General features: G+C 41.5%; 5 protein-coding genes across 9 annotated transcripts; 3 read left to right on the plus strand and 2 right to left on the minus strand.

The window, feature by feature from the left end:
* Positions 1–12,157: 12,157 nt before the first annotated feature.
* On the plus strand, positions 12,158–13,550 carry LOC112263553 (pleckstrin homology domain-containing family F member 2-like). The gene has a single exon (XM_024439959.2). The coding sequence runs from the start codon at positions 12,461–12,463 to the stop codon at positions 13,340–13,342; it is 882 nt and encodes a 293-aa protein (XP_024295727.1). The 5' UTR covers positions 12,158–12,460; the 3' UTR covers positions 13,343–13,550.
* Positions 13,551–14,848: 1,298 nt separating this feature from the next.
* On the minus strand, positions 14,849–18,953 carry LOC112263556 (protein C19orf12 homolog). Of its 4 annotated transcripts, none has more exons than XM_024439963.2 (3): positions 18,853–18,953; positions 17,996–18,169; positions 14,849–16,224 (listed from the first exon to the last, which is right to left on the minus strand). In XM_024439963.2, exons 2-3 carry the CDS (start codon positions 18,153–18,155, stop codon positions 15,959–15,961), a joined length of 426 nt encoding a protein of 141 aa, XP_024295731.1. In that variant the 5' UTR covers positions 18,156–18,169; positions 18,853–18,953; the 3' UTR covers positions 14,849–15,958. The 4 variants fall into 4 exon arrangements, with proteins under 4 accessions (XP_024295731.1, XP_024295732.1, XP_024295734.1 ...); XM_024439964.2 differs by having other exon boundaries at positions 17,996–18,160; positions 18,853–18,952; XM_024439966.2 differs by having other exon boundaries at positions 17,976–18,169; positions 18,754–18,902.
* A 523-nt stretch (positions 18,954–19,476) lies between these two features.
* On the plus strand, positions 19,477–22,414 carry LOC112263557 (tumor protein p53-inducible nuclear protein 2-like). The gene is made up of 4 exons (XM_042330843.1): positions 19,477–19,630; positions 20,902–21,068; positions 21,275–21,395; positions 21,505–22,414. The coding sequence occupies exons 2-4, from the start codon at positions 20,942–20,944 to the stop codon at positions 21,731–21,733; spliced, it is 477 nt and encodes a 158-aa protein (XP_042186777.1). The 5' UTR covers positions 19,477–19,630; positions 20,902–20,941; the 3' UTR covers positions 21,734–22,414.
* A 112-nt stretch (positions 22,415–22,526) lies between these two features.
* Positions 22,527–25,698, minus strand: zgc:162297 (uncharacterized protein F13E9.13, mitochondrial). 2 transcript variants are annotated; one of them, XM_024439961.2, is made up of 6 exons: positions 25,548–25,698; positions 24,804–24,886; positions 24,495–24,675; positions 24,183–24,333; positions 23,843–23,970; positions 22,527–22,717 (listed from the first exon to the last, which is right to left on the minus strand). In XM_024439961.2, the coding sequence occupies exons 2-6, from the start codon at positions 24,867–24,869 to the stop codon at positions 22,527–22,529; spliced, it is 717 nt and encodes a 238-aa protein (XP_024295729.1). In that variant the 5' UTR covers positions 24,870–24,886; positions 25,548–25,698. The 2 variants fall into 2 exon arrangements, with proteins under 2 accessions (XP_024295729.1, XP_024295728.1); XM_024439960.2 differs by lacking the exon at positions 25,548–25,698 and adding an exon at positions 24,960–25,126.
* Positions 25,699–25,945: 247 nt separating this feature from the next.
* On the plus strand, positions 25,946–30,717 carry ccne1 (cyclin E1). Its single transcript, XM_024439967.2, has 12 exons — positions 25,946–26,149; positions 26,663–26,710; positions 26,892–26,979; positions 27,083–27,142; positions 27,367–27,536; positions 27,935–28,070; positions 28,529–28,675; positions 28,780–28,875; positions 29,138–29,272; positions 29,496–29,607; positions 29,769–29,926; positions 30,032–30,717. Exons 2-12 carry the CDS (start codon positions 26,697–26,699, stop codon positions 30,146–30,148), a joined length of 1,233 nt encoding a protein of 410 aa, XP_024295735.1. The 5' UTR covers positions 25,946–26,149; positions 26,663–26,696; the 3' UTR covers positions 30,149–30,717.
* The last annotated feature ends 39,825 nt before the right edge of the window (positions 30,718–70,542 follow it).

Raw genomic sequence — 70,542 nt, forward strand, 5'->3', positions numbered from 1 at the left:
AGTCTTGGAGTGTGGAGTCAGCTTGGTCGGACCAGCGTTGGACAGACCTCAGCGTGGGAGCTTCTTGTTTTAGTTTCTGTCTGTAGGCAGGGATCAACAAAATGGAGTCGTGGTCAGCTTTTCCGAAAGGGGGCGGGGCAGGGCCTTATATGCGTCGCGGAAGTTAGAGTAACAATGATCCAGGGTCTTTCCACCCCTGGTTGCGCAATCGATATGCTGATAAAATTTAGGGAGTCTTGTTTTCAGATTAGCCTTGTTAAAATCCCCAGCTACAATGAATGCAGCCTCCGGATAAATCGTTTCCAGTTTGCAGAGAGTTAAATAAAGTTCGTTCAGAGCCATCGATGTGTGATTATAATCGAAGAGAATTCTCTTGGTAGATAATGCGGTCTACATTTGATTGTGAGGAATTCTAAATCAGGTGAACAGAAGGATTTGAGTTCCTATATGTTTCTTTCATCACACCATGTCACGTTGGCCATAAGGCATACGCCCCCGCCCGTATTCTTACCAGAAAGATGTTTGTTTCTGTCGGCGCGATGCGTGGAGAAACCCGCTGGCTGCACCGCTTCGGATTGCGTCTCTCCAGTTAGCCATGTTTCCGTGAAGCAGAGAACGTTACAGTCTCTGATGTCCCTCTGGAATGCTACCCTTGCTCGGATTTCATCAACCTTGTTGTCAAGAGACTGGACATTGGCAAGAAGAATGCTAGGGAGTGGTGCACGATGTGCCCGTCTCCGGAGTCTGACCAGAAGACCGCTTCGTTTCCCTCTTTTTCTGAGTCGTTTTTTTTTTGGTCGCTGCATGTGATCCACTCGGTTACACTGGTTGTAAGGCAGAACACAGGATCCGCATCGCGAAAAACATATTCTTGGTCGTACTGATGGTGAGTTGACGCTGATCTTATATTCAGTAGTTCTTCTCGGCTGTATGTAATGAAACCTAAGATGACCTGGGGTACTAGTGTAAGAAATAACACGTAAAAAAACAAAAAACTGCATAGTTTCCTAGGAACGCGAAGCGAGGCGGCCATCTCTGTCGGCGCCGGAAGTATATAGAAGTACATATCTCTGGGTGAAGTGGACATCCCCATGCATGCATCTTATCAAAATATGACTAATTCAGTAGTACACCATCCCATTCTCTGGGCTCTGGCTGCAATCATAACCAGTAGTATATACGAGGAATAATTAATCATAACCAGTAGTATCTACCAGGAATAATGAATCATAACCAGTAGTATCTACCAGGAATAATGAATCATAACCAGTAGTATCTACCAGGAATAATGAATCATAACCAGTAGTATCTATCTGAGGGGCCCTGTGTTGAGGATTGTAATATTTGTGTTGTGGAGAAATGACCAGGTAGAAGACGGGAGTACAGTTAGTTTTTGTTTTAGTCAAAACCCCTTGTACTCTACAGTTTGCGGCTCCCCAGTGTGCATGTGCATTTCCTATTAGGTGTAGTAACGTAACACTGCCGTAATACATTACTGCTTAGTAACAGCCTAGTAACTAACATAAACAGATGTAGATCCCAGATACTACAAGGATCAACGTGGCAGATGTGTTGTTACCGACCCTTACCACCTGGGGGTGGCCCATCAGGAAGTCCATGATCCAGTTGCAGAGGGAGGTGTATAGTCCCAGGGTCCTTAGCTTATTGATGAGCTTTGAGGGTAATATGGTGTTGAACGCTGAGCTGTAGTCAATGAATAGCATTCTCACATAGGTGTTCCTTTTGTCCAGGTGGGAAAGGGCAGTGTGGAGTGCAATAGAGATTGCACCATCTGTGGATCTGTTAGGGTGGTAGAAGGCCAACATCCCGGAGTCGACTCTTCACTGTTGACGTTGAGACTGGTGTTTTGCAGGTACTATTTAATGAAGCTACCAGTTAAGTACTTGAGAGGTGTCTGTTTCTCAAACTAGACACTCTAGTGTACTTTTCCTCTTGCTCAGTTGTGCACTGGGGTCTCCCACACCTCTTTCTATTCTGGTTAGAGACAGTTTGTGCTGTTCTGTGAGGGAGTAGTACACAATGTTTTACGAGATCTTCAGTTTCTTGCCAATTTCTCGCATAGAATGGGCTTCATTTCTCAGAACAAGAATAGACTGATGAGTTTTGAGCCTGTTATCAAAACTACAAATGCTGATGCTCCAGATACTCAACTAGTCTAAAGAAGGTCAGTTGTATTGCTTCTTTAATCAGCACAACAGTTTTCAGCTGTGCTAACATAATTGCAAAAGTGTTTTCTAATGATCAATTAGCCTTTTAAAATGCTAAACTTGGATTAGCGAACACAACACAATCCCCATTCACGCTAATCTATTTTCCTACAAACAGCAGTGCAACAACACTAAATCAATGATGAAATCATTTTTGCTTGTCTTTTTTGTGCATTTGTGAACATCTGCATTCAAAAGACCGGCGCATACATAAACACATACCTCTCCTCATCACGCTTTGAGCAAACTGAGGAGTAGAAGCATGGCTCCCGTTGATGACATCACAACATTAACACAATTTAGAAAATAAATACACTAAAATAGTGAACTCTTGAAAGTAGTGTAATACATCTCAAAATAACCTTAAAATAATACATAAAAATAAACATGAGGGCTTTTCGCTGAAATACATAAAGTATATTTTACACCTGTTACATATATATTTTTTAAATTCTGATTTTTCAGTCACCGATCCCGTAAAATGCCCCCATACAGAAGACGCCTTCCTCCAATGACTCTTATATGTAATGTAATAAATAGTCATGATGAAGAGCTAGGTTTAGGGTAGGGATGTCTCAAGGATTCCAGATAGCACGAACCATAGCCTCAGTGTGTCAGTGTTGCAGCCCTTAGCCATGGTATACTGATCATATACCACACCCCCTTGGGCCTTATTGATTAACTTCTCTGGGATATGTGGGACGGTAGCGTCCCACCTCGCCAACAGCCAGTGAAATTGCAGGGCGCCAAATTCAAAACAACAGAAATCTCATCATTAAAATTCCTCTAACATACAAGTATTATAAACCATTTTAAAGATAACTTCTTGTTAATCCAGCCACAGTGTCTGATTTCAAAAAGGCTTTACGGCGAAAGCACACCTTTTGATTATGTTAGGTCAGCGCCTAGCCACAGAAAACCATAGAAACATTTTCCAAAGAAGGAGAGGTGTCACAAAAGACAGAAATAGCGTTAAAATGTATCACTAACCTTTGATGATCTTCACCAGATGGCACTCCCAGGACTCCATTTTAGACAATAAATGTGTGTTTTGTTCGATAATGTTCCTCTTTATGTCCAAAAACCTCATTTGAAATTGGTGCGTTATGTTCAGAAATGCATTGTCTCAAACAAACATCCGGTGAAAGTGCAGAGAGCCACATCAAATTACTGAAATACTCATCATAAACATTGATGAAAGATACAAGTGTTAAACACACAATTAACAATAAACTTCTCCTTAACTTCTTAAGGTATAGGGGGCAGCATTTTCACTTTTGGATAAATAGCATGCCCAATTTCAACTTCCTGCTACTCATGCCAAGAATATAAGATATGCATATTATTAGTAGATAGAAAACTCTCTGAAGTTTCTTAACCTTTTATAACTAGGGGGCGCTATTTTAATTTTTGGATGAAAAACGTTCCCGTTTTAAACAAGATATTTTGTCATGAAAAGATGCTCGACTATGCATATAATTAACAGCTTTGGAAAGAAAACACTGACGTTTCCAAAACTGCAAAGATATTGTCTGTGAGTGCCACAGAACTGATGTTACAGAAAAAACCCAGATAAAAATCCAATCAGGAAGTGCCGCATTTTTTAAAACCGCCTCATGGCAATGACTCCTTATATGGCTGTGGAGGAGCTAGGAGTCAGCTTACGTTTTCCACGTTTTCCCCAAGGTGTCTGCAGCATTGTGACGTATTTGTAGGCATATCATTGGAAGATTGACCATAAGAGACTACATCTACCAGGTGGTCGCTTGGTGTCCTCCGTCGCAATTATTGCGTAATCTCCAGCTGCAGTATTTTTCCGTTTGCCTCTGATGAGAAACCGACTGCCACGAATGATTTTTCATTGAATAGAATTGTGAAAAACACCTTGAGGATTGATTCTAAACAACGTTTGCCATGTTTCTGTCGATATTATGGAGCTAATTTGGAAAAAGGTTTGGCATTGTGTTGACTGTATTTTCGTTTTTTTTTTCTTAGCCAAACGTGATGAACAAAACGGAGCTATTTCTCTTACACAAATAATCTTTTTGGAAAAAATTAACATTTGCTATCTAACTGAGAGTCTCGTCATTGAAAACATCCGAAGTTCTTCAAAGGTAAATGATTTTATTTGAATGCTTTTCTTGTTTTTGTGAAAATGTTGTCTGCTGAATGCTAGGCTTAATGCTATGCTAGGCTATCAATACTCTTACACAAATGCTTGTGTAGCTTTGGTTGAAAAGCATATTTTGAAAATCTGAGATGACAGTGTTAAAAGGCTAAGCTTGTGTTTCAATATATTTATTTCATTTAATTTGCGATTTTCATGAATAGGAAACGTTGCGTTATGGTAATGAGCTTGAGGCTATGATTACGCTCCCGGATACGGGTTTGGAGTCGCAAGAAGTTAAACTGTTTGAATCATGTCTGTGAGTATAACAGAACTTATGTAGCAGGCAAAACCCTGAGGACTAACTATTACATTTTTTAGGTCTCTGTCTGTTCAGTGAGATCTCGTTGGTAAACGATATTTCTTAGGAACTTGTTTCCAGTTCCTAACGCTTCCACTGCATGTCACCAGTCTTTGGAATTTGGTTGAGGTTATTCATTTGTGCAATGAAGAAGTAGGCCATCTAGGAACCGCGTAACACTGTTGAGAGTTGCGCAAGATGTGAAAAGTAGCTTGGTTTGTTGTGTTCCTGTATTGAACACAGATAGACCCGTCTTCAATTTGATCGATTATTAACGTTTAAAAATACCTAAAGTTGTATTACAAAAGTAGTTTGAAATATTTTGGCAAAGTTTATAGGCAACTTTTGAAATATTTTGTAGTGACGTTGCGCATTTTGGAAGCTGTTTTTTTCTGGATCAAACGTGCCAAATTAAATTGACATTTTGGATATACAGTGGGGCAAAAAAGTATTTAGTCAGCCACCAATTGTGCAAGTTCTCCCACTTAAAAAGATGAGAGAGGCCTGTAATTTTCATCATAGGTACACTTCAACTATGACAGACAAAATAAGGAAAGAAAGTCGAAAATCACATTTTAGGAATTTGAATGAATTTATTTGCAAATTGTGGTGGAAAATAAGTATTTGGTCACCTACAAACAAGCAAGATTTCGGGCTCTCACAGACCTGTAACTTCGTCTTTAAGAGGCTCCTCTGTCCTCCACTTGTTACCTGTATTAATGGCACCCGTTTGAACTTGTTATCAGTATAAAAGACACCTGTCCACAACCTCAAACAGTCACACTCCAAACTCCACAATGGCCAAGACCAAAGAGCTGTCAAAGGACACCAGAAACAAAATTGTAGACCTGCACCAGGCTGGGAAGACTGAATCTGCAATAGGTAAGCAGCTTGGTTTGAAGAAATCAACTGTGGGAGCAATTATTAGGAAATGGAAGACATACAAGACCACTGATAATCTCCCTCGATCTGGGGCTCCACGCAAGATCTCACCCCGTGGGGTCAAAATGATCACAAGAACGGTGAGCAAAAATCCCAGAACCACATCTGTGACAGTTTGGGTCTAGAGTGTCGCCCCCTTTGAAGAGGGGGATGACCGTGGCAGATTTCCAATCTTTAGGGATCTCGGACGACACGACAGAGAGGTTGAACAGACTGGTAATAGGGGTTGCAACAAAGGCGGCAGATAATTTTAGAAAGAGAGGGTCCAGATTGTCTAGCCCAGCTGATTTGTACGGGTCCAGGTTTTGCAGCTCTTTCAGAACATCTGCTATCTGGATTTGGGTGAACGAGAAGCTGGGGAGGCTTGGGTAAATTGCTGCAGGGGGGTGCGTAGCCAGGAGGAAAGCATGGTCAGCCGTAGAAAAATGCTTATTGAAGGTGACAGTGTTACCTAGCCTCAGTGCAGTTGGCAGCTGGGAGGAGGTGCTCTTATTCTCCATGGACTTTACAGTGTCCCAAAACATTTTGGAGTTCGAGCTACAGGATGCAAATTTCTGTTTAATAAAGCTAGCCTTTGCTTTCCTGACTGACTGCGTGTATTGGTTCCTGACTTCCCTGAAAAGTTGCATATCGTGGGGACTATTTGGTGCTAGTGCAGTCCGCCACAGGATGTTTTTGTGCTGGTCGATGGCAGTCAGGTCTGGACTGAACCAAGGGCTATATCTGTTCTTAGTTCTACATTTTTTGAAAGGGGCGTGCTTATTTAAGATGGTGAGGAAATTACTTTTAAGGAACGACCAGGCATCCTCGACTGACGGGATGAGGTCAATATCCTTCCAATACCCGGGCCAAGTCGATTAGAAAGGCCTGCTCACAGAAGTGTTTTAGGGAGTGTTTGACACTGATGAGGGGTGGTCATTTGACCACAGACCCATAGCGGATGCAGGCAATGAGGCAGTGATCGCTGAGATCCTGATTGAAAACAGCAGTGGTGTATTTGGATGGCAAGTTGGTCAGGATAATATCTATGAGGGTGCCCATGTTTACGGATTTAGGGTTGTACCTAGTGGGTGAGAGCTTGTTTATTTGGTCAAAACACTTTTCCTGTTAATGTCACTAATCAATGCCAATCTTCAGGACCTTAATTAGCACATCTATGGCACAATATACATAATCCTGTTGATGTAATCATCACTAATGTTTTTGCGTGTGTGAAACAGTGGCCAGGTCAAAAAGCCCCTTGTATGTAGGCATCACAGGAATCCTAGTGCAGGAGATGAAATGTCTTCAAAATCATCACAAAGGAGGACAAACTGAAATGTTTGCACACCACATTTCAGTAACTTTGTTTAGGTACCCGTTCAGTCTGCTGTTATTGAACTGTTTTTCAACTGCCAAACTGACATTCAATTTACTGCCTTATCTCTCCTTCTTCTGCAGTCATACCAAGCGAAACAGCGTGTTTGCCGTGAAGATTGATGTCTTTGTCTCCCATATCTACGGCAGCAAGTTTAAACTCAGCTCAAGCAGCAAAGGATTTTAAAGTCAAAGGAATCATAGACCTGTGATGGTGTTGATGGAGTACAGTATCGCCTGTGCAAATGACAATGATGAGTGACGACCTGACCTGCAACTGCAGAAATACGACTGAGCTCAGACACTCAAAGTACAGAGAAGTAAACAGCTCCTGTCAGGATCTATAATAAGGACTCTCACCATCTTCAATTCTTATTTTCAAGTCATACGGGAACCTCAGCATCTATTTTAGATGCAAGCCCTGTTCTATAGCATTTCATACTGTGGCAAAGACAGGAGACCTGACAGACTCAAAGCAATCAAAACATAGTTGTGATTAGAGAGCATTTGTGTTGGTATTTTCCTTTTTTGTAAACGTATCCATTGATGGGTCAATGATTTTACATAATTGTAAATACATTATGATCGGTTTTCAGTTTTGAGCAACACTACCTATATCCACAAGGTGGCACTAAATCATTTTTCTTCCTCAATGTATGTACAATAAACATATCTAGCTCCTTGCATTTTTGTCAAATTACAGGTTACATTTACTTGATTACATAGTTTGAAGTAACACAATGAGTTACAATATAATGATACTACTATGTGGAATCTGAAGATGCTTAATTTCCCAGTCATTTGGGAATTTCCTAGTTGGCCAACATTTTCTGAGGTACCTGTTGTATATTGTTGGTTTGTCAATTGAAGTGACATAGGTACTAGTAACATTGCTGATCTGAATTGTTCAATTGGTAGTTGGGTTGCACTGACAAGTAGGTTCTCTTTTATTGTTGGAGTTTGGATAGCTCATATTCATTTGTTTTATTAACCATGAGTGATTTTATGAATAAGAACTTTTTATGCTATAACAATAATGAAAACTGAGTGATTGGATTTAAAAAACAATCTATTTAAAATACAGCATTTGCTGTCTGTTTTGTAAAATATTGTCACATTTTATTTCCCTATACATTTTCCCAGTAAAAAGCCTATCCCTGTTCGAAGTAGTGTGTGGATGCATGAGATTTCATTGATTGTGCATGGGGAGAGAGGGGGGAGGGGGGTGTGTATGAGACAGACTGGAAGCGAAAAACTAAACGTCATCACTTCTTCACTGGGACTTCAAATATGCTTTCTGTTCTTTCTTTTAAGGTGTAAGGTCTTGGTCAAAAGGACTGGTGTATCAGTCCATACAATGCAACATGTACGTCTATGACCATGTTTGATGCTGCAAAAGGCATACATCTAATTAAACCCCAGTATATCTAATATTCAAGTCCAATGTCTCTTGCATTCAAAAGTGCTGTCGATTTGTACTACCCTGGTGACTTGGCATTCTATGCTAAAGAATACCCATACTGCGACATTGTTTCCCTCATAAAAACCACAGGATGCACAGTAACCAGATTTCACAATAAAAAAAAATCCACATCTGTATTCTTCTAAAGCGCAATGCTTGTTGGAAATCTGTCGTCTTTGTCATGGTATAATGGTCAGTAATAGTATTCCTTGAAACAAACTGCACAATCATCTAGTGTTTTTTTCTACTGAAAAAAGCCAACCTTATCAGCTGTAATAACTCTTAGCACCTAGTTCAATGATACACATCATGTTTGAGCTAACACAACACAATTACATTGTTTACGCATTCTTTTGGTGAGATGGAGATGGTTGTGTTTTAAATGGCAAATTTGTGTGTTGGCTTTTTTAATCTGCTTGTTCCATCATAATGTGGCCTGAGAAGACACCCCTACTGAAGGAAATCCCTTATGATTTTTAAAATTGTGATGACATTAAATTTTTCAGGCATTATTGCTTCCGCATCAGAAGTTGGTCTTCGTGTAGGCCAATATTTAAGTGTAATGCCCGAGAAGCGTTTTTTATGTATTGGCACGTGCGGTTAGGCCTGAACAAAGTCGAGGCAAGCCTTGCCAACATATCCTCCAAAGACACCGGCTTCGACGGCTTTGTTACCTTCATACAACAGGTTACCAACATATTCAAATAATGATTTACATATTTTCATTAAAAACATTTTTATGAATTTATTAATAGTATTTATTTCTTCCACAATAAATAGTCCCAACACAAATCTAGGGTTGCTACCCAAGCTGGCTGGTCATTTGTTCTATCGGTTCGGTTGCCAGAGAAGCGACACAGTCGTTCAGTCTTTTTGTTCTGTATCTATGGACGCGACCCAGTCCTTCGTTATAAATGTTCCTTTGCCATACTGGCTGGCAATGTTCTTATCCCTTGCTTGCTAGCTAGCCAACTACGGCTAACTTACAGTCACATCACACATTGCAGACAGAATAACAGCAAAGTAGCTGCATCTGTTTTGTTAAAGCTGTTTTCTAGTGACATTTATTTGGATACATCCATAACAATGAGCTACAGAGGCGCAATTTCGCCTGGCATAGAACATGTGCTCACTCGTCAGGATACTGTTGTTCACAGGAACTAGCCAACAACACAGCTACAGTACAGTAACACAATCACTTCAAACAGAAGCTGGAAAGACTGCAAACTTGCTGCACTTCATTTCGTTTGACCATTTTTCAATTGACATTGTTTTGTATATATCCATAAAAATGATGCCAGGTGATTCATGATTTCGACTGACTGAGTAACGCTGCCTGCTTGTCTGTCTCATCCCGGCTCCCGACATGTTCCTTACTATGGGACAGCAGGATATCGAATTTGAATATTGAAACAATATTGTGAATGTCGGAGAGACAGACAGCAAGGTTTATACAAAAAAACAACTAAATGTTACTCTAAAACAAATGTGAGATAATGTCTAGATGCTTTTTAGAGTGGAGATCAAGTTTATAAATTGACTGGCTGGGCGGATGAGACAGTGGATTGTGCAGTCAGATGGAACAGAGTAATAAACAGGCATAGATTTAGCGGTGGTAAATTGTGAAATAGGCACCGGCTGGAATGTGGTTTTAACCAATCATCATTCAGGATTAGACCCACCCATTGTATAACCTAGTTTAAACAACATTCCATAAGAGTGATCAATCAAGAGAACACTTTCTCATACTACCCGAAACCTGATAACCACAAATATTAGAGAGTTTCCCTGGAGCGAAAATCTGATCAACATTCCAGCAACCATGATTTCTGTTTTTCCATTCAATGCTTCTTGTCAATTATAGCAAGTACATTTTTTCATTTTTCAGTTGCAACCATTATCTAGTATCACTAACCATCACAATTATATTCCTCTAATTTATAGCCATGTGGTTTATTTCCTATCGTTACATTGTTATTAATATTTCTGCCTAAAGCTGGAATCCTAAACTGCTACATAAATGTTTGGACCTATAAATTAATGATATACTTTGAACGGGGTATGGTAGTAGGCAGTGGTGTAAAGTATTTAAGTAAAACTACTTTAAAGTACTCTTTAAATAGTTTTTTGGCATATCTGTACTGTACTATTTATATTTTTGCCAACTTTTACACTTACTTCACTACATTTCTAAAGAAAATAATATACTTTTACTCCATACATTTTCCCTAACACCCAAAAGTGCTCGTTACATTTTGACAGGAAAATGGTCCAATTCACACACTTATCTAGAAAACATCACTGGTCATCCCTATGGCTTCTGATCTGTTAGACTCATTATACACAAATGCTTGTTTGTAAATTATGTCTGAGTGTTAGTGTGCTCCTGGCTATCCGTCAATAAAAATGTAAATACAATTTTGCCATCTGGTTTGTTTAATATAAGGAATTTAAAATGATTTATACTTGTACTTTTGATACCTAAGTACATTTTTAGCAATTCCATTTACTTTTGATACATAAGTATATTTAAAAACAAAAACTTTTAGACTTTTCCTCAAGTAGAATTTTACAGGGTGACTTTTACTTGAGTAATTTTCTATTAAGTTATCTTTACTTTTACTCAAGTATGACAATTGAGTACTTTTTACACCACTGGTAGTAGGTGCCAGGTGCACCGGTTTAAGTGTGTCAAGAACTGCAATGCTGCTGGGTTTTTCACTCAATAGTTTCTATATTAAAAAAATGGTCCATTAAAAGGGGGTGCAACTCAATTTCGGATGGTGTTCTTAATGTTTTCTATACTCGGCCTCAATTCGTCAGGGCATGGATTCGACAAGGTGTCAAGCGTTCCACAAGGTGCTGGCCCATGTTGACTCCAATAGTTCCCACAGTTGTGTAACGTTGGCTGGATGTCCTTTGGGTGGTGGAACATGCTTGATAGACACAGAAAACTGTTGAGTCTGAAAAACCCAGCAGCGTTCAAAGGCACTTCAATCTTTTGTCTTTCCCATTCACCCTCTGAATGGCACACATACACAACCCATGTCTCAAGGCTTAAAACCCTTTCTTTAACCTGTCTCCTCCCCTTCATCAACACGGATTGAAGTGGATTTAACAAGTGAGATCAATAAAGGATCATAGCGTTCACCTGGATTTACCTGGTCAGTCTATGTCATGGAAAGAGCAGGTGTTAATGTTTTGTATAATATAACTTAGAAATTCCACATGAGCTTAGTTCAACTGTTTTGTTTTCCAATGTTTGTAAACAATGTAAATGTAAACAAACACTGTGTAGCCTCAAAACATGGTTAAAACTATCATTTTGATAGCATGGATGGTCAGTCCTTGCATCCATAACTATGTCTATGAATTTGAGTGTTTACATTTCTCCAAGGCCCGTCCCTCAGCTTTTTACCAAAACACAGGCGAGATGACAGCTTTGTTATTGTTTCAATTAAGGAAGCTAGCTTTAATGCTGTCCAAAAGTTTTTTTTCTGTGATGTATTAATAGTCATAGAATTAGTAATACTGTTGTTCACTGTAATTTAATAGGATCTCTCCGAGTCACATCCCATCATCTTTGGGAAACTGGTATGGCCTGTTTTCCCTCTTTCTAGTTGCTTTCTCTCTCTCTCTTTCCCCATCAAGTTGTTTTGGAACTCCCCATGCAATGCGGCTCAACAGGAAATGTGATTTGCACATATAAAAGGGACCTCTCGTGGCAACTCACTCTTCAATACAGAAATGACTATTTGACACTGACAAAACATACTGTATGGTGGTCAGACGGGAACTAAGCGACTTACCTCCGAGACACAGACTGTTACAGCGTAAACAAGATAGAAATCACAAAACAGAGTAAAAGGACAAATGAACTATTTTTCACTAGCCATTTATTTGATCATTAGTGACATAGGCCTACCATTTCGTCTCATTTGTAAATAGATTTTTTAAATTTTTAAATTTTGTTAATTTCCCGTAGTGCTGTAATCTTGCTCATCATGTTGGACCAGCTGGCTTTCACGCAAGAGAACAGAGAGCGGATACAGGCAGTGGAGAACTCCTTCGGCCCCTCTGGGATGTCCCTGATCAGACCTGACCGGGTCTTGATAGGCGAGGGGTGGCTGATGAAGCTGTGTCGACGCCGCCCCCAGCCTAAAGTATTTTTCTTGTTTAATGACATTTTGGTCTACGGTAGCATCATCCTTCATGGACGCTGGCACAGGAACCAGCATGTTATCTCCCTGGAGGATATCCAGCTAGAGGACCTGGAGGACGGGGTCATCATGGAGAACCAGTGGCTGATCCGCACACCACAGAAGTCCTTCTATGTGGCAGCTGCCTCTGCTGAGGAGAAGCGTGCCTGGATGGAGCACATTGAGGACTGCAGGTGTAAGCAGCTGCAGCATGCCGGCTGCCAGCCCGGGTGCACCTTCGCCACCACCTGGATCCCTGACCGGGCGTCCGCCATCTGCATGCGCTGCTCTAAAACATTTCGGGTCAACAAACGTCGCCACCACTGTCGTCGCTGCGGCTTTGTCGTCTGCAACGCCTGTTCCAAGAACCGGGCCGTGATCTGCCACATCTCTACTAAGCCCGTGAGGGTGTGTCGACTGTGTCACCTCAGTCTCCAGGACCATGGGGAGCTGACTCAGGATGAGGTGCATCTACGGGGGGACAGTGATGGGAGGAAGTGCTCTGATGAATCTGACCTGGTCATGCCTGAGTACGAGGCGACTAGCGACGATGAGGCGAATGAGCGGGTAGAACACCACGCACCAAGCAATTGGGTTGAGTGTCACAACTCTTGGACCCCATTTAACTATTTAAAACCGGACCATCAAAGTCTCAATCTCACTGGATTGTCAAGTCACTTGACTTGACTTGGTTGACAATTGGACAATGTGAGAGGACCCTGAAAAGTATTTACTGAATGAGTAGGTGGAGAAAAGTGCCAAATCAAGACGATACATGATCACATGTAATCATAAATATTGCACAAATATGAACACTAATCCTACCCATATAATGTATGCATTACATCAATTTTTTCCTGTTAATAATTATAATAATAATATTCCTTTGAGTGTTTTGAGGGGCTTATTTTTGTTATCCTTTTGATAAAAGGTTAACCTGTAGTATTCATGGTTGACTGGCCATTATGCACACACGGAGCATCTTATTTAACATGAAACACATTTCTCACTGAACACTTTTATACTTGTCCTGTACTTATCGTGTTAAAAAAAAAGGCACATTGACTACGATAACGTGCCTATATTAAGTGTACCTGTAATTATAACTCTAAATGGCAGCAATAACTATACCTCTTTATTTATCACATTCACATCAACCATGTATCTTGAAATGAAATATTTTGATAGCAACCGTTGGTCATCCTTGTCCTGAACACCTGATAAGACTGCTTATTGACCCCCCAAAACAGCTGTAATCAAACTATTTTGTGCTTAGGTGTTACAAGCCTCCTGCAGACACATGAACCAGTCCTGAGGCAACAGGTGCAGTAGATAAGCCTTTCGAGAAAGTTCTTGCGTCATTTCATTTTCCCAACTCTAGTGTTGTCAATGGCAATACTCAGGCCAACTTCCAAATGCAACATGTCAATCATTAACATTTTATAGGCATTTCAAACCAGAAACCAGTTTAAATCGTGCTCTCTGGTTTCTGAAAAGAACTGTCTAAAAAAGGTTTTTTTATGAAGATATAAGACTGCTCTCACATCCCCAGACTACCAATAAAGTGGTGATGGAATATGATATCTTGTGACTTCAATCCATTTAAATTTGGAAAAAGCTGCTAAGACACTGTTTCTTAGTAAGCCATAGGTACAAGACTGACAACCATCTCTCAGAAACGAATGACATAACTTCTAATGAAATTTCCCCTCAAGATTAATGACCAATCTTTCGCTGTATGATGTTATGAGAACCGGCAGGTCCAAGCTTGCTTGCAAAGAATGAACAAGGAAACGTCTAGAACAGCGAATGTGGGGAAAAAAATAATAATAATCGCAGTGGTGTCATAACAAACAACCTTTGCACATACTTCAAAAAGTGCTTTGATATCTTAATAAGATTCTAGTATTATTCAAAAGTCTACATTTGAAACATTGACAAAGAGGAACTATATTACATTGCGTATAATCTCGGAAACCCAGAAGAAAAAAATCTTGCGAAATTGCGACAGATGAGATACCATTCTATGTTACATGCACGCATCTGTCCAGGACTGATTACATTGCGTAGCATTGTCTTCCTTCTCTTACAAAGAATGTGTTAAGGGGTTGAATTTCCCTCACGAAACTGTCAAGTTGATTCACTGAAACAACATGTTTTCTGGCTTAATGATGTCATACTAAAAGCTCGTGGTGATCATACACGTCCCCGTTGTCCTTTATTTCATTTATCATGATTTTCATACAAACAACTTTAGTACAAGAGCACTACAAGATTTTCCCAATTAGTTCATTCTAGGACTAGGTGGCACTTATCACCATTTTATGCGCCAGAAGTATCAAGGCCGGTTTCTCCGAAGTACTCATCTCTTACAATATTCACATTGCATGAATCACTTGAGATCCCAGGCACACTTACAAGAGGAGTGATCAGGGTCCTTTTTTTCATTGTCTTGCATTTGTTGCAAATCATGTCAATTATACATGACCAACAATATTAAATGTGTACATTGCAGTGCAAAATATCGACAACCAATTATGCACTACAATATAAATAAAGTACACCTTTCTGGTTAATTGCTGGACTGTTCGTATAAGATACGTTTCAATCATACCGCGACATTCAGAGATAACAATTTCTCAACTAAAACAAAACAAACGTGTACATTATAGTGCAATTCCGCCACTCTTCCACTTCATATTCATTATCTCCTTAACCATAACAGTGTCTACACACAGTATGTGAAAACAGCGAGTTTCTATGATCTGTGGTTAAAAAGATAAGGTGCAAAAAAAAATGCTTCTCTGTAACATCACATGGTAGCATTAAAAGTAACAAAACAGTGATTTTCAAAACAGTGGTTTTCAACAAGTTTCTAGCCAGAGGGAGGGTGTTTTCTTGCTCCTCACATCACTGGGAATCTCCTAGTGCCTGAAAAGCACTGTTTTTAAATGTTTTACTTTTGATGGTGTCATTGGGTAGAACTTTTAACTTTATATTTGTTTTGTAGAAATGTGCCGTTTTCACATATGCAGACACTGGTATTGGGCTGGGGATAATGAAAATGACGTAATGAAAGTGGCGTAAATGTCATTTAAGCGCTTCATCAAAGGATATTAAATGGACATGATCAGATATTAGGTAACATGTCAGGTCTGACATGAGTCTCAATGTAACTCTCATAAGGCCTCTTTCAGTGAACCTACAGTATAAAAGGTTCTTTCAGTCTCCGGGAATAAGCTTGAGTTGAATCTGAGTACAAATGTTCTAAGGAGTTTCCTCCAGATATTCAGTCTGTGTAGATCAGTCCCCATATCTCACCTCTGCTCTCAGTTCCTTTGTGATATAACGGAGTAGGGCAGCAGTGACCTGCTGCTGGAGAGTAGCATTCCCCATGACCAGGGCGGTCAGCTGGGCCAGGTCTGTCCAGTCCAGTGAGCCCAAAACGGCCATGATATCAGCATAGAGTCTCTGCTGCTGGTGGGGAGGCAGCTCCATGATGATCTGAGGGAGAGGTCTGAACTGTCCACTGGTCATCCACCATCCCAACAGGCCACCTAATGCACCACCTAAAGAGCAGCACAAACAAGATCTGTGTCAGAAGATCAAGAGGGGAGAAGAGCTCACAGATTTAAAACACTCGTGGTTATAAGATCTACAGATCTTATAACCAAAGTGGAGGCGTGGCTGTTTATATTCAGAACCACATTCCTGTAAAGCTGTTGAAGTAATATGGCTACAGGTTCATCTGCTTCACCTGAAGCCCATTCTGGTGGGAAGCTGCTATAGACCACCAAGTGCTAACAGTCAGTATCTGGATAACATGTGTGAAATGCTTGATACTGTATGTGATATAAATAGAGAGGTATACTTTCTGGGTGATTTAAATATTGACTGGCTTTCATCAAGCTGCCCACTCAAGAGAAAGCTCAAAAACTGTAACCAGTGCCTGCAACCTGGTTCAGGTTATCAATCAACCTACCAGGGAGTTACAAACAGTACAGGAATGAAATCATCAACGTGTATTGATCATTTCTTTACTAATGCTGCAGAAATTTTCCTCAAAGCAGTATCCAAATACATTGGATGTAGTGATCACAATATAGTAGCCATATCTAGGAAAACCAAAGTTCCTAATGCTGGGCATAATATTGTGTATAAGAGGTCATACAATAAGTTTTGTAGTGATTCCTATGTTCTTGATGTGAAGAATATTTGTTGGTACGCGGTGTGTAATGACGAGCAACCAGACTCTGCACTTGACACATTTATGAAATTGCTTATCTCAGTTACTAATAAGTGTGGATTGATGAGGAATTGAAAAATTGCATGGTTGAGAGGGAAGAGGCAAAAGAGATGGTAAATAGGTCTGGCTGTATAACCGACTGTCAAATGTACTGCAAATTGAGAGATGGTCACTAAACTGAATAAAACAAAGACGAAACTACACTATATTAAAAAGCTTTGGAGCACCTTAAATGAAATTTTGGGCAAAAAGGCAAACTCTGCTCCATCATTCATTGAATCAGATTCATCACAAAACCAACTGATATTGCCATCTACTTTAATATTTTTTTCATTGGCAATATTAGCAAATGTAGGCATGCCATACCAGCAAAAAACACTGACACTACACATCCAAGTATATCTGACCAAATTATGAAAAACAAACATTGTAATTCTGAATTCCGTAAAGTGAGTGTGGAAGAGTTGAATAAATGATTGTCATCTATCAACAATGACAAGCCACTGGGGTCTGACAACTTGGATGGAAAATTACTGAGGATAATAACTCTATTCCACATTAAGTAACTCATGCCAGCAGTAAAGTTAGATAAAAAAAAACAGATAAAAATACACTTTATGGAACCGCGGGACTGTGAAGCAACACAAACATAGACACATGCATACAAACACGGATAACATACGCACTATACAGATGTACCCATGGATTTTGTGTTGTAGATATGTGGTAGTAGAGTAGAGGCCCGAGGGCAGACACTTAATCTGTTGTGAAGTCTGTTATGAATGTATTGTAATGTTTTTAAAATGTATAATAAAATGTATGCCTTAGCAGCAGCTAATGGGGATCCATAATAAATACAAATAGAAATAAACACCCGTATTTATCAAAATCGACCTCCCCACTCATAAGACAACATTGGCTGAGAATTATTCTACCCTAATGCCATACTTTATAGGCCTACCACATATACACTGAAAACCTCATAGCTGCAATCAATACAATAGGTTTGAGAAAGGATATGGCTCCACCTTGTGGTTGAAGTAGGGAAAAGCAGATGATCATAATTTCACTTACTAAATTGAAAGGATCCTTACCAACAGCAATCCCTGGGGGACCACCTAGAAGACCTCCTAAAAATGCAGTCCCTCCTGCCACTGCTGATCCTTTCCCAGAATTCTTCACTGCTGCTTTTATCTGCTGATTTGCAGACAGGTGACAGCATAGTTGCATGACATCATCCATACGTGGAGCCATGGTAGCTGCTCTCCCTGGTGTGATGATAAGAGACACACCGAAGATCAGTTTGCAACCAACCCAACTCATCGGATCTCTAGTATAAATTGCAAGTACAAATAGCCACTACCAATTTAATACTAGAAGAGATGTATGACTTGTATCTGTCAGATATCCTGAAGACTAGGAGTAAGCCATCTTCTGGTAATGAACTGCATTACACTGCTGAGAGTAGCCTCTACCAAAAGTTAAATAAACGATTGTTCAAATAATGTTATAGGTCTTTTTTACTCCAAATGTTGACAAAACCAGGAAACTATATTATTGTAATCAATTCAGTTATCATATTTAGCAGACAGAGACTGGTTAAATAACTGATGACTTAATGCAGACCATTGTCATTAGTCAAAAACTTCTCACACAAGAGATTCGAAATGCTTCCCTCGGATTGATTTTATGACCACAATAATAACGACCGCAGTTAGTAATAATTATACTTCCCTTATGATATATAGGCATTTTTTAATGGCGTAAAACGACATCTAAAAATAGGAGATAGTGTTAGTGTGTCATCATGTGGCCATCAGCATTTTCTCTCCATTTAAAGTGTGGCAATCACCTTTACATAACGACATAGTTGTCACCATCACACAGGACGGACTCTCACGTTGGCCTACATGAAAATAGTATAAAGTACACATTGGTGGCGAATCCCTACCGTCAGATCTCGCACTTCGATGATGTGTTAATGTTTATGTATCATGAGTGTTGGTAAAAACTATGACCGCGGTGAATGACGGGACATTTGTTTTAGGATAAGCCCACATCCTGTTAAAACGATTCGCGGTTGTTTTTAGATGCACAATAAAACAAACATAGCCTAATACATAGATCTCAGTGGGGCAACCTGGCATAATTGTCATTTACTCCGCAAATATTTGCAACAATGTTTCAAGAAAAGCCATTGATACAATTCCCTCCTTTTCATAAAATTGGTGGGATTCGTTTTGCAGGGCCCGGTGCCCGGGGTGAGTGGAGATTTCTCTTATGAATCAATAGAATTATCTAATAATAACAAACTCCTGCTCACACGGGCCACCGGGCCATGCAAAACGAAGTCGACCACTGTTGTGAAATGCAAACCGTTGTACATTGAAAATATATATATGTATCTTCCACTCTAATGTATTTTGTCTTGTTGTTATAGACTACACGCCTAGACTATTAGAAAGATTGGACGTCGGTTGAAACCAGGTATTTAGGTATGTTTCAAGTAAGGACACATTTATTCACTTGACAGCTAGTTATGAGGACAAAGGTTAGTTGTGCGCAACCTTCTGAAGCCACGCCTTCGAGTTGGGATTTTCGCTTACGTTCACCACCCACCAAAGCAAAAGAGTTGGTGTTCAAAAACAAGTCTGTATCAAAACAATTGCAGACCGGTTATAGTTTCAAGCTAACCGTCGGCCACCACTTGTTAAATATACATTTGTGAGGTAAGGAAAAAATACATTGTAGCCTTCAGCATTGTGCAACATGTTGTATCCTAAGTCTTAGTTCGTGTGTAGCATAGACACTTTTCTTTAGCCTACTAACATATCTATCCATTGCATGTTTTTATTGATTTCTACATCCCAAAAGTGTCCTATTAGGACAACTTTTTAGTTGTGTAGACTACCATGTAATTGTAACCATATCATGTGTCATTTTGTATGTAGGTTGGGTTATTTGTTTGATTGTCAGTGAATTACATAAGTGCCGTGCTTAATTATTAACTTATTTATGGAAGAAGTTTAAACCCAATTAATGCCATATCAAGTTCACCCAAACGACCCTCCTATGTTTTCTAATGATTTGATTGTTTCTATCACACATTTATTATATATTAAATAAGGCTAATGTAAGGATTGTCTGACATGTCTTTAAACTTCTAACTTATGGACCTTTTGATGGCATACCAGAAAAGATATGCAAGTGTATATGTAATCTATACATTTTGCACCTTATGAGCTAATTCTGTCTGGGCACTATTGGATCTTCCCTTGCTGGCAGGCCGGGGTGTAGCTGTATATTGACAGTATAGGTTTACAAGTACACCAAGGCATTCAAAGACCGTGGCTGTCTGGACAGCCCCCAGTCTAAAAGTGGATGTTGTGGTATTCTGTCTAATCTATGACACTTTAAGCCTGAAAGATATACCAATACCGTTTATACCTGATTCTATTTTTAATAGGCCTATTTGACCAGAAATGTCAAAATACAATTATATACACTAAAATGTATACATATATATATATTTTTTTACAAACCCTTTGTTTTCACCATAGTTTGGCCGATTGGCTTCATATTCACCATATTAGTTTATTCATAACATGTCTTAAGATTCAGATACAGGCTTGAAATGAGTTGCCGGTCAGAAAGGATGCCATGACCTTCCGTCTGCAAATAGCTTCCAAGGGGCATGCTGTTCCTGATTCTGCTGTGCTGGCAGGGTCATTAAGCCAGGACACAATGTTAAAAACTAAAGGTCATAATGTAAGGTGTTGTTCAGATTCTGCTTTCTTGAAATCATTTCAGATCTATCTTCTGTCAATGTGGATATTAAACTACACATACCTTTTCAGGTTGTGCTGTTTTCTTGTATTTGATGCAATGTTTTACCATGATCAGTTTTACCAGTTTAGCAGTAATTGTATCCGGTCTGCAATTTTTTTTTCCTTATGGGGGCAACATACTATAACACTATGTTAACTCATTTTCTTTGCAGACTGCAATAAGAGGGCCAAGGGAGGCAAAACATATACACAATGATTGGAAAGATACTTGCCCATTTCCTTGGTAGCACAGATGACGATTTTCCCACAGATGACAATGAAACCTATGAGGAGCTCATTGAGTTTGAGGCGGGAGGATGGGTGGTTATCAACATTCAAGGTAAGCCGATAATTTTGTTCACCGAAAGTTGAAATCACAAGTTAGTTGTTAAACTGGTATGGGGATTGTTGTCTGCAGTTACTTGTTCTGTAAATGGTAGTATTGTAGTTATTTGGATAGTAGATCTAATGGACACTATTAGAGGTCTCACTGGTGTTTTTCCTCTTTGGTCTCGGTTAAGTAAATTTGTGATCTGATGTTTCCAGAGAACAACTCCCTGACCCCTCCTGAGGAAGACCCTTTGGAGAACCTGCTGATTGAGCATCCCAGTATGTCTGTAGACCAGATCAGACACCAGCTCAGCGATGAAGAGGATACTTCTCCCAGGTCAGTTTTCATCCAGGGGATCCATCTACTTTAGTCAGTGTGATAACACAACCATTATCCTAGAGAAAGGAGTGTCACATTACAGTTATTCTGTCCTCCCCCCCTGCAGGCCTGTGCCAGTCAAACAGCATGTGTCCTGGAGGCTAGCTGCCTGGGGCAGCCCGCTTCCATGCAATATCCAACTGCTTGCCATACAGCGAGCCAGGACACACTTGGAGTGCAAGAAGCTGACCAGGAGTGCTCTCCAGAGACAGAGCCGTGCCAAGGTGCGCTTCTCCCCCTCTGACAGACGCTTTGGTCACTTCAAACAACCCTGCCAGCGTCTGTACAACTACTGAGTAGCCACGCCACTGTCTGAACCCACTTAACACACAGACCTTAGACCTATGACCTATCTTAGACCTATCTCTTTACCCTGATCAAGGGAACCACATTTGCTGAGTATGTTATTAACAAACTGAGCCCAGTTTGAGAGTGAAATAGCCTTGAGTAGATGTGTGTGTGCATGTGAAAAGTATTATAACTGGCTTGTTACGGTTAAGTCTTATGGCTCCGACGAAAACTTTTATGCATTGTATAAAATGCAAAAGGTTTTAGCACTTTGCAAATATTCATTCTATTGTATATAGAATACTTTTTTGTATTACTTTGTGTGCCTTAGATTTAGATACGTTGTGAGTATATTGCTTTAAGGAAAGTTGTTTCATAGCTATGAAAAGCTATTTTGTATATATGTGATGATGACACAAAACATCACTCTTGAGTAATTGGACCTCTTTCGCTATATTTTTTAATAACAAATACAATGTATGTAAGGATTACCAAATAATGATGAAACACTGTTACTAATGTATGTTTTGTACTTAGTGATTCACTTTGTTTTTATACATTTATTCCCAGTGTGTTCTTATGTTTGCTGTACTGTTACAAGCCCGGTTTGTAAATATATTCAGATTTATTTGGTATTTTGGTGTATATTTAAATGTTAAGATGTTAAATAAATATGTTTTGTTTAGGTATTATTTGTGTTTTATTAAATAGCATGAGACATAACTTCAGTAATTACATGTAGTACTACCACCAAATGTCATTGTTCTGCAATAAATTATTTTAGCAGCAAATTGGTGGATTTCAATTTCGAAGCAAATGCACCTTCCCCATAAATTTTTTTACGCTTTCTGGATCAACAGCATTTGCCCAAACTCCTCCCCTCTTGAAATGAGAGCCAATTATCATTGCACTAGCATCAAGGTAGTATTCCACGTTGTCATAGGTCACTCCGGAGCCAATAAGAACTGGGAGTCTTACAGACCCTGCAACATCTGCAAATAGAAAAGAAAGGATTGCTGAGTAAATATTTTGAGATGCTACATTAAATTTACTGAGTTCATTGTATTGGAAAGCTGTGCGTGAGCTTACGAATACGAAACAAATACCTAAATGGTTGGATTTAGGAATGCATTGCAAGTGTCACGCATCATCTCTGATAAGTAAATAGTGAATGTAGGTTCAGAGATGATATGAGTAAAACACATGAAGAAAGAGATAAATCCAGACCCTGGCAGCTCCATTTACCCATCTGACAACAGAGCCAGCCCAATGGAATTGTACTGGGAGACTCTAGGAGCACCTCCAAACTAGGCAGCAGGGTTGTGTAGCAGTCTGGCCTGAGCCTGCCTGTGTTTACAGCCTTCTGTATAAGTCAGCCATCTGTAGGCTGTGCTTAAAAATAGCAGACGATGTTGGTGTCTATATACGCCAAGCAGGGCTGTGGCAGGCAAGGGCAGGACCGGGCTGTGTGCCCATGGTCAGCACGATCCAGACTCGGGGGACTATGAGGCTGCCATCCTCTCCCCAGACGAGACTGCTCTTTATAAGGCCAGCAGCGAGGCTCAGAGGCTCCATGGGTTTTAGGGAAGCTTAACCTCTGGGCTACATGAAAAACTAACGCCAGGAACTATCTGTCCTTGCAAACGTAGGAAGTATGCAATAGACTGGTATGCAGTGGGAGTGGTATGAAATTGAGTGAAGTGACTGAACATACTTTTGTTAGGGTGTGTGTTATGGTTTATGAGAATGTATGAGATTTAGAAAAAAAGGGCACTCCCCTATTAACCAAGACTACAAGAGTGTTTGAGAGAAAATGAAAAGGGAGAGGAAAGTAAACTATATTTATACTAAGGTACACGCTGAGCATTCCTAAAATGATACACCGAGCATTATGCCTCAGATATATAATGTAAGTGCTGAGTGTTGGCTGCCCTTTGATCCAAATGGTAAAATAGTGATTACACCTATGCATTATTTGTTTCTTAGGAATTAATTTAAACAAGTTCTGGGTCTTTTTCTATTACTGTATGTGTCAGTATGTTTGTGTGTCATACCATACATGTGCGTATGTGTCATACATGTGTGTATGTGCCAGAGCAGTCAGAGACAGGACACACCTCTGAGCTCCATTGGATCTGCCTGAACCCCTGTGGCTGTTCCAGTGATGATGAGACCATCAGAAAGGAAAAACTCAGCTGCATTGGCCGTCTCCACTATGCTCACATCTGAAGTCAGGGCATGGGAGCTAGGAACACAAACACATACTCACAAATCTGAAAACATCCCATTACACTTACTACAACAGTCAGAAATGTTACTTTCATCTCCTTGCAGTATCGTTTATGGATAATATTAGCCGCATTGCCTGCATGTTGCAAACCTTCTGAAGTACCATATCAGGACATCTAGGCTAGCCAGTGGGGTTGTCTGACTGGAGTGTTTTGAACGATTGCTCACCTGTGCTTCTTTTTTATATCAGTAAAGATCTGCACATGTTCAGCCTGCATTTGCTTGCGGTATCGCAAAAGGTCTCCGGCACATCCATTCAAAAGGCCTTCATCAGCAACATGTGAGAAGACATATCCCTCTGCCCTGATAAAATCCATACCTTGGAAAGAGACAATAATGGAATAGGTAGCTAAACATTTGCTTTTCCCAAACTCTTAATACAGATCTTTCTATTAAACTAAAATCCCAGGCTAACCTGAAGCACTCTTAACCATGCATGTATTAACCAGTAATAAGCAAAGCAAAGCCAGCTATATCAACCTGAAGCCAGTGCAACAGCAACAGCTGAGCTGTTTGCTGCAGACAGGATCTGAACTCCAAGAGGCAGAGACGGACAGATCCCCCTCACCGCTGCACACACCGCTGTCATAGAGGCACACACCTCTGGTCCAACTGAGAATGTGTATGGAATGTCATGCATGTTCTCAATGATCAGCCCATCCTGTTCAACAGATCAACAGACAACAAACAATCCATTTCCAGTCACCCTTGAGGATGAATATTGTGGTTTACATAGTCAGAGGCTACAGTATTAGTAACATCAAAAAGTGTGTTTTTACTTATACTCACAATTCCCGCATTGTGATAGATTTCTGCCTCGTGGCATGCCTCCTCGATAATTTGAGGAATGACCATGCTTCCTAAAGGTGTGCCTGAAAAACATAACATCAAAGTTAAAAACAAAAAGAGAGTAAAACACGACATATGCGTCCCAATAATCTTTACCTGGCAAGGCTTGAACATGAATCATTCCAATAACCACAGATTTAGCACGTCCAAAGAGTTTCAGAAACTTCATTTTTTGTTATTCTTTCAAACCAGTTGCAATGTGGATGCAAAGGTGGCTTTGAAATGAGACTCGTTCACGTGCAGCTGCTAGCTTGATCACGTGCCTGGTCAAAGTGTAAGTTAATACAGGTTTCAAGATCTCTGAGTGGTCACCCAATACAGTGTGTTTTTTTCTTTCGTGTGGCGCATGAAATATATTAAAACACAATTTTAACAATTATGACTGAGACAAGACACATAGGTTGCAGATTAGCAGATTAGCCTCCACATTTCCTTTATCTTCTGATAAGAAAACGTAAAAGTATGAATTACATATGAAAGCATAAGATGGTGCCTGAAATGTATTTTACTAAACCAGCACTGTTTTTATCTCCAAAAAATAATTTGTGTAGACGAGAGGAAGGAGACGAGGAGGAAGCCACTAAACGTAACTAATGCACTATAGCGCAGAGCCGCGCGCCATCACCATTCTCGTTGACCAATATTGCCGGGCATTAATTTGATTTAAAATAAATAATGACACACCTCTTGAATTGTGGACATTGAAAGTCCATTATGTCGGCTTGATAGAGAAACATTTAAAAATATATACATATGTCTGTCAAAATCGGCATAACGTCCGGATTTGCAGGTTTTTTGAGAGGGGCACAGTCTTTGTTTACATCCGTCTTCCCTAGCCACGCGGTACTTCGTGGTTCCGGATTCTAAGCACCGCCCCCCCACCAGCCACGCCTCCCTTTTTGCCGGCAAAGTGCAATATTTCTCACAGTATTGTACTGTATATTTCGCACTCAACATAATACTTCAGATGATTTGACTCTTCACGTCTGAACAATTAATGACGAATAATAATGTTCGTTGAAATGTAACTGCGAAGGATTACCGAACAGCGCCAAGTATTTAAATCACCCGCTCGGACCGCCCCATACATGTAGACTGCAAGCAGTTTATAAGCCAAGGCGCAAAACTCACTACGCCAGCAAAGAACAAGTAGCTAGCACAACTCGCAGTTCATTGTTTTTGATGACCAACAGAGGCCACGAATCGAATAACTAGCTAGTAACTTGTCATATTTTCTCTGATCCGTTCAACCAAGTGTGGACTTCTTCGCGGGGGAATATTTTTAGGTAAGCTGGCAAAAAAATTGAAACATCTCTTGCTAACTAGCAGTCTTGCAACTTTTCAATCGAACTCCCTCAACGTGATTCGAAATGAACGTGTTAGTGAGAAGATTGTAAATATTCTGAATTTGAAAGACTATGGACAACATTGTCTGGTTAGTTTTTTTTGTGTTTTTTTGTGGGAAAGCTTATTAGAGCGGGTGAATGGAAAATGGCATACTTGATGGCTCGGCCATTTTCTGGCCAGCGTCTCTCTAATTTAGTAGAAATTAACTAGTTTCCATCGACTGTATGTCAAACTGTTAGGGTTGGGTGATAGTGTGGAATCCGGTGTCACTGTATGCGTGGTTTTGTGACAATTATTGCATTATTTCAAATTGTTTGTCGTCCTTTAACATTGTCCCACTTCCATTTGCCCGCGCCCACATCTTTTGACGAGTTGGCTTTGTAGGACTTACGTGGGGGGTTGGTTGTGGTTATTAGTTAAATAAATTAAATGCATACATTTCATGTTTCCAGGGTTTATATATTGGAGGGATACGCGTGGGATATAATGCCAAGCAAAGGGTAAGTTTCAGTTTTGTAGTTTGACCTAGTCTTGTCAATGTCGCTAGCTAGGTGACGGAAAAAAAGTTGTCACGCTAGGTAGCAGGCTTGCTAACTAGCAGCTAGTTAGCTAGCACTAACTAACGTCTTACCACTTCAGTAGGACGCATATCATAATTCAATATTTACTGTGGAATTTCAGGGAAAATGTGGAATCTAGGACAATTGATCATGAGATGCCCAAAGAAACTGCAGTGAGATCCAAGAAAAGAAAATCAGACGTTGCCGTTGTAAGTTCTTGCGATCTGCGTTTTGCTACTGTAACGAGCTGGTTGCCTGGCTGTCTTTTTAAATGGTTTGTCATAATGAACATTCTCATGATTAAATCCTCAGTATTTACAAGACCCAGATGAAGTGGCAGAGATGACGAAAAAGAACCAGTGTGGCGCTTTGGTAACTACATGCATTTCACAATTCCATGGCATTCCCTTGCAGACCATGCATTTGTTGGATTTAGCCTACGCAAACCTACACAGGTTAATCAGGACTGGTCAATAACTGACACAATTGTGTTTAATCAGTTGCTATTGGTGGGACTGTCTCAGAATTCTCATGTTTATTTTTATCAGTCGGTAAACGTTCTTATCCTCCCCTCTTCTTATCCCTCTCCTGTGCAGGTGTGCTGGAATCCTGAGTCGGTTCACACGATCCCGTGCAGCCGGATCCCCACGCCTGACAATGAAGTCGATCAACCAGTTGCTTTGAATGCCACTGGGTTTTCTACTCAGTACACCTTCAAAAACATATTTGTCACCCCCACTAGGTCTTCCCCTCTTCCTGTGCTATGGTGAGTCACTTCTGGTATCTGGGACAACGTGGGCAAGATGCCGCAACGCTGCAAAGTAACAGGAGTGGTTACCTGCCACATTTGATTTATGATTTTCATTGGGAGGTTACTTGAACTCATACCTTGAGCTCTGCACTTGCACTGTCTAAGGCTAAGCATTATGATGACCAATGTGTTCATCGGTTTCATTTGAATGTAACACACAATGTAGTCTAGTGTGTAATCTGCTGTTATAACAAAGGCTATATATCCTTGCCACTCATATTGTGTACCTGTATACTATTTCATCTTACAGTTCTGTGTTTACACTCTCTAGTTGCGGGGTCCTTTGTTTATCCCGTTGATTTGATAAATACAAGTGAACTAGACGCCAACCCTCTGGATATGTTTCTCTGTAGCTGGGCAAGCAGCGACGACGTATGGAACAACCTGTTGAAGAAAGACGACACGTATTCTCGAGACATCCACGTCATGAAGAAACACCCACACCTCCAACCCAAGATGAGGGCTATTCTTCTCGACTGGCTAATGGAGGTTTGTAGCGCCCTCTGTGTCAAACTCCTAGGCTAAATTCCTTTCCCACAGTATCTGCTGCTTTGATCAAATCCCTCGCGTCACTTGATCAGTGTCGTCCATGTTTATCTTAAGGTGGTGAGTGGATTAGCTTTAACAGTAGACGTATGGCCCCAGTTAACTGTAGTTAGTCTGTACAATATTAGCATAACCTACTTGAGAAATGGCTGTCAGGTGATGCGTATTAGCTGAGCTCTAACAGATTCTAAGGGGAAGCATAGTCTGCTGCACAATGCATTCAACCAGAATGTCTTCAGCATTTAACCCAACTCCTCTGACTCAGCATTGTTCTTAGTTGGGATCGTTTCAAACCTATTGTAAAGAGAACTATGATCAATGTTCTTACACGGTGAAATCTACCTTAGCTACTCTGTGATATTGCCTTGGAATTGTGTTCTCAACCTTGTTTTCTCTCTCAGGTGTGCGAAGTGTACAAGCTTCACAGAGAAACCTTCTACCTGGCTCAGGATTACTTTGATCGGTTCATGGCCACACAGAGCAATGTTTTCAAGTGCACACTACAACTCATCGGCATCTCTTCTCTGTTTATAGCTGCCAAGATGGAGGTAGGAAGAAGCCTCTTCTACAACCTGTGTGAAGTGTTCTTCATTCTCTATTTTGTATATTCCAGTGGGAGTTTTTTAAAACATGTTTACAACTGCTTTTTCAGGAAATCTACCCCCCAAAAGTGCATCAATTTGCCTATGTTACTGATGGTGCCTGCACTGAGGATGATATCCTATGTATGGAGCTAATCATTATGAAGGTATGCCTCTCAAACACTTTACATCCCAGAGGTTTTCACTACGGCTGGGTCACAAATCCTTACTGTTGTCTGAAGCTTGTTGAGCCATGAGCAACATTTAGCCGTTACTAGTAAAAAATTACATGTATTCCAAATGATGCTCTTCCTAATGGTAATTTCTGCCTAACTTGATAGTACACATGTTTATTTGAGTCTCTTAATATCTGTTCTGGGGAATGAAATCATGTGGCTCTTGTTTCTACCGTGTGACCCTTTTGCTCAGGAGCTGAAGTGGCGTTTGAGTCCCCTGACACCTGTGTCCTGGCTAAACATCTACATGCAGGTTGCCTACCTGAAAGAGACCGAAGAGGTTCTCATCCCACAGTACCCGCAAACTACGTTTGTGCAGATTGCCGAGGTAAGTTTACGACTGAGGTTTCCCGCCACTCGCATGTGATTCATAGTGTCTTAAAACAAAATGCACTTAAGATCAACAAGGCAAAATATCATGTTAATTCTCACAGGCGACACTGTTATTGCTTATACAAGTTGGATTTGTAAGACGATGGTTTCCCATTTCCTCCCCTTAGACTGGCTCATTGCCTCTGAAGTACATATGTGGTGTTGTGCTCTCTCTCTAGCTCCTGGACCTCTGTGTGTTGGATGTGAAATGTCTGGAATTCTCCTACGGGGTGCTTGCTGCCTCTGCCTTGTTCCATTTCTCCTCGCTGGAGCTGGTGGAGAAAGTCTCAGGTAGGGCGTGTTCATTCGGCGGCTGTTCAGGTCAATCAACATCTTCAATCCAACTGAGTTATCGTGGCTTGGTAGACTTCCCGGGGGTGTTTTTTTATTTTTTTTTTATTTTTTTTTTTATATAGACTTAACCAGATCTCTTTCTGTCTTGATCTGTGCAGCTCTGAAGTGGTCTGATGTTGAGGAGTGTGTTAGGTGGATGGTCCCCTTTGCCATGTCCATCAGGGAAGTGGGCAGCTCAGCCCTGAGGACCTTCAAAGGAATCCCGGCAGACGACATGCATAACATCCAGACCCATGCTTCCTATCTGGACTGGATGGTGAGTGCATTTGTTTCTATGGCTTTCAATCAATGTCCTATACCAATGTGTGGCATTGTTGTGTGCAATTGCAGCCTGTATTGAGAGCTCTGTTTTCTTCTTTAGGCGAAGGCATGCGCCTACCCACAAGTGGATGTAGATCGCAGCCAGAGTTCACCTATACCATCCGGAGTGCTCACTCCGCCCCCTAGCAGCGAGAAGCCAGAGGGCACAGTCTCTTGATTTCCATTGGGTTAGTATGGGCACGGGCTGAGGAAGTCTCAAGACAGGACCAAGATATTGCAAGACTGGGAGAAATCCATGGCCTTACACACACACACACGTGCTCACATGATTTTGTTACATGCGTGCACATGTTTTATTCCGTGAGTTGTTTTGGTGCAAAGGTGAATGGATATTTTTGGATGTCTCTGCCTTTTGAGTGAGTGGTTTTCAATTGGAGTGATGCCAAGCAGACCACCTGCCAAAAACTCCAGAGTTGTCACTGGCTCTGAGTGCTGCTAAAAAGGTGGACTTAGCTTGATGGAACAGTGGATGGATGTGTGTGCAGCTAATGCCTGCCATTTTGATGTTTGCTTGTGGGACCAGTAGCTCTGCTGCCAAATTGGACAAGTGGAACAGCCTGCATCAGAAGCAGAAATATGGATTGTATTTAAGATTTTATCTCCAGTTTTCTCTTCTCACATTTGAGTTTTTACCAAAATGTATGATTTTGTTTTGAAATGAGATGCTGCTACTTTATCTTATTATTTTTTAATAAAGTCACTGTCGCTGACAGCTTTTATGTTTTACAATGTTGTGGGTCTTTGCTTTGGCCAGGGACTGGGATTGTAGCCTGGTTGAACAAGCCTGACCATTGTGCTGGCTTTTGTTTTAATGCAAGTGAAATGGATTTGTGACCTCCATGATCAGGTTGGTTCCACCAAGCTACAGGGATGGGTAAACATGCATGTTGGCTGTGCGCAGTAGGTCATTGACTGTTTCGGGTGTGGCCAAGTTTTGGGATTTGTCTTGAGTTCTGGATGGAGCCAATGGTTTTTCAATAAGGCATCATGTGCTAGAGCCCAATGAAAGCAGCTGGCAAGCCAACAGCATAACCATCTGACTCTGTTTAGGAGCCTGAGATCGCAGCTCTACTGTGGAAGTCCTGCTGTAGCATGTCGTCTACGTCATATTCTTTTTGTCCTGTGTTATCAGTGGCCTAAGCGTAGGTCTACTGTCTCAATTTTATTTTTAAGAGGACCACAATGGAAATTAAGTAAACTTGTTGTCTTCAAATGTGTTATCCGTGTGTATGTTAAATGTCAAATCTCTTTGCTAGATTAGATGCATGCACAGGGACTTTCACAGGTATGTAACGCATTAAAAATGTGTAGAGAGGAGTTGGACGTTTCGTGGGCAATGATGTGCGTCTACGACTTAGTGTTCATGCTTCTCAATGTGTAAAAAAAAAATATGCTTCCCCCCCCTCCCAACTGGCTCGGGTGGTGAAGGTCGTGCCCTAAGCCTTATCAGTTTTATACTTGCCAAGTGCATAACGTAAGACTTAATGTTTTAAGTGATCTATAAGCACATGTTTCTATAAAATATAATTCACTAGAAACTGCTGCCCCTCTTTAAACTCACAAAATTGTAGAAAGGTTATGTATTGGTCAAAGGGGACATGTAAACATGAGCGATGTGAAAGGTGTAGCTGTTTACATCTTCATCGTCGTATGTTTGTGTTCACTAACTTGCCATAATGGGGAGTCAAAGGGGACAAAAATGAATGTCATCTGAATGAAAACAAAATGGAGCATAGGGATGGTCTCTATAATGGCTGTCTCTTTCATGCATTCACTGACAGACAGTGCCCTCTGCTTGCAGTCAAGGAGTGTGTGTGCTTAAAGATACACAGGACTAATCCACTAGATGTCAGTATGACGCTTCCACTGTCAAAGCTGCTCCTAAGACTTGTCGGGGACTACTCGACAGATGCTGCTGGGAGTATATCTTGGACTTGTCTAATTCTCTTGTCCTTCACTTTGTCACAAACCAGATTGGATCATCTAAGGGTTGTTTGTTTGTCATCGGCCAGCTGAATTTATCAGATGCCTATTTCAAATGGATTGATAGTATTGTCTTACTAAATCATTTGGATATTGTCTACATCAGTTCTTCCAGAATATGTATGAACCATGCCATCTTAAGTTATGCCCTATATTCCTCCTTAACCATTTCAAACCATTGTTTCAAAAATATTGACTGTTCTGCATCAATGTTCAGTAATTAACATTGCATTAAAGCAGCAGGGGCCCTTGCTGTCTCTTTAAAGAGAGGGGGGCTTCACCCATCAGACAGGCTCTTGGGGCATGGGGCCCTCAGGCAGCCAGGCAGGCAGCAGCACAACAGCTGTTATGCACTCAATGGCCCCTTTGTTCTCGCAGCTCAGACGCTTGTGGCAGCAGCAGGTGCCCATTGGCTGAACCACCAGCCACCAGAGTTCACACCTAGATAGGGGGTACAGGAGACGCCAATCACTGACCATGCTAAAGGGGTTTCCACCTACATAGTAACAGTCATAGGCCAGCGTTTGTGTTTTATGTCATTAAAAATGGCAGAATGGGTCAACATCGGAATTACTAAATTGATGTAAGGATTCTGCTTTGAACAAGAAAAAGGTGCATGTATAATATCAATTTGGTCAAAGGTGCAAGGGGGAAAATGTGCTGACGTATTTTTCAATTGGGAGTCTGACTGTGACACTTTAGGGTCGATGGAAACATGTTTTGTCATGTCAAGTAGGCCACTTGGTGACACATTTTATCCCTGAGGCAAGGCAGGGGGCAGCAGAGGGACGGTAGCAGTAAAATAGCACTACTATTCATCACGTTTTCAGGTTTCCCATAGTCCCACATGCAGTATTTTAATTTTGAAATTATTAATATCAATCAACATATTCAATACAATGAATATGAGTTAAGCTAATATTGTTTTGCAATACATACCTATACGAATAATCTATATCTACCTAGGTTATTTAGTCAGTTTTGTGACTAAGTTCTGTGCAGCTCTGAAGTGGTCTGAAGTTGACGGGTGTGTGTGGGGTGGATGGTTGCCCTTGCTATGTTCATCAAAGAAGTGGGCAGTTCAGCCCTGAAGACCTTCAAAGGACACACAGAGATCACATACACAACAGCCAAACCCATGTCGCCTATCTGGACTGGATGGTGAGTTTCTGTTCTTCAAGGAGCTAGAGAGAATGGAGGGAATGAACAAAACTATGTGACCTACAGTACCAGTCATAAGTCTGGACACACCTACTCATTCATGGGTTTTTCTTTATTTGTACTATTTTCTACATTGTAGAATAATAGTGAAGACATCAAAACTATGAAATCAAACATATGGAATAATGTAGTAACCAAAAAAAGAAAACAAATCAAAATATATTTTAGATTCTTCGAAGTAGCCACCCTTTACCTTAATGACAGCTTTGTACACTCTTGGCATTCTCTCAACCAGCTTCACCTGGAATGCTTTTCCAACAGTCTTGAAGGAGTTCCCACATATGCAGAGCACTTGTTGGCTGCTTTTCCTTCACTCTACGGTCCAACTCATCCCAAACCATCTCAATTGGGTTGAGGTTGGGAGATTGTGGAGGCCAGGTGATCTGATGCCGCACTCCATCACTCTCCCTCTTGAAAACAAATTATAGTCCCACTAAGTGCAAACGAGACAGGATGGAGTATCGCTGCGGAATGCTGTGGTAGCCATGCTGGTTAAGTGTGCCTTGAATACTAAATAAATCACTGACGGTGTCACCTGCAAAACACCCCCACACCATCACACCTTTCCTTCATGATTCACGGTGGGAACCACACATGCGGAGATCACAAAGACACAGCGGTTGAAACCAGAAATCTCAAATTTGGACTCATCAGACCAAAGGAAAGATTTCCTCAGGTCTAATGTCCATTGCTCGTGATTCTTGGCCGAAGCAAGTCTCTTCTTATTATTGGTGTCCTTTTAGTAGTGGTTTCTTTGCAGCATTTCGACCATGAAGGCCTGATTCAAACAGTCTCCTCTGAACAGTTGATGTTGAAATATGTCTATTACTTAAACTCTGTGAAGCATTTATTTGGACTGCAATACTGAGGTGAAGTTAACTCTAATGAACGTATCCTCTGCAGTAGAGGTAACTCTGGGTCTTTCTTTCATGTGGCGGCCCTCATGAGAGCCAGTTTCATCATAGCGCTTGATGGTTTTTGCGACTGCACTTGAAGAAACATTCAAAGTTCTTAAAATTTTCCGAATTGACTGACCTTCATGTCTTAAAGTAATGATGGACTGTCGTTTCTCTTTGCTTATTTGAGCTGTTCTTCCCATTATATGAACTTGGTCTTTTACCAAATAGGGCTATCTTCTGTATACCACCCCTACCTTGTCACAACACAACTGATTGGCTCAAATGCATTAAGAACAAAATTCCACAAATTAACATTTAGCAAGGCACACCTGTTAATTGAAATGCATTCCAGGTGACTACCTCATGAAGCTGGTTGGGAGAATGCCAAGAGTGTGCAAAGCTCTCATCTACGGCAAAGGGTGGCTACTTTGAAACACCTGCATTACTTGCTGTTTGGGGTTTTAGGCTGGGTTTCTGTACAGCACTTTGAGATATCAGCTGATGTACGAAGGGCTATATGAATACATTTGATTTGATTTGAAATATCTCAAATATAAAATATATGAGTAGATGTGTCCAAACTTTTGACTGGTCCTGTAAGTCTACATAGTTGCACTGTGCGGTTGAGAGAGAGGGAGACATGAAAAGAAAGATGTGAAAGTATTCTATCTATGTGCACTCAATTCATTTTGCGATTGTTTTTTAACGTTAACAGCACAGAGGGGTGAGGGGAAGGTTGATTTATACTGTAGGCCCACTTCGTTGTACCCTATAGGGTAGGCCCTCAGATCAGGCTGTTGTTAGCAGGCCAACCTCACCAAAGCCCCATTGCTGTCTTTTTAGGAGGGGGTGCTAATGAACCACATCCCACAGGAACTTTCATTCAGTCAGAGCACCTTTAGTGAACAGGATAAAGTGAGCTGTCTCTGGGGTGACCTGTCTAGCTGTTCACATAGGCCTATACAGTACATGTTGTCCTACTCTCATGCAAATGAAACAAAAATGATATCGTTATTACAGTAATGCAGTACAATGTTATACTAATTTGGGACAGGCTATAGAAGGGCTTAGATGCTATTTTGCATGATATATTCAAATCCAGGCGTCAAGGTTCGTAGCACTGCTGGTTTTCATCCTTCCCCTCTAGGACTGATTGGGTCCTGGGACCTGATTGGCTAATCAGTAATATTAGTCAATCAAATTAACTACAAAGACAAGAGCTACAGTTCTGACCTCAAGCCCAGTATTTACATTTCAGCCTGTAACAGTATACTAGTTCACTCGATAAGCTATGATACCACAGTTTAAAGCAAGAATCCTTAGTTGCTACATAAATGATTTGACTTATGAATTAATCACGTGTACCCATTGATTCTTGAAGAATATAACTTAAAAATAGCTGATGAGTTTAGTTCAACTGTCGTACCCCACCAGAACCCAAAATATAAGCTCCAATGTTTGTAAACAACATACAAGGAAACAAACACTGTATAGCCTCAAAACATACATTTGATATCATGGATGGTCAGCCCTTGCATCCATAGCCATATCAATACATTTGAGAGTGGTTACATTTCTCCAGCCCCATCCCGTAGCTTTTTAGCGAAAATGGGAAGGTAGAAAGCTTTGTTATCATTTCAATGAAGGATTATAGCTTTAAATCATCAACTCCCACAAAAATATGAAAATATTAGAACGGATGGAAACGACATAATGCCAAAAAGAAAAATCCTGATAATCAAGAAAAACAAATAGATGAGCGAGAGAGAGCTGCAGTATCTGTCACTGTCACAGAAGCTGTCAATAAGGGACCACGTGGCTTTCAGACGGCATGCCAGTGTTTACATATGCGACAAGACGAAACACGCCCCGTAGTTCTTCTCACGCCCACAAAGGGAGGGGCGGGGAAACTCTATTTAAATAAACCACACCCCAACTTTGAATGAGCAAAACGTCCCTGAGCACTGAGCGGAACGAAATCCTGGGCTGACGCTGTCCTTGTCCATTTAATTTAGAAAATGTGTTGTGTCCAGAAGTCGATTACAATTGAAGATGGAGTTGTGTCACGCGTTAAATGTAAAGTGAACGTTCAATTTTCCCGACCGGTAGTAGTCCCTCTCTCAACTACTACCGGTCGGGAAAATTGAACGTTTGCCGTTCAGTATAATAAAAGGTTGCAAATGCATTCACTTTACAGTCATTTTTGAGACAGCATAGCAAGAAGGAAGTCATTCGCCAAGGTAGTGCCGCCGAATCAAAACAAAAAAAAATCATTGTTTTTCAAGTCAAACACATATGTTGTTGGTTGCACTTGCAAGTGACATAAATACAGTCCAAGAACCTATGTAGGCCTACAAACATTATACCGGTAGACTGCTGACAAACACAACATTTCAATCTTGAGACATCTTATTTAAGATGCTCTTTGAAGAGGTGTTTATTTGAAACATTTGAAACATAAAAAATGCTTGTTTTTTTTGCCAAATTAAAAGGTTTAGATTCATTGTCCAATAGGGAAGTGTATTTTTATCTACATATAGATGTGCAAACTATTTATTTATAAACCACTTTATAATTCAAATTAGCCTATATTCATACAGACTGGTTTTTGTTAACTTACAATATGTTGTGGATTATTAAAAGTATATACTTTAAATTGTCTATTTGTAGACCCATAGGCCTATGACGAATAGTGTCAACTAAAGTGTTTGTTGTGTTCTAGCCCATGCAAAGACAGTAAGCTAGATTTGTGTTTGGTGTGTGATTACAGGCGATCTTGAAGCACTCATCAAAGACACTTGATGAAGCCCTACCCATCGGATAAGAGGTTCGTGATATACTCTACTGTGAAAATATGAGTATTTGAAGATATTCTACTATACATTTACATACTATGAGGTGATTTTTATACTGACCTCAGCCACAATGGAGCCGCAGGAAGTTAGGATGGAAATACTGGTAAAACTGATCATGGAAAACCAACAGATTTTAGATGCAGTATTATTGTAACTGTGCCACAGATATCACCTCAAAATGTTCTAAGCATAATCTTATTCACTTATTTATCTAAATTGGTTTCAGTATCCCTCATAACTCAATGCATGTTTACTGTATGGTCTTTATCCATCTTCCACCATCTGCATGGCAACTGCAAGTGTCTACAACTTTTTACTGCTACATGTTACATGTTGCCCAGAACTGTAAGAAGTAGGTTGAGGGTGGAGGTGGGTATGATACGTCCTAGAAAACACTGCCGTTCTCTCTGCTGATATTTCATACTTCCCACAGCGAGAGGCTGTTCACAGCACTTGTTTTTGGTTGCTAATAACCAGGCTATTCCCTTCAGGGACACATTAGCTCTTGTAAACAAGTTGCTACAGTGTGTATATATGCTTTGATGTCACTGATTTAGTATCTATCTCTTACGCGTCAATATTTTATTAACTATATTCATCATTACGATATAAAGCAATGCTCATGAAGATATTAAATAAATGTAACGCCTCAGCTAGCCAACAGTTCAGCTTTTTTTTAGGTTACGGAAGTGGAACCATGCTCTTAGCCAAGCATGGTTTCTACTACTTGAATACTTGAATACTAGCTTTTTCTACATGTTCCATTTGTGCTATTTTCATCAAAGCCATGGTTGCTTGTTGCAACTAAATTACCGTACAATACACTTCATTGTTGCTAATTTGTCCATTTGGTTCATTATAATCAGTTTACTTCACTTCTCCCTCAAATAACGTAGTCAGACCAAGATAGCGTTTGCCCGTCAACATCATTTTTGTCAGGACACAAATCTTGATTTGGTTATGATGTTGCTATACATCTTGTGAAGGCTTATCTCACTGATATATTGAGGGAAACATTAAGGAGCGTGGCATGGTAAAATGAACCTTATCATAGTGGTAATTGTTATTAATGACAATTACGACTGTGTTGATAAAGGAGATTAACGCAAAGTAAAATGTCAGGGAGGGTTCAGTATTATAATGCAGTCGTAGAATTGCCCTGCTGCCCTGCTTGATGAATATAGACTCTATTCAGGAACGAATCCTGATGTTTTGCATTTGGTACATGTAGTTCTGAATATCCTTATGGCTACTGTTAAGCTCTCATGGTGGTGATCAACAGCTGTGAGCACTAGAGATCTGATCTCTTCCTTTATGTGAAATCTCTGTTGAACAGACACTGGAGCAGAGAGATTGAACATCGTTCAGGTTTTGTCACGCTGTTTAAGTGTGCATCTGCCACCCCCTTGTGGCCTCTCATATTAGCTACAGGGTCAGTGAAGCCATGGCTTTCTACAAAAAGCAGTTTGGGAGTGAAATTGTGACTATTTCCCCTATTCTTTGCTACATCTGCACATTTGGAGTTAAATATTCTCCTTTCTTGTGATTATATATTTAGTGAAAGTCTAATATGATCCATATTTTTTTAGTAGGCCCATATTCTGCCTCCATAGTGTTTGGACGACAATAGCTCTCACAACTGCCAGTAGTGTAATTTGTGATTTGAAATCTTGCTATGATGTGTAACCTAACGAAGTGTTGATTCAATGTCAGAAGAAGAAAAAAAAATCTCCTACGACCCTCTTATTGTTATTTGCTGTCATTTCACAAACAAACCAGCAGGGTTATCAATTGCGTCATCCTTGTTATTAATGAAAAACAAACATTTCATTTGTCTTATTTTAACATGATATCTGTAGTTGCCATAGTACCAGTCTTTGGCCTAGTGTTTTAAATTGAGGAGGACAGATATGATCAAATCTCAAACCAGACTGTACAGTGCTGTGTATAATAAAGCATGAGGGAATTATAGGCTTATTTGAAAAGGGCAACACAAAGACCCTCTTGTTCCTTTAAGTCTTTATGTTTTTGGAGGGAGTGTGTGTCGAACACGAGGGCCGCTTCCTGTCAATTCTGTTCCACATATTCCCGGTTCCTTTCCATTGTAATTCCTTTAATTAAAGTGATTTTATTCACAGGCACACAGCTGGCGTCGGCTACTTTCCATTAGGCATCTGAGTGGCCGCCTCGTTGGTTGGAGGACCCGCACTGGGGCTGCTTCCTAGGGAGCACAATACTATTTTCATCTCCCCTCTGAGTTTGTTGTGTGTTTTGAATTTATTAATCATTGATTTTAATGCGCGCCTCTTGACAGTGGCAGCTACCCGCACATTAATTAATTCCAGTGTCCCTGTTTAACAAAATGGCATTTAGAAACAATGTGAGGTCGGCTGGTGTTCCCTCTGACCTATAAATGAAGGCGTTTGAATGCAAAATGTCAAAATTTGCTTTTATTTGTTCTTCACTATTTGTACTTGGTTCTATTTATTTGATGGGCGTAGATATAAATAAGGCTATTTCTGCTCTATTGAAATATCTGTAAACACAGTTCATTTTTTAATATTCAGCAGTATTTTGGTAGATCATAATAATATCTCTTTTGTTCAGCATCCTTCTTCAATACTCCTGCTTTGCATGCGGCTTCTGTCGGTCGCTGAATGGCATATTCTCAAAGGAATTGTCGGTCTTAAAATGAGCATAAAGGTGCTGTGCCGTCAACAATAGGTGGGCTATGTTTATCCTTTGAGGTCTTAAATAAGTATGTTAAAAGATTGCCTTCAGTGAATTACCGAGGAATAAAAAGAAAGATTTGATCTCACCATAGGCATATGGTGTTGGAATTTGAATTGGGTTAGGATTTGAATGTATTTATGTGAGTATTTTATAACTAAACTATTCATCCATTTAAGTGAGTGGCTGGTATGTGTGGTTGAATAGATAAAAGCGTGCTCATAATCCTTATTGACAAGAGGGATGCGTAAAGACAGCTATTCCTAAATCCCTGCCGTGCCCTGCCCTGTGGATGGGCCTTATCCTTATTCAAGGAGGGTTTCTTAATGCTAAAGATTTCCTGACAGATTGCTTTCACCAGATTGATTAGCACATGGTGTTAGTAAGTGAACTAACTGTGTGTGTGTGTGTGTGTGTGTGTGTGTGTGTGTGTGTGTGTGTGTGTGTGTGTGTGTGTGTGTGTGTGTGTGTGTGTGTGTGTGTGTGTGTGTGTGTGTGTGTGTGTGTGTGTGCGCGCGTGCCTGTGTGTGTGCACGAGCGCCTTTGAGAGAGGGGGGGACATGGGGTGCTTATCATTCTGAAAATTAAAAGAAGCAAACAACCACAGCCGTAACATGATGGCATTTAGCTGGCATCCTGCTGGGGTTTAGCACAACACTCTAACTGTGCTGACATCTGCAAAAGATAATGCAGAAAAGAGACTCAAGGCTCACCTCACTCAAACTCAAAGTGCAGTAACTACACAGAAGTATACAGTATGTATGCATAATATTATTTTTTCCTGTAGTCAAAGCAGGCAGGATGATTGCAGAATGTAAAATAGCTGGAAGCCTCCTCACAGGTCATTCAGTCCAGTTTTGTTGACATGATGTTCCCTAGCCTTTGTATGAAGTAATGGTGTGAAATTGCTTATATGCAAATACACTGTATAGCATGTTCAATTAGACCCTTGTGATGAAACAATTAGGGCTTTGAAGAAGGTTCTCACTATTCCTGCTGCACCTATGAAGCCTAAAGCAGGTTGGCCTTTCCCTCCCTCCCTCCCTCCCCCTCCCTCCCTCCCTCCCTCCCTCCCTCCCTCCCTCCCTCCCTCCCTCCCTCCCTCCCTCCCTCCCTCCCTCCCTCCTCTCTGAAGGGGGGATAACAGAGAGGAGAGGATCCATCGATCAGTGCCGATCGTTCAGCGCCCTGCCTGCACCCTGCCTCATTGTTTTTATCTTGTCTCTCAAGCAGGGCGAACCCTGTTGCCATGGCATCCCCCACACATTGGAGATGGCACTTCAACCCTTTTGCTTAATGATCTCTTGGATGATAGCATACTTGTCAGGCATTCATGTTCTGTTGAGACGCGAGGGTTTCTGAACGTTCTATCATAACCTTACTGTACCGAACACGGGGGTCCATTCTCTTCTTTTCCAAATCAAAGTGAGCTTCTTTTCCTTTGAATTATTTCAAGTGCTATGATTTGTTTCCACTGGGTATGTTCTCAAAGACGGACGTTCTAAATGGAGAGAAACCAATTTGCATTCATTTACTGCCTTTTTTTTTTGTTTTTAGGCATTACTTTAAACCGTCACTCTTTTGGCAGTTCAGTGCTGGGCGAGGGATTATTGCTCACATAAATAGCTGCCATTGATTTGACAAAAAAAAGAGACTACTCTATGTCATTATGGAGGCAGAAAATCCTAATTTAGAAATGTGAACAAAAAAGCCGAGCGTTCAATTCAATTCCATAATCCTCCATATTGCATGAAATCATGGGTGTCGTGTTACAATACACCGTTTTAGTCAATGCTGGGATGGAGACAAAGGTAGCGCCTGCAGCCATCATAATGTACTGAGCAAGGAAATGTGTTCAGAATCTGTTTTATTTTATTATTCTATATCTGTCAACTCCCATGCAGTGTCTTTTCCAGTTCTATATGTATCTGGTGTGCCTGCTTGTGTTATGTGCTTTAAACATTTCATAAGACATGCAGTGCAATGGTTAGAGCCCCTGTTAATTAGTTGAATGTATTCCCCCCCCGCTCGGCAGTGGATGAAACAGTCGTGTCTAATCGTATATGACTTTGGGGACATGATACGTGCCACAATGCCATCACGTTTCCTGTTATTTAAATATGGAATCAAGCGTCTCAGACATTAGTGACCAGTATTGATTGTGAATCCGGGAAGAGCTGTCTGGTGTAGTTCGATCACATCTGACCTATTATTCATGTGGTAAAAGAAAGGGGGGGGGGGTGGAGGGGAGAGAAGTTTGAACATAATTGGGAGAAGGACAGAGTTGTTGCTTTGGCCTCGTTAAGATTCGTCTCATGGATCACTCATCAACAGTCTCCAAATACCACCATGGGAAGCGTGTGAATGATTTTTCAAGACTTTTGTGATCTTAGAATGGAGAGAAGGCTACTGGTTTATTGGTTGAGGAACTTGCATTTGGAACGTTTAGCCGAGTGTTTCTTCCGTTCGTTGTTTTCTTCTGTTTTAAAGGGCCTGTTGAGGTAAAGCAAGCACCTGTGTCTGTCGGCAAGGAGCACAGTTGATATCAGAGACAGTGGTCCTTGCATGGCTAACATATAAAGCATAAGATTTGAGGGAATTAGAGAATGGGTATTTTAGCACTATGCAGGATGACTCTGATTCATAGCTCCATATGCTCCACCAAACACTACCAGTGGGTGGCCATGTCTCTTTGTTTTATTGCTCTGTCTCAAAGGCAGGAGAAATATGTTACCCGTGTCTGTTCCAAAATGATTTCTCTCCCTTTATTAGTCTTTTGTTTAACCTGTTGTTACCCATAATGTGTTGCATTTCTTGTGAGCCAGACACCCCCCCTCCCCGATCTAAGAAATGGCTTTGGTAAATTTGTTTTATCACCAATGGCCAACGTTTTCTGGCCCATGGTATTTACTTCTAAGTCAATGTCGTAATTTCCCCTATGTCTCCACAGACATGTTTTGCTATCATTCCAAAGGCTTCTGTGGACTTACGGACTTGTAGATAATGTAGTCTCTCAATATTTGCGGTGGCTTTTCTCCATAAATGAGAACACAAAACTCTCCTACTAGGTTAAGTTCAGTTCTGTCTGGAGTCGCTTGCAAATCTTTTTTTTTTCTATAAGATTGTGTCCAAGACGCACACGGCTGGCGAGCAAGACTGAGTAACATCTGTCTGGTGTATTCTATAGCTGGGAGTGACGTCTCAGACAGTGTTGAGAGTTGTTTGAATCACTCAGAAAGGATCATCTTCGCTACTCCACACTTAAAGAAAAAGGTGAAAAATGAACCTTCTTTTTTTACATGCATAAAAGCATACTAGAGCCTACAGAACCAGCTTGATGTCTTTTCACTCTCATAATGCGATATGGGGAAGACTTCCTGCATGTCATAAGGTATTGGAAGGTAAAATTGAATTAAACTAAAGAGCTCTGAAGAATGGGACTGGGAAGTACTCACTTTCCCTCTATTTGACAATGAGGATTGCTGTAAATTGACACTGAAATGGTTCGTCTCGCACCCGCTCAAATGACCTCTCAAACGGGTAACATGCATATTAACTGTCTCATCGCAAATTGTGTTGAAATGGGACAGAATGCAGTAAATGAGATATCCATCGTCTCCGTGATGAGCACTTCCCCTCATCAGTGTTGCTTTATTTCCCCACTACCGTTGATGGGTTATGGCGTCGGCCAATTAGCTGACCTTGTTGCACTGTCCTCTCGGACTAGCCTACGTTGTGTTGTTGGACAAAACTATGGGTTTAATGTGGGTTTGCCAGCATTTGCTGTACTTAGGCACATTGTTTGAACTACATAGACCCTCATGCCTGCGAAATGGATGTTGTAAGTAGGTACGTGTTCTAGAGGGTACTGTCAGTACTTAGTTAACATCCTTCCTTGGATTTAGTGTCATGGGGATTCTTTTTCCTCCTCGAGTGGCAACTGTCTGGGAATATTTTTGTGCATCTGAAAAAAAGAGATGCCTTGAATATACATATGATTAATAATTAACTCCATACTTTATTCCCCTTTGAAAGTTATTATGCAGAATTAATATTTCATACGGGTACAAGCCTTACATGACAACTGTACTAAGACAAAGGATAGTAATGGCACAAAGTTTGGCAAGTCTGTGTAGGCCTGTTCTAAAATCATTGGCCTTCACCCTAGGTTTATCATTCAAGAGATGTCAATGGCGAATCTCTGTTTCTGTTCATGTTCTGTTTATGTATTCTGTTTTTGTTTTCTGACTTTCGTGCAAACATATACACGTCCTTACATTCTGAATTATAGCCTAGTCTTTCGCGTGCTCGACTGCTCGCTCCTACATTTGGAGTTGGATAGCAGTTTGTGGCCTATTTAGATCTGAGACCCATCTCGTTTGTTTCCGTTTTGACTGGGTCTAAACTGAGCCCGTCTGCATGGGGAAGTAACAGGCCAGATAACTCAGTCCTCTTCTCAGTAAAAGGTTTCAGGATCCCTGACTTGGTGTGCTTTTGGCCGACGACATCACTGTCCCCCTCTCGCGCTGTCTCTCTTCGGTCTCTGTCTCTTTCTCCCACTTTCTTTTGTCTCCCAATATGCCGCAGAGAGACACAATTATCCACTTCATTTGAGTCGTCGTGGTAATGGTTCGCCCACCCCTCTCGGGGAAATAGGTAGCAGTAATTGTAAATTGTGTAATGAATGTGGAATCGCGACCATGGAGGGCGACGCCATTATAACCGACCCGCTCATGACCTCCGCCCCATCAACAAGTGAGACCCCTGGCCTTTAGTGTTCATGAGCCACAGTGGAAATATTTAGGCTCTAAGACAATTAATCCCAAGTGATGTGCTTTTTACCTCTTTCATTTCTTTCCCTCCATTTGCTTCTCTTTATTTCCTCGATTCTCTCCTTCTCTGACACCTTTTAGCGTGTCATTATGATGGTATATAACACTGTTATACTGTTTGAGGAACTTCTTCCTCTTCCTCCTCTTCTTTCTGGCCCTGCAGCAGCTGTTCTTAGGAGTGAAAGACTAGATATCCTGCTCCTCCAGCGATGACACCTCTGCACCTGTGCAGAGACAGGTGAGCGAGCTCAGTGACGCGCCCCAATTATCAGAAGTGACATTGTGTCAGTGAATTATCTTGGTTAAGAAGTCTGGAGTGCTGGGGAGCAACGGGAGGCCACAGGACCTGAGGCACTATTAATCTGAGAGTGTTGCCGTTGAAACACCTTCTCCTTGTGTGTGTGATGAGCCGCTTATCATGGATACCTGCTGTTTCCGAGTGGGGAAGCGGTGGGTTTGCTTTAAAATGCTTTGTATTAATTAACCCCCCCCCACCCCCACTAGCTCCCTGTTGTACACCGTGTCATTTTACTTTGTTGTTCTTGAATCATGGATCCTTAGTCCTGTAATGTTCAGTTCAGCAGTTTTAGTTCTTACAGACGCTTGACTTTATTATGGCTGCCCCAAGGGCACTGCTCATGGCTTTGCACAATGTTACAAGGGCCAAAAGGCTGGCGATTTTAAGATGTCATTTTCCCTCTTACTCCATGAAGGTAGATGGTGTTAGATCCAGAGGTTGGGCCACAGACAGGAGAGGAAAACAGGAGGTCAGAGGAGCAGGAGGCACTCATAGAGGGAGACTGTTACCGAGGGCCCACATTTCTGTTTGATGTATAGCACATCATAAGTCCTTCACTTACTATGTTAAGAATCCGGCCTTCAAAGATTGGGTCAGTGAGAGAGACTTCGACTGTGTCATTAACAGAGACTTAGGGGGAAGATCACTGAGGCAGTCTGAGATGGGGAGGGTATAGGAGACTAGAAGGTCTGCTGTCCAGCTGAGCCTTGTCTACTCCCCTTCAGCCTCCAGCACACCCCCTCATTGTCATAGAGTAACTCCCAAGAGGCATTGCGTCCTCAGTGTCTCTCTGCTGAAGGGGTGAAGCAGGATGTGGACCGACAGAAAGCCTGTCTATCACACTCTCTGTCATACTCTCACATGCTCCCACGGGGCTACATTACTGATAATGTCTCATATGGCAGAGAGGACCTGTCAGTGTCCCTCCTATCAGAGCGATTCTTGTTTTGTCCAGCAGGGGGTGGTGTTGCAATTGGTTTACCAAGCACCTGTGGGATAGAGAGTTGAAATGCCACTACAGTCTACAGAATGGGGAAAGAAGGCACACACAAAAAACACATCAGACATTTGGAATTAACGGAGTAAAGAAAGCTTATTGTTTTTCAATGTTGTGACGTCAAGGTCATTAGTGAGTCAAACGGTGAGATGTGATTGTGTTGCCATTGTAACTAAAAGACATGATGAGACATTCATCTCAATTCCCTGAACATATGTGTTTGATCAGGGGGTAAGGCATCATCTAAATAAATCATGATGAATCATTGTGGTCTCAAAACACTGCCATTCCTTTCAGTCTTTTCTATTGTGTAATGAGTATATATTTTAGCATGTGTGTATTGAATTACCCATCCTTAAAAAGATTATATAGGCTAATACAGATTTGTTCAACCAAAAGACCCACCCCCCATTGATCTGAGTAAAAAATATGCCCTTAAAAATGCTATTCCACCGGATTTAAACTCAGTCAGGCACATTATCAGGCTGGGCTCAGTGAAGCAAAAACATTCCATAACCTCAACCTTCTCCCTGACCCCTCCCTGCTTTTAACAACTGCCGACATAGTTTTGCACTGTTATGTGATCATGCTTGGATGAAATCTGTCAAACAGCTCCCTGAGTTATTAGGCTGTCTGCGTCTGACCTTTCCGCAATCAAAGATATATGACTTAAGGGCTCAGATTTGCCATGGCAACGGGTCCAATTTGCCGCCGTGAGAAAAGGTCTAATTGTTGCAGAAATTTAATGATCTAGCGCGACATCAGGGGCTGTGAGATTTTATGAACTGTTTACGCTATAATTTTCTTTTGTTAATGCATTCCAGTTTAACCCTTTCCCTGCTGGATGCCTGAAGGGGGGAGAGGGGGCTCTCTGCTGCTGCTGCTGTCTGTGTGAGCAATCTGCCTCAACCTGTTTGCATGTCTTTGCGCCTTTAAAAAAGGGCACTTCTGTCTTTAAGAAAAACCAGCAACATTATCGCCTCAACGATGTAGACATCAGTAATATATTCTACAAGGTCAAAGACAACTGAGATTAAAATGTCTAATCAGTTAATTTGTTTTATTGAGAAGGACTGGTGTGTGATTGGACAGAGCGGGAGAGAGAGAGGGGGATAGAGATGGAGGGGGTGTTGGAGATGCTTAGATTTGTACATTGGTATTTTGACTGTGCGTGATGCTGGAGAATATGGCTGTGGCGTTCTGTTATAGAATGTTGATGAACCTCAGACACCCTGTTTTTTTCCGTCTTCCCTCCCCCACCCTTCGTCTCTCTTCCGCTCACCATTCATTTTCAATCTATGGCACATTCATACGAGACTGATTGTATTATTTGCCTAAATAGACTTATATTTTATATCTCATTAAATATTCAAAATAAATTCAGCATATTTGAGATGTTCATACATATTCAGTTTTGGGAACAAGGATCAGAATATTTTGATTGAGCCCATACAGCGAAGACATTTTGAATTTTCTTTCTGGGTGCAGATAATTCCATTCAGAGGAATGAGTTGAATCACAATTGATCTCATTGTTTTCTTTTTTCTCTCACAATCAAATGTGAAAGAACATATTTTGTATTGCCAGGCTATTATAGGTTTATACAGTATGCAGATATTTGATAACTGTTTGATTCACTTGAAAATGTAATCACTCTGGAGTTTTTGTTTATGCACACATCACATCCTCATATACATCAATCAGAATTTTCCAAATATAGTCCTAAAACATATTCTGTTCTCTCCCTATCCATATCTGTCTTTGAACTAAAAAAATAAGGGTTTTGTCCCTTTTCCTGCCTGAGAATATTCAATCATGTGTGTGTTGGGTAAATGAGTCTCTCTGAATGTGACCCCCATTAGGTCCAGGGAAAGTAGAGCCGTCCAGCTCTGTTTGTTTTGCGTTAAGTTGCTGGAGTGGCGGCCAGGCCTTGATTTATTAGCACCGTGTGCCAAATGACCATGATGAAGTGCATTTCCATTTTAAAGGACTTTACAGCTCTATCTGGAAAAGTTAAGAAGCAGAAACAACTCAGCCAGAGGAGGGGAGGGGGGCGCAACCAAAGCTAGAGCAAAGGAGACTCAGGCTGACATAGATGAGTTGTGAAATAGGCCAGGTGTAGAGAAGAGGGAGAGATGGAGAGAGAGACTGTGTTTGTAGAATGGACATTGATGTTTAATATTTAATCCTGGGTGCAGTTCTTAACATACAGTATGTAAGATGGCAGATTTAAGGAGAAAAACATTTGGAGCACTCAAGGCCAAACGTTGCAATCATGCGAGGGTTTTATGAGGAAAATGTTGTTTTGCTAGAGTACACGAGCAATACTACCTCCCTTTGACATGGTAATGTGGCCACATTTCTCCACCAAGAAGTTCACACAAGTGATTTGGTAACAAAGTATTATTTTCTGGGTGACCCAAGGTTACTGTAAGGTTTGACATTGAATGTGGACCCACCAAAATGCACCTGCGTGCATCTGTAGAGTGTGCAACAAACAGGCTTACATCCAGAAAAGTGATGAAGTGATTGTTAAATGAAAATACACCCGTCTTTAGGACAAATATGTGGCACTAATTACTTGTCTAACCTATATCTCCCCGCACCAGATGTTGCTCAAATATAGTGAGACAGAGACAAATTGCACAATGTTGTTTTAGCCCTCACATAAATATAGATGTTTAAATCATCTTTTCCTTGACCCTGTTAGGGAGTTGTTCAATGTGATTGTGAAGTGCGCCGGCAGAAACTAATTGTAAAGATATGGTAGGTATCGCGTAATCTTGCCTTCTAAAGCATGTCCCTAAGAAGGATTATGTTTGGATCTTCTCCTCTTTTAATTCAGATCTCTATTTCAGTTACAGTATGTTGACTTCACCCCCACCTCCCTCTGTATCCTTCTGCTCCCTCCTCTCTACTGGTCTTGGCTCAAGATGTAAAAAAAAAAACACAAAAAAAAAACAACGTACTTGATGACTTGTACAAAGTGGTGAAGAATTTCGAAGCCAGAGTCGGATTCGCAGAAGACCTTGAAAAACTTTCAGGTGTAAGTTACAGTAACTCAATAATAACCCTTTCATAAGAAGCCCTTGCCCCACCCCCGTTTGACTGCCTGCTATAGCAACCGATAGAGCAATCAACTCTATCCCCTACCCTGCTTCTCTCTGTCTCTCTTTTGCCTGACTGTCCATATTTGAATTACAAGTGAAGGGGAAATTATGCGCGGGCACCACGAGCACCTTGCCTATTCCTTTCTTTAAAAGACAGGATAATGAGACGGAATATCTATTTGCACAGCGTAATGTGTGTGTTCCAGCCAGCGCTAAGAGACTCAAACGTCTTCTAGTAGACGTTCTCCTCCAGCAGGATAAAGTCTGAACAGGAGAGGAGGGGAAAGACTGGATTTGCATTACAGTGCTCAGAGGTAGATGAGAGAGCAGTGCAGGTATATCAGCCTTAATGTACTGTATCTATCTTCAGCTTGTTATATCGGTCTTTTACAAACAAATGCATAGCCTTCCCTCAGTCCTGTCTAGTTATTCATCAGATTAAGGTAGACGTCAGGGAGTGTTGGTATACGGGTAATAGGTGCACTGTGATTGGTCCGTCGGCCTGTCAGTCTTAATCAGGGCTAACTGGAATGGAACAGAGGTAAATATGTCCATTAGTGGCCTCAGAGGGAGGGATTAAACCAGCGAACGGCTTCTTAAATGCAGATTGTCCTATTCGGAATGCCGTACACAGTGTCCTGTGTGATATCAGTCATGAGCATTCATTCTAATTATTTGGGCAAATGTACCAATTAGATATCAGATGCCCCCCTTATCATCCTCCCCAACATCTTTTGTATTCAAAATAGGTTCCGCAGCATGGGAATTTTTCAGGCCATCAGCAAATATTTACCAGTTCCATCTCATTACTTTCTGAACACCGGTTTGTGGTTAAAAGCTGGCCGTGAATATCTTATGGCCCTGCACATGTGCTCTAAACTTTGCCTTGACCTTTTCCCACTGGCCGGCTCTACTAGCATGGTGCTGTGTGTTCATTTGTAGATACACACTGTGTTCCTCACGCCTGTCTGACTGCTCGGCTCTGGAGTTAACACTTAAACAAACTGAGGATTAGGCATAGAGAAACCCACCCCTCCCCTCCCCCATAACTTGTCAGTTAATGTCCCCATCACTGGGCCTGGGTTTGATCTATCCATTAACAGACATCCCATATATTTCAGCTTTAGTACGATCAGGGGAAATGCTGACCCTTTTCATTCCTTTGGCTTAGTGATTAGCAAGTTGGGACTTGTCAATACAATAGTAATGAATGATTCAGATAAACATGAATTGGGGCCATAATCTTTTTTTTCTGTGATAGTTTGATATTGCTGGTCTGCATTTTTGCTTAAAAAGAAAGTGATTAATCAATAGTTAATTTGAAGCCAGCACATTGATAGAGGCGAAGCGATGTGAACATTCCCCATAAATCTGTGCTTTATTACCAGCGCAATTGAAAGATGCGTAACAGAGGCTCATGTGTCATGTTAAGTATGTTGTGAACATTCTGTATGGTTAGCGAGAGCCCACGCCTTTTCAAAAGCTCAATGTGTCTTGTTTTGCTGCCGAGAGACTCTTTGCACATCTCTTTGTGCTCATTAATTGCATTTGGAACTTGGAAGTTCATCTCTTCAATTGACAAATCTCAAGAATGGTGACACTTAACTTTTGAAGAGTCTTTGTTGCAGAGACCGTGAGCTTCTCTGGCGTTGTTCCTCAGTAGAGCATCACGGCTGGTGGATATACTGATGGATTGCTCTACAGCAGGGGCTTGACCATTCCCCTTGAGATGATCCTGAATCTAGCTGTTTACCAGTCAGCTGTAAAATGTTACTATACACAGAGAGTAAGTCAACTTTACTAGAATGATGTTTGCTGCAATCATTACATTTCATCCTATTTGGCCCTGTATCATAATGGCTTCTGTTCAATGGCTACTCATTCATCCTCCAGTCAGACTAGAAGGACTGATTACATTTCAGCAGACATTAATAGGAAACTCGAATTCACTTTTGACATTTTACCCAATATCTAGATGAAGCAGATCGACAGGGCTGTCTGCGTCAATGCTTCACCAGCAGTGTCTGAAGCCTGAGTGATAAAAACAAAAAGTTTTCGCCCCAAAATATCCAGCTTCATCATCTCCTCCGACGTGTTGAGGCATATGTGTTGTGTTTAAAGACAATACTGTGAATTTAAAGACAATGCTGTGTATGTGCCAGAGCTTTGATGATGAAGCCAAGTTTCTCTCTCCCAGGCAGTATTTACCCGAAGCTCTTCCTACAGCATTGTTGAAGCCTACCGCCGTACATTTTTATAGCCACATTGTTGCGCTGAATGACTTTTTTATGTTCATTTACTTTCGACTATGTGGTGTTTGCTCTGTGCTTTCACCTGGAAATGCCTAGGTCATTTTATTTTATTTTTTGCATTTCAGAGTGCAGACATGACTGTAAAGACACAACATCCTCTTCCTCCGACGAAGAGAAAGATCATGGTGACCGCATGGACATCTAGCTGCATGGCCCCCTGTCCAACTATGGACTGCCAGGACGTGTGTGTTTGTGTGTTTTGAGGTGTTGTCTGAAGTCTCAGTGTGACCATGATAGAGACCCAGAGGAGGAGTAGAGGAGAAAGGCAGTTGTGCTCCTGCCATCTGCTTGCCTCACACTGTGAAGCAGAATAAGGTGAGGTCTGTCCACATCCCCTCTGGCCCCACATCAGAAAGCCTCCGTTGGCCCTGCTGCGTCCAGCCCGACCCGAGCTGCTCCGTTTGATTTAATGAGTAGAGCTGGGGTGCCAATGGCCAGAGACGGTAGAGAGTCCCTCACACGCCCAGCCTATTCAGCGCTGCCATCACACCCATCCAAACCCAGCCAACCTTACAAGTATGTGTGGAAAGTCACATGACTCTGGAAAAGTCACAGCTGAAAAATGAAAATGGAAAAGAGTATATACCCTTGTGGTTTTCTCACCTTTTTGGATTTTCATATATTTGTAGAATTTGTAACTGTTTATAGGGGGGTTGGAAATGCAAATAGCCAGGAGTGTGAAAGCCTGCCTCGTCTCTCGCCCAGCCAGCAAGTGTGGCAGTGTTTTAATGATGCATCTGCTCATGTCAAATGATTCTGGACACATGGCAAACTCTGGGCTGCCGGGCTCTTTGATGTCATTGAACACACACAAACACATGCACACAGACACACACTCATATGCAGCTATGTACCAGGCACGGGTTGACTTGGGCCCCCTCTGGTGCTGTGGTGGCTGGTTTTAATGTCCCTGCCTAATGATCTGGCACGCCTCGAAAGGTAAATGATAATTTGCTTTAAGTGGAGCCTTTAGACGGAAAAGCCTTGTAGGGCTTAACTCTTTTTCAAAATGACAGTGTTTACGACAAGCAACCGACAGATTTTGATTTCAAATGGGATTTTTTTGGTATGAAAATGCGTCACATCGCAACACCACACTGCTGACTGTCATTTGAACAAACCGATGGTCTGTATGACGATTCTGTGAGATCCTCCATGAAGGCCGCTAGGCTGTGATTGAACAGGCTTTCAGTTGGAGCCTAACTGGTGGACACAGCAGTAAGAATTACAGAGAAGAAAGGACTAATTCTGGGAATGATGGAGAGGATACTGGGAAAGCACATTCTGCAGAGACTGCGTGGACATGCAGCCTAGTGTCGTCTTTGTAGAGGAAATCTGGGCGATTTCAAATGAGTTCTCATCACTGAAAAGGACTCATTATCACTTTTGTATACTCTCTCCATTTCATTCTTCATCAGGCCTTTGTAAGCATAAAAAGTGCTAATACAGTTTTTGCCAAATTCCTACTACTTGCAAATCATGTGAAATTCAGCACACGTGATGAGTTAAGGACTTCATAATGGATGTATTATAAACACTTTAATGACCGCATTCTTTCTCTGGCATTAGGCCCATAATCAATATGCAATGCCCAGATCCCCCTGCCCCTACCTGTCCATTCCCTATCCCCCTTTCATCACAGCATCTTCCTCTCCTCTTTAGTTAGGAAGTGTTTAATTAATACACTTTTTCCCCCCCAAACTGTGCTGGATGCTGCTGCAAGTGTATATTTAGCATGAACTTGAGTCTCCAAAGAGCTGTACTTGTGATGTCATAGTCGTACCTCGCTTTCTAAGTTGAACAGGTGTCAGATGAGTGAGCAGTTTGTCTATCACCAGTCAAAACCCTGGACTGTGCTGAACCTCCTGTGCGAGAGCTGTGATATCATGTGATCTCAGCATCCTTTCTTGGGTTGAGCCGACAGGGTTATATGGCAGCCGTGGCAGTACTGGCAATACTAGCAGCAGTACCCAAAATACCAGACCAGTACCAGCAGTACCAGATGCGTACAAAGCAGTACTAGCAGTACCAGTCAGTAGTACCAGCAGTACTATCAGTAAAAGCAGTACCAGCAGTACCAGTATTAAAATCAATAGCAGGAGTAAAACAGTACCAGTAGTAAAAGCAGTAGTAGCAGTAAAAGCAGTAGTAGCAGTAAAAGCAGTACCAGTAGTTAAAGCAGTAGTAGCAGTAAAAGCAGTACCAGTAGTAGCAGTAAAAGCAGTACCAGTATTAAAAGCAGTACCAGTAGTAAAAGCTTTACCAGTAGTAACAGTGAACCGCAGTATCAGTAGTAAAATCAGTGCTAGTAGTAAAATCAGTGCTAGTAGTAAAAGCAGTGCTAGTAGTAAAAGCAGTAAAATCAGTAGTAGTAGTAAAAGCATTACCAGTAGTAAAACCAGTGCCAGCAGTAATAGTAGTAGTAAAAGTAGTACCAGCAGTAGTAGCAGGACCAGTAGTAAAATAAGTACTAGTAGTAAAATCAGGACCAGTAGTAAAAGTAGTACCATTAAAAGCAGTACCAGTAGTAAAAGTAGTACCAGCAGTAAAAGCAGTAAAATCAGTACCAGTAGTGAAAGCAGTACCAGTAGTGAAAGCAGTACCAGTAGTAAAAGCAGGACCAGTAGTAAAAGCAGGACCAGTAGTAAAAGCAGGACCAGTAGTAAAAGCAGGACCAGTAGTAAAAGCATTACCAGTAGTAAAAGCATTACCAGTAGTAAAAGCAGTACCAGCAGTAAAAGCAGTACCAGTAGTAAAAGCAGTAGTATTAGTAAAAGCTGTAGTAGAAGTAAAAGCAGTAGTAGTAGTAAAAGCAGTAGTATTAGTAAAAGCTGTAGTAGAAGTAAAAGCAGTACCAGTAGTAAAAGCATTACCAGTAGTAAAAGCAGTAGTAGTAGTAAAAGCTGTAGTATTAGTAAAAGCTGTAGTATTAGTAAAAGCAGTAGTAGTAGTAAAAGCAGTAGTATTAGTAAAAGCTGTAGTAGAGGTAAAAAGCAGTAGTATTAGTAAAAGCTGTAGTAGAATTAAAAGCAGTAGTAGTAGTAAAAGCAGTAGTATTAGTAAAAGCTGTAGTAGAGGTAAAAACAGTAGTAGTAGTAGTAAAAGCAGTAGAAGCAGTACCAGTAGTAAAACCAGTAGTAACACTGAACCGCAGTATCAGTAGTAAAATCAGTGCTTGTAGTAAAATCAGTACCAGTAGTAAAAGCAGTAGTAGTACAAAAAGCATTACCAGTAGTAAAATCAGTACCAGTAGTAAAAGCAGAAGTAGTAGTAAAAGCATTACCAGTAGTAAAAGCATTACCAGTAATACAAGCTGTAGTAGTAGTAAAACCAGTACCAGCAGTAATAGCAGCTGTAGTAGTAGTAAAAGTACCAGCAGTAGTAGCAGGACCAGTAGTAAAATCAGTAGAAGCAGGACCAGTAGTAAAATCAGTAGAAGCAGGACCAGTAGTAAAATCAGTAAAAGTAGTACCAGCAGTAAAAGCAGTACCAGCAGTAAAAGCAGTAGTAGTAGTAAAAGTAGTACCAGCAGTAAAAGCAGTAGTAGTAGTAAAAGTAGTACCAGCAGTAGAAGCAGTACCAGTTGTGAAACCAGTACCAATAGTAAAAGCAGTACCAGAAGTAAAAGCAGTACCAGTAGTCGCAGTAAAAGCAGGACCAGTAGTAAAAGCAGTAAAAGCAGGACCAGTAGTAAAAGCAGTAAAAGCAGGACCAGTAGTAAAAGCAGGACCAGTAGTAAAAGCAGTAGTAGTAGTAAAAGCAGGACCAGTAGTTAAAGCAGTAGTAGCAGTTAAAGCAGGACCAGTCGTCAAAGCAGTACTAGCAGTAAAAGCAGTAAAAGCAGTACTTGTAGTAAAAGCAGTACCAGTAGTAAAAGCAGTAGTAGCAGTAAAAGCAGTACCAGTAGTAAAAGCAGTACCAGTAGTGAAGGCAGTACCAGTAGTAAAAGCAGTACCAGTAGTAAAAGCAGGACCAGTAGTAAAAGCAGGACCAGTAGTAAAAGCATTACCAGCAGTAAAAGCAGGACCAGTAGTAAAAGCAGGACCAGTAGTAAAAGCAGGACCAGTAGTGAAAGCAGTACCAGTAGTAAAAGCAGTACCAGTAGTAAAAGCAGGACCAGTAGTAAAAGCATTACCAGCAGTAAAAGCAGTTCTAGTAGTAAAATCAGTAACAGTAGTTAAAGCAGTAGTAGCAGTACCAGTAGTAAAAGCAGTATCAGCGGTAAAAGCAGTATCAGCAGTAAAAGCAGTACCAGTAGTTAAAGCAGTACCAGCAGTAAAAGCAGTAAAAGCAGTACCAGCGGTAAAAGCAGTACCAGTAGTTAAAGCAGTACCAGCAGTAAAAGCAGTATCAGCGGTAAAAGCAGTACCAGTAGTTAAAGCAGTACCAGCAGTAAAAGCAGTACCAGTGGTAAAAGCAGTATCAGCGGTAAAAGCAGTACCAGTAGTAAAAGCAGTACCAGTAGTCAAAGCAGTAAAAGCAGTACCAGTGGTAAAATCAGTACCAGCGGTAAAAGCAGTACCAGTAGTTAAAGCAGTAACAGCAGTAAAAGCAGTACTTGTAGTAAAAGCAGTAGTAGCAGTAAAAACAGTACCAGTAGTAGCAGTACCAGTAGTAAAAGCAGTACCAGTAGTCAAAGCAGTAAAAGCAGTACCAGTGGTAAAATCAGTACCAGCGGTAAAAGCAGTACCAGTAGTTAAAGCAGTAACAGCAGTAAAATCTTGTCGTAAATGCAGTAGTAGTAGTGAAAGCAGTACCAGTAGTAAAACCACTACTAGTAGTAAACGTATTACCAGTAGTAAAGGCAGTAGTAGTAGTGAAAGCAGGACCAGGAATAAAAGCAGTATCAGTAGTAAAATCAGTAGTAGCAGTAAAAGCAGTAGTAGTAGTGAAAGCAGGACCAGGAATAAAAGCAGTAGTAGTAGTAAAAGCAGTAGTGGCAGTAAAAGCAGTAGTGGCAGTAAAAGCAGTACTAGTCGTAAAATCAGTACCAGTAGTAAAAGCAGTACCAGTAGCAAAAGCAGTACTAGTAGTAAAATCAGTAGTAGCAGTAAAAGCAGTACTAGCAGTAAAAGCATTACTTGTAGTAAAAGCAGTAGTAGTAGTAAAAGCAGTAGTAACAGTGATAGCAGTATCAGTAGTAAAATCAGTACCATTAGTAAAAGCAGTACTTGCAGTAAAAGTAGTACCAGTAGTAAAAGCAGTACCAGTAGTAAAAGCAGTACCAGTACTTGCAGTAAAAGTAGTACCATCAGTATCAGTAGTAAAAGCAGTGCCAGTAATAAAAGCAGTACCGGCAGTACTAGTAGCAAAAGCAGTACTAGTAGTAAAATCAGTAGTAGCAGTAAAAGCAGTACTAGTAGTAAAATCAGTAGTAGCAGTAAAAGCATTACTTGTAATAAAAGCAGTAGTAGTAGTGAAAGCAGTACCAGTAGTAAATGCAGTAGTAGTAGTGAAAGCAGTACCAGTAGTAAAAGCAGTACCAGTAGTAAAAGCAGTAAAAGCAGTAGTAGTAGTGAAAGCAGTACCAGTAGTAAAAGCAGTAGTAGTAGTAAAAGCAGTACCAGTAGTAAAAGCAGTACCAGTACTTGCAGTAAAAGTAGTACCATCAGTATCAGTAGTAAAAGCAGTGCCAGTAATAAAAGCAGTACTGGCAGTACCAGTAGCAAAAGCAGTACTAGTAGTAAAATCAGTAGTAGCAGTAAAAGCAGTACTAGTAGTAAAATCAGTAGCAGCAGTAAAAGCATTAATTGTAATAAAAGCAGTAGTAGTAGTGAAAGCAGTACCAGTAGTAAATGCAGTAGTAGTAGTGAAAGCGCAGTACCAGTAGTAAAAGCAGTACCAGCAGTAAAAGCAGTAGTATTAGTGAAAGCAGTACCAGTAGGAAAAGCAGTAGTAGTAGTAAAAGCAGTAGTAACAGTGATAGCAGTATCAGTAGTAAAATCAGGACCATTAGTAAAAGCAGTAAAAGTAGTATCATTAGTAAAAGCAGTACCAGCAGTACCAGTAGTACCAGTCATAAAAGTAGTACCATCAGTATCAGTAGTAAAAGCAGTACCAGTAATAAAATCAGTACCAGCAGTAAAAGCAGAACCAGCAGTACCAACAGTAAAAGCAGTACCAGTAGTAAAAGCAGTACCAGTAGTAAAAGCAGTACCAGCAGTAAAATCAGTAGTAGTAGTGAAAGCAGTACCAGTAGTAAAAGCAGCAGTAGTAGTAAAAGCAGTAGTAACAGTGATAGCAGTATCAGTAGTAAAATCAGTACCATTAGTAAAAGCAGTAAAAGTAGTACCAGTAGTAAAAGCAGTACCAGTAGTAAAAGCAGTACCAGCAGTAAAAGCAGCAGTAGTAGTAGTGAAATCAGGACCAGTATTAAAAGCAATATTAGCAGTAAAAGCAGTACCAGTAGTAAAAACAGTACCAGCAGTACCAGTAGTACCAGTCATAAAAGTAGTACCATCAGTATCAATAGTAAAAGCAGTGCCAGCAGTAAAAGCAGAACCAGCAGTACCAACAGTAAAAGCAGAAGCAGCAGTACCAACAGGAAAAGCAGAAGCAGCAGTACCAACAGGAAAAGCAGAACCAGCAGTACCAACAGTAAAAGCAGAAGCAGCAGTACCAACAGGAAAAGCAGTACCGGCAGTAAAGCAGTACCAACAGTAAAAGCAGAACCAGCAGTACCAACAGTAAAAGCAGAACCAGCAGTACCAACAGTAAAAGCAGAACCAGCAGTACCAACAGTAAAAGCAGTACCGGCAGTAAAAGCAGAACCAGCAGTACCAACAGTAAAAGCAGAACCAGCAGTACCAACAGTAAAAGCAGAACCAGCAGTACCAACAGTAAAAGCAGAACCAGCAGTACCAACAGTAAAAGCAGAACCAGCAGTACCAACAGTAAAAGCAGAACCAGCAGTACCAACAGTAAAAGCAGTACCAGCAGTAAAAGCAGAACCAGCACCAACAGTAAAAGCAGAACCAGCAGTACCAACAGTAAAAGCAGAACCAGCAGTAAAAGCAGAACCAGCAGTACCAACAGTAAAAGCAGTACCGGCAGTAAAAGCAGAACCAGCAGTACCAACAGTAAAAGCAGAACCAGCAGTACCAACAGTAAAAGCAGAACCAGCAGTACCAACAGTAAAAGCAGAACCAGCAGTACCAACAGTAAAAGCAGAACCAGCAGGACCGGCAGTAAAAGCAGAACCAGCAGTACCGGCAGTAAAAGCAGAACCAGCAGTACCGGCAGTAAAAGCAGAACCAGCAGTACCAACAGTAAAAGCAGAACCAGCAGTCAGTGGATGTAGCAGCAGGAGTTTCCTCATTCTGCTCATTCTGCTCCTACACCGACCACGTCACAGAGGAGTGAGATAAAGCGAGTCAGAGTGTCGGGGACGACAGAGAGCAGATCCCCAGGGCCCAGTAATTGGTCGGGTGGAGGGGAGTTGAGGACTCCTTTTGTCCTGTGGTAACAGGAGATGAGAGTCGAGGTGCTGCCCTGGCCCCTGTGGCGACGGCCTGTTGCAGTCTGATCAGAGCGGGGTGCTGCTGCGTGGCATGGCGTGGGCGCCCTCTCCCCTCACCCTGTCCCCTCAGAGGGCTTGGGAGCAGACAGATGCTCTGATAACTGCCATCCCTCCCTTCTCTCTACTGGTTTTGAAGGCCAAACTCTTCCCCAGTGTGTCAGACAGACACACTGAGGCATATACACACTAACTTGGTCTGCTACAGTACCTATTTCTACCCCTTGCCACATACAGACATGGGCAAACAGAGGTAGAAGATTGCATTTCTTTTCCCAGGATGGAGCACTATAAGGAGTCTTGACTAAATGATTTTAGTATTTTCCCCCATTGTCTTTATCTTTTTATTTCTCTTAAAGTTGGTGAAAAAAATGCTTTTAACAATTGATGGTGTAAAGTGATGGAGGAAATGCGATTCCCAGGCAGTAGGCATGTATTGTCAGGGTAGCTGTGGGGAAAGAGAATGGTGATATCTTTGGTTGTTTATTCCTGCATGATAGGGTGAGTGAAGCCCTAGGGGTGAAGCCTCAGGAAATGTCTGGATTGCTCTTAAGCGGCCTCTCCCTCCTGCAGTAATGGAGTTGTAGAACACAGAAAACTGCATTGTTTGCTGCACTAAGTACTCTTTACTTTCAGTTTACTTTAGTGGATTGGTTCTGCAGTAGAGACAGAGATTGAGAGGCGATTGGAGGAAGGCCCACAGCCATTTTTTCATGGCCAGGGTAGAAACCAGCTCTTTCTCTGTTTAACCTAGGGACAAATCTGAAAGAGAGGTTTAACCTTCGAAAAAAGCTGCACCCCCTCACTGCAATTCTGTATATATTTATTACCCATTTCCTCCAGTAAAGTAAGAGAGTCAATGAACAGGAAAACACTACATTAGTCTAAAAGCTACATGTCGTAGACACCATTTATTTATGTGAATTTGAAAATATTTGGACTGTACACATTTTTTGGCCTTGAAATTAATGAGAAAACATTTAAGTCGTGGTTACATTGGCAAAAATGGTCATGTGTACACTATTCACGGCCTCCACCCAAGCTAATTTATTTAAAGACATAGAGTAACTCAAATTACGTAGGACCCTACTTTGATATGCTATTTTCCTTTCTTCGTCGGCCATCTTTGTTTCCTCGGGTGATCCGCCTCTCTTGCACACAGCTGCTTTCTTGCTTGTTGTTTTTGGCACCGCATTCAAACTCGCCCGCCCGCTCTCAGCTTTCTCTGGTGTACTCAAAAGACACGGGACATCAGAAAGCTTTGAGGCGCTGGCGACATTAACTTCGCCGAACTCTTTCTGAGAGGGGCTGCAAGCACAAGACCCTTGGCTCTTTGTGTGTAAATGTGTGAGAGTAGCTGAGTGCCCTCTCTCTCCAATACAAAGACCCCAAGGTTACCAGGAAGTCACTGATCCCCTTCCAGGAGCTGCATTCCTCTCGGTTCCGTCTCATTCCATGCCATGCCATTCCTCGCCTGCATGCCTGAAACAGGTGCTGTTTTTCTGACCTTGGCTGTTTGTGGAGATTATATATTTACCGGCTCCTTTGGATAAGCACTGTCTTGTCTCTCTCTTCCACTACAAAGCACCATTATTCAGTCTCTCTCTGTTCGTCTCCTCTACTGGATTACACTGTGGATGGATGAGCCAGAGACAGAGGCTGTGAACAGCTTTGACTAACACACACCCATAGTTTTTGGTGTGTGCGTGTGACTGTGACTGTGACTGTTTATACCATTGCAGGGTCAGTAGGTTTCAATCACTGGGCTTTGATGGGATGAACTTGCAGAGGGTTTGAATAAGATTCAACTTCTGTGAAAGTTCAGCATGATATGAATATGTTCAGTCTACTATTGACAGAGACATTTTGTGTTAAGTGTCACCGGCTTGACAGATTATGAGTATGATGTAATTGAACATTCTATTTTATCTATATTCCTAAGTCAAGTAAAGGTAGTTCCATATGGAACATTTCTAAGTTGTTACTAGATGTTATTAAGTGTGGCCGGCTAGCTTGTATTAGCAATAGATGTATTACCTGTGAGCGTGGTGTGGTTAGCTTTGTGCTGTTGTGGTACAGCCGCTGTAGGGTGATAATAAGGCTGGCAAATGGGCGAGGAGGAGGGGGGCAGTTTGGGGGTTAGATGGAATAGTGTGTGGGGGGCTACATGGTTACCACGGAAATGGATGTGTTGGCCTCATCAGCGGGCTCCCAGCTGGTGAGGGCTCGGAAGCGCGTCTTGGCAAGCGTTCGGTCAGGGGAGAGTTTGCATCTGTGCTGCCTTGGCTCTCAGCCGGAGGGGGTAGGAGCTGTTCACCCCCCTGCACCCCTCTCCAACACCCCTTCTCGTCAGGTCTTAAAGGGGACCCACCCACTGTCAAGGCACAGCCTCATCACACAGCTCACTGGGAAACTGCCTCCGAGTTGCTCTCTCTTTCTCTCTTCCCCTATGCCCAGTTCCTCTTCTCCACCTCTTTTCACCTCATTCTCTCCCTTTCACACCATGATTTACTCGTCTCCTCACCCTCATTTATCCACTGTCTTTCTCTCCTCTTTCTCCTCTATCAGTTTCCTTTCCCTTCTCTCTCCTTCATCTTCCTCTCCCTGCACCACCCTCTTTTCAATTTTTCTACTCTTTCTCTCTCTAGCCGATTATATCAGTCCTGTACCGCCCACCCTGTAGAGACGTTTTGCTTGTCCTATAGATGCATCCTCTGTAGTGTCTTTATTTGATTTATTTCTCATTTACTTCACAGGATATTTGTTGAAGGGTAAGATTTGAACAGTTGTACAGGATGCCCCTTTCCACTAAATGTGCTAGGGATTAAAGTTCCTTCTCATTCCAGGGAAAGCTGTAAAACAGACTATTTAGCCTGTCTAAACCACAGTGGTGTGGATGGGTGACATATCAAAGGAGAGGGTTAAACGCAAGCACTCAGGAAATGAGCTGGAACATGATTTGGTGACCTCTGAATCCTCTACCTCGTTCCCATGGAGTGTGTGTAGTTGGGGGGATTGTGGGTATGTGTAGGCTTTGATGTTCTGGGTCGTGGAGTTACCACCATGTGGCTACTGTACAGGGAGAGGAGCCTGCAGCACAGTGCAGCCCCTGACCAGGGAGGACTGGAGGAAAACCATGGCAGTGACATCATCGGTGACATGGGAGGTAGTCTGTCCTGGCTTTGCCTCCATGCACCTGCACATCATCTGAAGGGCAAACGTCCTATCCCCCAAATCACTCACATGCTCCAGATCTAAGATTATTTGTGTGTTCTTTGTGTTTTAATCTGTCCGGTTATGTTTCAAGCCTTAACTTGAGCTTAACGAGAGACAGACGGCCATAAAGTGATCAAAAAAACGCCCTAGAGTCCCGCTGATAACCATCAACGGAAAGAGTGAACGCATGGGGAGAGTGACTGGACCGGGTGCCAAGTGCGACGATACACTCTGTCCATCTGTATCAGGCGTTAGTCTGTAAAATGGCATGTGTAAAGCCCTCGTCATATCTGCCTGGGTGAAGCATGGTTATTATGGAGGCAGGCGGCGCGGTGCTGTGGTGACGCTACCCCGTCAGGGACAAGGCCAGCTTTTGTTCATTTTCTGGTTCCCTGCATCTGCTTGTAATAGACAAGACCTCTACTGTGTCGTCATGTTTTGGCTTTGATATCCCTTTCAGATCCAGTTAGGCTGGGGGGAAATGGCGACATATGGAACATGCCAGAGATCACTTGCTTTGTCTAATTGTGCTGTGCATTTGTCCCATAGGCCTATGTGATCAGAAAATGGCTACGTTGCACTGTCCATGTCCTAGTGTACTGCATTGTCCATGTCCTTCATGACGAGTCGTCACACCAGGGTGGCACATTAAAGGAAGGTGGACCTTGTTGGCATGAGAGCTGCACAGTGTAGTGATGGTGTCCGATACTGCTGGAGCAAAGGAACAAAGGAGAAGTGTTATCACTGACTGACCCCCTCACTGACGCACTCTCTCTCTCTCTCTCTCTCTCTATCATCACTCTCACTTTACAGTGTATCCCTCACATTGTCTCTCTGTTGGATGTAAGACAGTGGCTGTGTGTGAGATTCTGAAGTACACCCAGCCCACACACCCCGACCACACATCTGTCTGTCCCCAATCTCTCAGTGGTGAGTGGACTGGGACCGGGACAGCCATCCCGGTGCTTTTTTCATGTTCAACAGCCATCACACCATCTCCTGTAGTAAGAGATAGACTCACTCACATGAAACACACACACACACATAAAGGTACCAGTCAAACGTTTGGACACACCATCTCATTGGGTTTTTCATTATTTTTTACTATTTTCTACAATGTGGAATAATAGTGAAGACATCCAAACTATGTAGCACATATAAATAATTCAGTAAACATAATTCTTCAAAGTAGGTATGAGGTAGTGGAATGCATTTCAATTAACAGGTGTGCCTTGCTAAAAGTTCATTTGTGGAATTTCTTTCCTTCTTAATAATGCGTTTGAGCCAATCAGTTGTGTTGTAACAAGGTAGGGGTGGTATACAGAAGATAGCCCTATTTGATAAAAGACCAAGTCCATATTATGGCAAGAACAGCTCAAATAAGCAAAGAGAAATGACAGTCCATCATTACTTTAAGACATGAAGGTCAGTCAATACGGAACATTTCAAGAAAGCTTTGAAAGTTTCTTCAAGTGCAGTCGCAAAAACCCATCAAGCTCTATGATGAAACTCTATCTCATGAGGGCCCCCACATGAAAGGAAGACCCAGAGTTACCTCTGCTGCAGAGGATACGTTCATTAGCGTTAACTGCACCTCAAATTGCAGCCCAAATAACTGCTTCACAGAGTTCAAGTAACAGACACATCTCAACATCAACGGTACAGAGGAGTCTACGTGAATCAGGCCTTCATGGTCATATTGCTGCAAAGAAACCACTGCTAAAGGACATCAATGAGAAGAAGAGACTTGCTTGGGCCAAGAAACACAAGCAATGGACATTACAGCAGTGGAAATCTGTCCTTTGGTCTGATGAGTCCAAGTTTAAGATTTTTGTCTCCAACCGCCGTGTCTTGATCTCTGCATGTGTGGTTGCCACTGTGAAGCATGGAGGTAATTTATTTAGAATTCAAGGCACATTTAACCAGAATGGCTACCACAGCATTCTGCAGCGATACGCTATCCCATCTGGTTTGCACTTAGTGGGACTATCATTTGTTTTTCAACAGGACAATGACCCAACACACCTCCAGCATATGTGGGAACTCCTTCAAGACTGTTGGAAAAGCATTCCAGGTGAAGCTGGTTGAGAGAATGTCAAGAGTGTTCAAAGATGTCTTCAAGGCAAAGGGTGGCTACTTTGAAACATCAAAAATATTTTTGGGTTACTACATTATTCCATATGTTTGATTTCATAGTTTTGATGTCTTCACTATTAGTCTACAGTGTAGACAATAGTACAAATAAAGAAAAAAAAACCGAAGGAGTAGGTGTGTCCAAACTTTTGACCTGTACTGTGTCTACTAATGTACATAGCATTTTCTTACACTGTTATACGCACTGCATATTTAAATACTAGATGCTTCATATATCTCATTGTAATATACAGGTAACTGCCAAAATAATGGAAACACCAACATAAAGTGTCTTAAAATAGGGTGTTGGGCCACCACAAGTCAGAACTGCTTCAATGCACCTCGGCATAGATTCTACACCATTCTTCCATGAGAAATGCCATAATTTGGTGTTTTGTTGGTGGTGGTGAAAAACACTGTCTCGGGCGTGACTCCGGAATCTCCCATAAGTGTTCAATTTGGTTGAGATCTGGTGACTGAGACGGCCATGGCATATGGTTTACGTTGTTTTCATGCCCATCAAACCATTCAGGGACCACTCGGGGGTATAGCCATGGTAGCCTAAATAATGGCCTGCCCAGCATTTTTATATGACCCTGAGCATTATGGGATGTTAATTGCTTAATTAACTCAGGAACCACACCTGTGTGGGAGCACATGCTTTCAATATACTTTGTATCCCTTGTTTACTTAAGTGTTTCCATTATTTTGGCAGTTATCTGTATCTACCGAAGTACATGTCATTCTTAGTATATCTGTTTGGTGTATATACGCATAGATTGCATTTGGATTACTGATACAGTGTTATTTGGGTTGGTAACTGGATTCGTTCTGACATTCGTGATTTCTTATTTCTAGTTTTTGATTATTATTTGTGTACTTGTTTGACATTTTTCCTGCACTTTTAGGAGCTAGTAACATAAGCATTTCTCTGCACCCGCTAGAACATCTGCTAAACTGTGTATGCGACCAATAAACCTTGATTTGATTTGAACAGCATGTTAGCATGTCTCAGCTTAGAGCCCTGCCCTGCTTAATCCTCCAAAACAAGAATATCTCAAAAGCATACAGTTTTCTGTGTACCACTGAACTACCCTTGTTTGTATATTGAGCATTAGTGGATGGGTTTATCCTATATGTAGGCTAGTTGTGTGCGTGTTTTTTGGTTGGGTCTGTGCATGTGTGTGGTTGTCATTCCATAGCAGTTCCAACATCAAAGGTTGTCTGCACATCTTGGTCTTTAGATAAATGCCTGATCGGGTGTAAGCACAATCGTAGGATTTCTCCGATAGGTCTCTCCCTGTTTTAATGTTGCCTTTGCCCACCTGTCTGGCCTGTTTCTCTCTTCTCCATCCGAGCTGATCTAATGATTCACGGGGCTGCATCGAGCCGCTTGTCGGAGATCAATCATCTTCGTCAGAGCATTCTGCCGATTGTTTGAGTAGGGGGCCATTAGAGAGAACTGTTTGGAAGTGTTTTGTGAACTTAAGCTGCTTCAAAGGTCAGAGGGAAAAAAAGTGCTCCTGTGTGTGTGTGTGTGTGTGTGTGTGTGTGTGTGTGTGTGTGTGTGTTGCAGAGAGAGAGAGAGATGGAAAGAGAGGCCTTGTCAGCCTATTCGTGGCTCTGCTGCCCTTTGTTAGTGTGAATACTTAAACAGCTCGCCACAAGTTCAGAACCTGGGATAAATAATTTCCACTGTCTGTCATGCTGATCTGAAATATGCACAGTGGAGGGAGGGGGGGAGCTGGAGAGAAGAGGAGAGGCGAGGCGGCTAGTCGGTGTTGTGTTGAGTTGCTGGTAGAGCCAGAAAAACCTCTTTAATGTGCCTTGTCAATAGCAACTAATGAGAATTTTGCATTGTCTTGTATGAACTCCATATAGTTCTAACATGATGGAAACTTTTTCAAAAGGCTGCCTCCTGAAATGCGTACCTATTCTGTTTGAAAGTCATGAAATGTTGAAAATGAAAGTTGCACAGTGGAGAAAACAAAAAGATAGTCAAACTCATTTCTGAGAGTCTAGAAACTGCAGTCTGCTTTGATATGACATGAGATTGAGATGAACAAAATGTTTTGATACCAAGGTTCTAGCCTGAGAGTTTGACAGATTTGTAATGGTGACATTAGTGTGATTCTTTATAAAGGCAAGATTAGCTATAGTACCGCGGTTCACTTACTCCAGTGAATATCTGAGGTTAGTGGAGTTTTCGACATCCCAACCATCTCTGCTGAGGTTAGACCTCTAGACCAGATGGTTTTGACCAGCAGTAGAGCTCGCCAGAACCCAGACTTCACAGCCCTGGTAAGGCACAGATAAGGGGGGAGGGGTTGAAAATGTTTACATGTGAAAGCTGGTTTAAGATGTTGCGGATTGCCAATAATTGGGAACGCTGGCACAGCAGTTAAGACCTTTGTTGCACACTCAAAAACGCGTTTCCACTTCAGAGGAGAAAGCGGAATTGAAATCAGCTGGATGTCGTTGATTTAAGGCAGTTTTTGTGTTACATTGAGTCACATATAAGATGGCTTTAACCCCAAGTCGAGCGTCTGTTTGCCAGACCTAGTTTGCTGTCCAAGTCACTTTCACTAAATCATTTTGAAAGTCTGAATGTTTGACTGTCTTCTAGCCATTCAGATGTTCCCCCCTTTTATCTATCACAATCAGAGGCAGAAATTCGGGAATTTTGTGAAATATGTTTCTAAACAAAGAAGTTGATACCCACTCTGGTAATTATCTTATTTCCTTTGGATGGTAGTGTGCATACTTAATGATGGTTTTATTTATTTGTTTATTCGTTTATTCCTCTTTTTTTTTTCTTAGTTACTCGCCTTCGACTTCTTGGGAAGAATGAAAAGTAGGGCGCTCACTTAGCAATTATTACTCAACCCCAAACAACTTCTTCTTTTTTTTAAAGGCACTGAATTATTTTTAAAATAAACAAACAAAAAAGCGACTTTACACTGGAAGAATATTTAATTGTTTTTTGATTACTTAGGATATAACCAGGGGAATTTGCTGTCATAAAAATTTAAAGAGATTTAGAATGATGCCATATTTCTGTTTTCCATTAATGTTTTTAAATTATTATTATTAGTCTCGGAATTCAGACTGAAAATGACTAAAAAGGGAACTGCATTTATGATGCAGTTCAGACAGCAGTCCCAAAAGCCAGCAGTGTGAATTCAACGGTAATAGCAAGTACCACTGGCAACCAGGAGGTGGCAGCAGTGAGTAGCAGCGTCAACAGAAGGCTGCCAGTCACTGATTATCATTTATGATCCATTTCTATTATAGGTGGGATGTGCAGAGATAGTTACAGTAATAATTATCAGGACTGAAGTGTTTCCAAGGCAACCATCATCCCCCCCATTGAAGCTCTCACGGGGAGAGTGTCTGTGTAGCATGACATGGCTGGATCAGAGGAGCATAGGCCTCTGTTACTGTTGCCACTGCTGCTCTGGGAGGGAGGTTAGCTTTAGCACATATGGTAGAATACTATGATACTATGGCTGGCCTATGAGCACACATGGACTGAACCTGTCAGCATTGCCTTATAGGCCTTCACTGCTGTTGTACCACCAAGTAACACTCAAACAATGTGTGGCCTACCTGTTTTTGGTTTGAAGGTGCTTTGTTAGTAGAAAGCATGTGTATGTGTAGGTATGTGATGGATAATGGTTTCAGGCCGTGTGTAGAATGGACTTAATAACATTTGTCTACTCTCTTCATTATTGTCTGTTCGTCTGGTGGTGTGGTGGCACAGGATTGGACGTTCCTCCCCTTTTCACCTCCACTCTGACATCCTCTTGGGCCTTGCATAAACCCCCAGCTGCAATTATAAGACAGCCCTAATTTCTTATCATAAAAATCTAATGGTCTTGCAGTTGGAGCAATAGGCATGTTGAGGCTAAACAAAGGGGGAAACACTGTACTGTGTGTGCCATTAAACCCAGCAGGCTAGCGCTCAAGTGTTCGTTAATTCTCTTTTTTGTGGCAGCACAAAATGGAGGGATCAAGGGGAGGTAAGAAATAAAGAGCAATAGGAATATTAAAGAGCAGGAGGAGAGAATTGAAGTTCACATCCCCTGCTTTACCCATCTAAACCTCTGTCTACTTGTGGAGAGAGAAAGAGAACCGTACACACTAGCCTATTCAAAAAAAGACAAATGGGGGAAAGAAAGAACCTTTGACTATTGAACGCTAAACAATTCCCTCCGAACAGACCGTCTTGATACGTTACAGAATCCACTGTTATTGGCCTGTACAGTATCACAAATAGATATACATATAAGCAATGCAAAACCCACAATACACATGACTTGTGTTGATGCACGTTAGAGACTGGTAGTAAGTAACACCAATGCGCCCAGTTGATGAATGGTTTCAGATGAGATGCCGTGTGAGTGTCTCCCAGAGCAGAGCAGAGCAGATTGTGTGGCGTTGGTAGTGGCTGGCATTAGTGGCTCTTGGATTGAATTAGTAACTGGATCCATAGCTCTCCTCTCCTCGCCCCGCGCCACACAGGGTTAAAACCTGCTGGGGTGCTCTTTCTCTCCATCGAGCCCCCCCGAGTCTGTCATTGATTGAGGCACTTGGCTGATCTGTCACCAACAGGCACACAGATGGATGCAAGTAAACACACTCCAATGAGCACCTTTGGCACCCGGCGGAAGGCTAACGTGTGTGTCTGTGTTTGGTAGTGTTTCAGGTTGCAATGTCAGGGCTTCTGGATGTTTGTGTTGTGTTGCTGGGGTATTCTTCCACTAATGTGTCACACAGAATCCTCAAGTGTCTCCTCTTCTGCCTCTCTGTCTCGCTCTCCCTCTCTTTCCATATCTCTCTGTTTTTCACTCTATCTCCTTTTCTCTCCCTCTCGTCAACCCTGAAGTGCCCTCTTTAATTGAACAGTCATCTGTCTGCTGTTTTTCTCCCCCCACACCCCTCCCCGATATCCGGGGAAGCGTCCATCCGATGGCTCCAGCCCTCTCCTTCTTCTTCCACGCTGCCATCTGCTTGTAGTGCTGGGGCTGATGAGGGCCGTGTCATCCTTTTCTCCCTTCTCTCCTCCCTTCCATCCCCTCCCTCCCTCCCTATGTACCATCCATGAGCATTGTTTGTTTGTGAGGGACGCGGTGCCTTTAAGAGCGCTGCCTGCTACTCGGGCCTAATGTCATTAATCTGTACAAACTTGGTGTGACAGAAGCAGGAGGCACCGCAGATTGATGACATTTTATTGTTATTGCAGTGCTACTATTAACTGTTTGCCAGTTCTGCTGAGGTTTTTACCTCTATACACCAGGCACCGCCGGAGAAAAAAGAAAACGGCAAATTGAACACATCGCTGATTCGATACAGAGAAAACAGATTAATTTAAGTATAAAATTGCTCTTTTGATTTGTATTTTCTGTGGTGTTTTTTTTTTATGTGTGGGGGTAGTTGAGCCAAAGGGTTAATTGAGCCACTCCTAGTTTCTAGGAATCTATACACAACATGAATCATGTGATCAAATATTTAGGAACAGGTCATCTTTTCATGGAGTCTGTGAAGCAAGAATCCGCATAGAAAAAGTATTAAAGCAAGTTAGGTCCTACATTTTTATTTTTTTTCACACAGTAAAATTAATGATTGTGTTATAGGTTTCATGATGCTTTTATCGAAACCAAAGTACACGTTTCCAAGATTGGGGTCTCTATAAGCTTCAATATGAGGTCCTAAACCTGGCATGAAAGTGCATCCTTGTAGCTGTGTGGGCTAATATAGTCAAAATGTTTGCCTTGGGGTAAGTTGAGCCAATGGTAATGGGGTAAGTGGGTCAGTTGTTTGTTCACCCGCCACAATAATAATAACCCATCCGCAACCGCCCAACTATATGTGATAAAGTGAACATCTGAGGCCTAACCCAAACCTGCAAATATAGAAAATGCGTTGTACAGTCAGAGACGGTGGAGCAAATTTTTGACAGGACTCTTTAGATAGGTCTATGTTTCTGCATATCATTTCCAACATTTTGGTAGGCTTTTTGTTAGTCAACTTGTCTGTTATTAGTATCCATGCAGCTTCTCTTCTGTCATTACTTGTTGCCCTAGAATATAAACAGTACCAGTCAAAAGTTTCATTCCAGGGTTTTTCTTTATTTTTACTATTTTCTACATTGTAGAATAATAGTGAAGACATCAAAACTATGAAATAAAACATATGGAATCATGTAGTAACCCAGAAAAGTGTTAAACAAATCAAAATACATTTTTCAAAGTAGCCACCCTTTGTCTTAATGACAGTTTTACACACTCTTGGCATTCTCTCAACCAGCTTCACCTGGAGTGCTTTTACAACAGTCTTGAAGGAGTTCCCACATATGCTGAGCACTTGTTGGCTGCTTTTCCTTTACTCTGCGGTCCAACTCATCCCAAACCATCTTAATTGGGTTGAGGTTGGGTGATTGCGGAGGC

This window comes from Oncorhynchus tshawytscha, linkage group LG12 (genome assembly GCF_018296145.1).
Source record: "Oncorhynchus tshawytscha isolate Ot180627B linkage group LG12, Otsh_v2.0, whole genome shotgun sequence".
Taxonomy (NCBI): domain Eukaryota; kingdom Metazoa; phylum Chordata; class Actinopteri; order Salmoniformes; family Salmonidae; genus Oncorhynchus; species Oncorhynchus tshawytscha.

What these genes read in the sequence shown, in the direction of transcription:
- LOC112263556 (XM_024439962.2), bottom strand. Translation starts at nt 18,835, where the DNA reads ATGTGTACTTTATACTATTTTCATGTAGGCCAACGTGAGAGTCCGTCC. An exon ending in AACTATGTCGTTATGTAAAG is followed by an intron (nt 18,170 to 18,753) that starts GTGATTGCCACA and finishes TCATCACACCAG; the next exon opens with GGAGAGCAGCTACCATGGCT. An exon ending in TCCCCCAGGGATTGCTGTTG is followed by an intron (nt 16,225 to 17,995) that starts GTAAGGATCCTT and finishes GCTGCTCTTTAG; the next exon opens with GTGGTGCATTAGGTGGCCTG.
- LOC112263557 (XM_042330843.1), top strand. Translation starts at nt 20,942, where the DNA reads ATGATTGGAAAGATACTTGCCCATTTCCTTGGTAGCACAGATGACGAT. An exon ending in GGTGGTTATCAACATTCAAG is followed by an intron (nt 21,069 to 21,274) that starts GTAAGCCGATAA and finishes TGATGTTTCCAG; the next exon opens with AGAACAACTCCCTGACCCCT. An exon ending in GAAGAGGATACTTCTCCCAG is followed by an intron (nt 21,396 to 21,504) that starts GTCAGTTTTCAT and finishes CCCCCCCTGCAG; the next exon opens with GCCTGTGCCAGTCAAACAGC.
- LOC112263553 (XM_024439959.2), top strand. Translation starts at nt 12,461, where the DNA reads ATGTTGGACCAGCTGGCTTTCACGCAAGAGAACAGAGAGCGGATACAG.
- ccne1 (XM_024439967.2), top strand. An exon ending in TTATAGCTGCCAAGATGGAG is followed by an intron (nt 28,676 to 28,779) that starts GTAGGAAGAAGC and finishes CTGCTTTTTCAG; the next exon opens with GAAATCTACCCCCCAAAAGT. An exon ending in TGGAGCTAATCATTATGAAG is followed by an intron (nt 28,876 to 29,137) that starts GTATGCCTCTCA and finishes CCTTTTGCTCAG; the next exon opens with GAGCTGAAGTGGCGTTTGAG.
- zgc:162297 (XM_024439960.2), bottom strand. Translation starts at nt 25,032, where the DNA reads ATGAAGTTTCTGAAACTCTTTGGACGTGCTAAATCTGTGGTTATTGGA. An exon ending in TCATGTTCAAGCCTTGCCAG is followed by an intron (nt 24,887 to 24,959) that starts GTAAAGATTATT and finishes TATGTTTTTCAG; the next exon opens with GCACACCTTTAGGAAGCATG. An exon ending in TGCTGTTGCACTGGCTTCAG is followed by an intron (nt 24,334 to 24,494) that starts GTTGATATAGCT and finishes TCTCTTTCCAAG; the next exon opens with GTATGGATTTTATCAGGGCA.